Genomic DNA, 72,089 nt, shown 5'->3' with positions numbered 1-72,089 from the left:
CTTCATGGCATCGGACCAGAATATCCCTGGGACCGCCTTCTGCCGCACGAATCCAGGCGACCGGTTAGGTCCCACAGAGTTGGCCTTCTCCAGGTCCCATCGACTAAACAATGTCATTTGGCGGGACCCAGGAGAAGAGCCTTCTCTGTGGCGGCTCCGACCCTCTGGAACCAGCTCCCCCCATATATCAGAGTTGCCCCCACCCTCCTTGCCTTTCGCAAGCTCCTTAAAACCCACCTCTCTCGTCAGGCATGGGGGAATTGATATTTTCCCTTCTCCCTAGGCTTATAGAATTTATACATGGTATGCTTGTTTGTATGATTGGTCTCTTAAATTGGGGTTTTTTAGATTGCTTTTTAATATTGGATTTGTTACATTGTTTTCTTTATTGTTGTTAGCCGCCCAGAGTCTTCGGAGAGGGGCAGCATACAAATCTAATAAATAAAAAATAAAATAAAAAATAAGTAAATAAATAAATAAATAAATAAATAATTATATAGCCCTACATTATTCCACCTGACACTCTTTTCCAATGTGACATACATACAAATCTAATTAACTAACTAACTAACTAACTAACTAACTCACTCACTCACTCACTCACTCACTCACTCACTCACTCACTCACTCACTCACTCACTCACTAACTCCCAAAGGTGCTTTTTCAGGAGGCAGCTGGACTTCCTTACTTTTTTCTTTGAAGATATTTCACTTCTCCTCCAAGAATCTTCTTCAGCTCTGATAGGATAGTGAGGAATGGAAGGATTTATATTCCTTGTAGGCTGCTTGTCATTTGCACCCTTTTAGTAGGACACTCAAGCATTTGAAGGTTTATCTGTGCCCCCAGGGCTGTGATGGGCTCCTATGGGAATGGTCAGGAACAAAGTTCCGGTAACAAAATTTGGAGCTCCACCCCAGAGCACCCAATTTGCACTGAAAAATGGTGAAACAAAATGCATAAGCCACGTCTATAGTGTGGTAGTAAAAATTTTGGTAGCCCATCACTGCCTCAGGGTCACTTGAATTGTGTTCCTCGAAGGATTCTGTTCCCTACTATCCTGTTAGAGCTGACGAAGCTTCTTGGATGAGAAGCGAAAAGTCTTCAAAACAACAACAAGGAAGTCCAGTTGCCTTTTGAAAAAGCACCTTTGAGACAACCATGACCCAGGTGACTGAGAATCTCTACAGACTTTTAATTCAACTACCTGCACCCATTCAACAGTAGGCTAATTCACCCCATATTTTGTCATCTTCTCTATTATACCCTCACTGAAGAATATATTTTGTATTGCCAGAGTATATTGAGCCGGGGTGGCGCAGCAGGTAGAGTGCTGTATTGCAGGCCACTGAAGCTGACTGTAGATCTGTAGGTCAATGGTTCAAATCTCATCAGCAGTTCAAGGTTGACTCAGGCTTCCATCCTTCTAAGATGGGTAAAATGAGGACCCGGATTGTGGGGGCAATATGCTGTCTCTGTTTAAAAGGTGCTATAGCTATTTATTTTATTTTAATTTATTTATTTATTTATTTATTAGATTTGTATGCCGCCCCTCTCCGAAGACTTGGGGCGGCTAACAACAATAACATGTTGTAAGCCGCCTTGAGTCTAAGGAGAAGGGCAGCATAAAAATCTAATGAATAAAAATAAAAAAATAAAAAAAATGTTTATGTCTACATCATTTCAGCTATTAACATCATTGTATTGCAAAAGACGATCAGTTTGGCATGATTTAACTTTAATGAGTCCATGTTGGCTTCTGACAAGCAATGCATTATTTTCTATATGTCGCATTCACAAATTGTTCAATAATCTTTTTCAGCTCATCTTCCTTTTTTTTTTACTTTTTTTGGAAAATAAGAACATGCTTTGCTCTTGTCCATGGAGATTCTCATGGTTGTCCCAAAGGTGCTGTTCAAAAGGGTAACTGGACTTTTTTGGCTTTATTATTATTATTCTTTGGAAAACATTTTGCTCCTTATCCAGTAAGCCCCCCCCTCCCCAGTTATTCAGTTCAATTCTTCAGAGCTGAAAAACTTCTTGGATGAGAAGCAAAATGTTTTCAAGGGGGAAAAAAATCCTTGAAGAAAGTCCAGTTGCCTTTTGAAAAGCATCTTTGGGACATGATTTGATCTTCAATCTTCTGACATTCTGCTAGCCTTGAAAAAAAAAGCAATTCTTAAATAACACCCACATTCACAATCTACAATCTTCAATCGACACTGACATCTTCCTTCAACATTTTTGTTTGTTCCTCAGATTCATTTGTGATAGCTGGCTGCTCCCAAACATTTTTTAATTTTTTTTGATCTGTCGCTCCCCTCTTTTAACAATCATCTGAAAACAGTTCTGTGTGGAGAGAATATTGAAGCAAAGAAGTAGAGAGGTTTTGCCCTTCTCCCCTTTTACTATCCTACTGTACTTTCTTCTTGTTCCAACAGGCCTACTTTTTTCTTTCTCCTCTTTGTATTATTGGTATTGCCACAAAAAGTTCTTTCTTGTTAGTTTTAGTTCCCTAAGCTCTTTTTGCACTTTAGCCTTTCTATTACTTTTTAATGCCTCTTTGCCTTCCCATCCATATCTCTTTCAATTCTTAGAATCTCAGTTTGTCCCTGATTGTTGGTGGAACAAGTTGTTATTGAGTTCATAACATCAGTACAGGTAGTTATTAATATAAAACAGTAGTTTAGCCTGGATTATGGCTGTAAGTAATTGCAGTCATAAGTTGTGGTACTCATGTGACTGTAAATAATTTTTTGGCTTTTTTTTTTGTGGTGTTCATAAAACTGTTGTTAAGCAAACTTTGTATTCATTAAGTGAAACTTTTCATTTGAATGAGTGTTATTTCCCACATACTTCCCCCAAATCTGGAAGCCAACAAAACCTATTGAGGATTGTGGTTACATCACTGTGGAACATTGCAACTGGTTTTAAAGCTGGCCCATTTATTATGCAATCATAGGAGCATGGAGGGAAGATAACAATTTATTTATTTATTTATTTATTTTATTTATTTATTTATTTTGTCCAATACACAATGAGGGTTTTAGTGGGTATATATCTATATACACATAGTAAAATACATGATGAAGGTTATAGAGGACATACTCATAGTAAAATATATCTAAGAAATAATAGAAAAGAAGATATAGGAATAGAACATATCAATGAAAGAATAGAAGAAGAGATATAGGAATAGAAGAAAGGTATAGGGGATATAGGAAAGCAATAGGACAGGGGATGGAAGGCACTCTAGTGCACTTGTACTCACCCCTTACTGACCTCTTAGGAATCTGGATAGGTCAACTGTAGATAATCTAAGGGTAAAGTGTTGGGGGTTTGGGGATGACACTATGGAGTCCGGTAATGAGTTCCACGCTTCGACAACTCGGTTACTGAAGTCATATTTTTTACAGTCAAGTTTGGAGCGGTTAATATTAAGTTTAAATCTGTTGTGTGCTCTTGTGTTGTTGTGGTTGTAGCTGAAGTAGTCGCTGATGGATCCTTTATTAGGAAATAGAACAAGTGAGATCCTTGATGCTTTCTGATGTTGGTTGTTTTCTTGCAGATGTTTTATTATCCAAAGAGAGCTACAACTATTCTCTAAATGGAACATTAATATTAAAAAAATGCAAGTTATTATATTCCTACATGTAGGATCCATAATGAAGAAATGGACATACATACATTAACCAGAGCCTGACTTGGTTATACTGTAGTATTGAATGTGTAATTCTAAATATACTGCTCAAAAAATAAAGGGAACACGCAAATAACACATCTTAGATCTGAATGAATGAAATATTCTCATTGAATACTTTGATCTCTACAAAGTTGAATGTGCACAACAGCATGTGAAATTGATTGTCAATCGATGTTGCTTCGTAAGTGGACAGTTTGATTTTATAGAGGTTTGATTTTCTTGGAGTTATATTGTGTTGTTTAAGTGTTCCCTTTATTTATTTATTTTGAGCAGTGTATATTGCTCAGTTCTATTGAACTCAGAGATATCAAAATACCAATAGAAGCAGGCAATATTAGGTTTGCAAGTTTAGTGTATATCCTTCATATTCACCTTGTGTTGTGAATTACTGGAGAAAGTTCATACAGAGTCCATGTTTCCCAAATATAATTAAACATTTATTAGTCAGTCAAAAATGCCCCAATACTCTTTCCAGGACTCTTTGCAATTTCATATTTTATTAAATTATTTCGGCTTAATAATAATAGAAAATTAATCTATTTTTCTAGACTCTCCCTTGAAGGGGAGTCTTACATTTCATCAAGGTGAATAGAATCTATATATTAAACTTGGGGATTTATATTGTTCCCTTGCCCGACATAATTTACATAACTGAGATTGATGAGCTAGGAAGGAAAATGTTTACAATACAAGAAGATAGAATTTGGGGATTTAAGCCGTAGGTCCTCTGTAATGAGCTGCCCAAGATAATTATGGCACTCATACTTCATATATTTTCATTAGATATTCCTATTATATCCTATTATATTATACATGGCAATAGTGTTGGATCAAACTGCTTTCAGGTATGGAAATTGTGGTACACATTATAAATGATCCCGTTCATTATATTTAAGAGCTAGTAAAGTTTCCCACAGTAGTTAAATCCTCAGTAAGGTTTACTGGGGGGTGTAAATAAGATGGAAATAATATACAAATGAGTAGAATAGAGAGAGTGGCAAGGATTACACCTATAGTTAGTTTATATTACTTCCCTCTTTTGTTGTTCACAACAAGTAAAGGGCTACCAAAATGTTTATTACTGTGGCCATGGCTTATTCAGGACGCCCTGCATTTTCTTTCAACATCTTTCAGTGCAAATTGGGTGCTCTGGGGTGGAGCTCCATTTTCCCTACCCCACTATGTTCCCCCTCATCCAGGCAGTAGCCCATCCCTGTTCACAACACTGACTTCTAAGCAGAGGTGGGTTCTACAACTTTTTACTACCCGTTCTGGTGGCGGGCGGGGGCATGTGACTGAATGGGTGTGGCTAACCTGACATCACTCTCACACACATAGTCACGTGACTCCCCACCAAGCTACGCCCACTGAAATGGTTGCAAAAAGTTTTGGGACTTTTTGAGTGTAAGATTACTCAACCACATGATAGCATAAACAAAGAAGAAAGTTACTTAGTAACATATATTTTCTCTAAAATAGTAGAGGAATAGCACTTATATACCATTTTACAGAGATTTACAGCCCTCTCTAAGTGCTATTGCTATACATCACCTGATATCTACACAATGCTATCAATGAACAATCCAGTGAGAGTGTGGGCAGGGCATGTGGACCACAATGCAGGCAGCAATACTAGAGACAGTGACAGGAAAATGAGCAAAAATTGTCAAAGTCGATCCTGTGGCTCACAAATACCAAAGCTGTGCCATGCAACAGTAGGCTGAGGCCCACATGTGTCTGATGAGAAACTTTGGTGAGAATCTAATCACCCAGATGCAGAGGAAAATTGTTGCTCATATTAGAGTAGACCAAGGGTGTCAAACTCAATTTCATTGATGGCTGCATCAGGGTTGTGTTTGATCGTGTTTGTGCAGTGGTTAGAATGCAGTATTGCAGGCTAATTCTACTGACAGTGGACTACCAGCAGTTCAGCAGTTCGATTCTCACTGGCTCAAGTTTGACTCATCCTCGGATCCTTCTTAAGTCGGTGTTGTGGCCTGTTCGTGTCCTGTGCAAGCAGCAATGGGTCCAGAGGGCTCAGAGGCAGTACAAGGGGCCTCTGTTCCTGGTACCTGAGCATGAGAGTGAAAAGGACATGGTGTCAGAGGCTGAAGAGCAACCAGGGCCTTCTGCACCTCCTGAGATGAGTGACTCAGGAGAAGAGGAGCCTCTTCTTGATGCTAGGACTCACAGGGCCTATAGGAAACAAGAGTGTTTACTCAGGAGGAGGCTTACTCATGAGTAGCACTGCTGCCTACTGGGTCACACCCTCAGGCTATTTAAGGTGGAGTCATGTGACGCTTCAGTGCAGAGGACAACACCATTTCATTCCAGACTCGTGCTGCATCTTTGTCTCTGACGTGATTTTAAAAGAATCACATTCTTGTCTGCTTTAATTAGCTCTGGGCTTGCAGCCAACCTCTGTAAGTCTATGATAAATAAACAAATAATTCACTCAACACTGTCAGACTTTCTACTAAATCTGCACTTCTATTCTACTAGTTTTTCTCATCATTCCTATCACCCATTTCCTCCCATGTTTACTGTATGACTGTAACTTGTTGCTTACATCCTAAGATTTTTATTAATATTGCTTCTTCATTGCTTATTTGACCCCTATGACAATCATTAAGTGTCGTATAACATGATTCTTGACAAATGTATATTTTATTTTATGTACGCTGAGAGCATATGCACCAAGACAAATTCCATGTGTGTCCGATCACACTTGGCCAATAAAATTCTATTCTATTCTATTCTTCTATTCTATTCTATAAGGAACTCTTTTACAATCTAGTAATTATTGTTGAGTTTATCTTTTCTTGGAACTCTGGCCAGCTGCTAAGACATTATTAGCAGTGTGGTGAAGATTTTATTAAATTTTACTTTCTTTTAGAAGAGACTCAAAACTGATAAGACTGTTATTAGTAGTAAACATTTAGTAGTAAATCTGGTGGGGTGCATCTTATTTTGAGGGGGCTCGATGCTGGGACAGAACAGTCAGTAAAATAAGGACCCAGATTTTGGGGGGCAATAGGCTGAGTCTGTAAACTACTTAGCAAGGGCTGTAAAACACCGTGAAATGGTATATAAGTTTAAGTGCTATTGCTATTCTACAACAGCCCAAAACTGCATCAAAATGTTCCACCAAAGTTTACATTGTAATAGCCTGAGTTCATTATGTATAAAATTACTGCTGAATGGACAGTTCCAAGTACCTTCTTGCAGCAATTCTATAAAGGTTTTATATATTTTTCAGTACTGATTCTTTTATCCATGTTTGTTTGGTTCCCCCCTGAATATCTTAAGTCTATTTACTGAAAAAAGAGAAGAGAAAAAGAAGAAAGGCGTTTTCCCTGCCACCCAAGGAAAAAAAAAACTGCTAAAAGCAGTAAGTTTGCTGACAGATGGTAGAATCAGTTGAAAACCAAGTACCATATTTACTAAGTCGAATCCATTTAGTAAGCCAGAAAAGTGTTATCTAATTTTTTTCCCCTGTGTGTGTGTATGTTTTGGAATAAACAGATGTCTAATGAGGAATGTGTTGAGAATTATTTTAAAAGAACCTGAAACCAACAAAATTCAGTTTCTATTCTTGATGTGGGGAAAAAAAAAAGATGACTAGCAAAATGGACACACCCCCAAAATTTGACATAGTAACAAAGTTTGCATAGAATCAAAAAAATCATTTTTAAACATGAGTGAGTTCTTCCCATTCATGAGACATTCTAACCTTCTCCCTAGATTTCCTATTCTGTTTATTCAACACCCAAAGAATGTGGTGAGAGAAAGGGCAAATACTCTTGAAGTGCTCACAAACCTGACAGTCACACAATGAATACACAGGATTCATATGTGTTTTGCAGTTGGTATCACACGATAATAGAGAGCTTGCTGAGGCATATGTTTGCTTGCACTCTGGCTGAGAAAGAAGGATTGAGCGTATGGGTTTTTGTTTTGTGTTCTTTGGAGAGAAATGCGAATCGTCAATGCTTAAAAATCCAAAGATGGGAACCTACCAGAATCGTCCAAACAATCTGATTTTGCTTCCATATTAGCAGAGAAATGTCATGTTAACCAATATAATGCCAATTACGTATTGTTTTGACCCTTAGCCCTGCTGTAATTCAAATCAGGTAATGTCATTTTCATTGGTGAAGATTTTATCACATTTTATATTGCTTATTTACTGCTTTGTCAAAGAGAAATGAGGGTCATGTGGTCTTCCTTCTTCTGTATGTATGTATGTGTGTGTGTGTGTGTGTGTGTGTGTTTGTTTGTTTATTTATTTATTTATTTATTTATTTATTATTGTTTGTTTGTTTGTTTGTTCGTTCGTTCTTTCGTTCGTTCGTTCGTTCGTTCGTTCGTTCGTTCGTTCATTCATTCATTCATTCATTCATTCATTCATTCATTCATTCATTCATTCATTTATTTATTTATTTATTTATTTATTTATTTATTTATTTATTTATTTATTTATTTATTTACAAAATTGAACGGGTCCAAAGACGGGCTACAAGAATGGTGGAAGGTCTTAAGCATAAAACGTATCAGGAAAGACTTAATGAACTCAATCTGTATAGTCTGGAGGACAGAAGGAAAAGTGGGGACATGATCGAAACATTTAAATATGTTAAAGGGTTAAAAAAGGTTCAGGAGGGAAGTGTTTTTAATAGGAAAGTGAACACAAGAACTAGGGGACACAATCTGAAGTTAGTTGGGGGAAAGATCAAAAGCAACGTGAGGAAATATTATTTCACTGAAAGAGTAGTAGATCCTTGGAACAAACTTCCAGCAGACGTGGTTGGTAAATCCACAGTAACTGAATTTAAACATGCCTGGGATAAACATATATCCATCCTAAGATAAAATACAGGAAATAGTATAAGGGAAGACTAGATGGACCATGAGGTCTTTTTCTGCCGTCATTCATTCATTCATTCATTCTTTCTTTCTTTCTTTCTTTCTTTCTTTATTTATTTATTTATCAGATTTGTATGCCGCCCCTCTCTATAGACTCGGGGCCGCTAACAACAATAATAAGACAATATAAACAAATCTAATATTTAAGTTAATTTAAAAACCCTAATTTAAGAAACCAATCATACATACAGACATACCATGCATACATTTTATAAGCCTAGGGGGGAGGGAAAGTCTCAATTCCCCCATGCCTGACGACAGAGGTGGGTTTTAAGGAGCTTACCAAAAGGCAAGGAGGGTGGGGGCAACTCTGATATCTGGGGGGAGTTGGTTCCAAAGGGTCGGGGCCACCACAGAGAAGGCTCTTCCCCTGGGTCCTGCCAAATGACATTGTTTAGTTGACGGGACCCGGAGAAGGCCAACTCTGTGAGACCTAACTGGTCGCTGGGGTTCGTGTGGCAGAAGGCGGTCCCGGAGATATTCTGGTCTGATGCCATGAATATCTTACAACAAACCTATAAAGGTAGGTCAGACTGAAAAACTGGAATGAGCATCAAAGCCTGAATTTTGAAACAGACTCTCCCTATCTAACATTTGAACCACTATACTACATTGCCTACAGGTGTCCTATTCAGTTTTCTAATGTTGTGATAATGTACTGTATTGTGATACTCAAGGATCCTGTAGTTACACAAAAGCCTAGCTGTATTGGCAGTTTTATTTTCAATTCCATTCCTAATCAATCCTCCTTTTTTTTAAAAAAAAATGTGATTGACATTTACATTGAATAATCCATCACAAGTTCACGATCCTTTTCTTGCTCTGTCACAGCAAGCTCAAACAGCATCTGTGCATTATTCAACACTTGTGAATGTTTTTTGTTTTCATGCCAGTGTACATTATTGGGAGGCTTGCTTTCAACCGAGCATCATTTGCCATTTTATAGCCCGTTCATCCAGTTGAGAGAGGTGTAGTTGGAGCACTTCAACATCTTTTAAAAATTATTATCCTGGCTATTTTGATGCCATCAGCAAACTTGGCCCTTTCATTGCTCATCTCTTATTCTGGGTAATGTATAAACATTTTTAGAAGCTTCCTTTTCCGCATGCATTCTTGTGAATTCCATTTTGCACACGCCTGCCTTGAAAACATTGTCCATTCATTCTCTTCCTGGAAAAAAAAAACAAAAAAACCCACAAAACCCATCAAAGTTTGTGCACTTGAGAAAGAAGTTCATACCGTAAATAATACTGCACTCTCCAACTTAGTTTGAAAATCTTAGTGCTTTGTCTTCTCTCATAAATAAAATCCAATCCATTGTTAATCCTGGACCATGTCTCTTGGAATTCACATGGGGTTGCAATAATACGCATTGAAATTCAAATCTGGGACCCTTTCGGGAGTCATCTGGCTATTATTAGACATAAGTAAGGGCTCCTTTGGGTTGGGATTTTCTTGGATCAACTCCCAGTTTCTTTCCTATTTGATTCTGACCGGTCTCCTGTCCATAACAAACAGCAATGTGCTTTTTCTTTGTACCATCTCCCACTGGCTGGCTTTGGTTTCATGCTATGATATGGAAACTATAGCTCAGGAATAGAGTCCTTGATCAGGGGAGAAAGAAAACAGAAATAAAGAAGTGGAAAAGCATCACTAATGAAGGGGAAAAGAAGTCATCACTTTACACAAGAATGGCACATATTTTCTCAAATGCAGAAACTGGGACTGGTCTTTTCTTCAAATACATGACAATTTCAAGTACAGGACAGAACGGCGTGGTTTATTTTATTTTTTTTAGCATATGGGTTAACTAATTACGGGGTAATTAGTCCAGGAAGACACACACCACAGATAAAAGGAAAACCCAAAAGTTTTTATAAACAGAAAAACAGAAACAGTTCCCTTTTTAAATGTCAAAAAGATTTTCTGGTACACACAAGGCACAGGTTAAATGCAATCCAATTGCTCACCCAATAACTGGGAAATTGAGTCCAATTCTAAAGTCCAGAGAGTCCGCATACAATCTTGAACAGCACAAAAACCATGATCTTGATGAAACAATGTATCAGATAAACTGCCATGAGGCTAAAACACCAAGCTGCACTTTTATCTGTAGCACTAATTACAGCAGCCCTACCCAACCACAGGTGGCCTCATTTTCTCTTGTAATAATCCTTCAGTTGTTGTCTCCTATGCATCACTCTATGCATGCATGGATGTGTCATTAATTCTTGTTCAGAATCCAGGGATGATACAGATGATTTATCTCCTCCTGGCCTGTCTGCCAAACTCCCCTCTTCCCTGTCACTCACACTTCCTTGGTCAGAGGAGGCTTTGTCAGCAGATTCCATCGGGAGCAAAACAGGCCTGCGGCATGTGGATGTTTCCCCCACATCCACCTGTACATTCCTTGGGGCAGGAGCTGGGCCATAGCTAACCATAACATCTAGCTATAAGGCGAATATCTGATTTAAATCGGATTCTTATTCCTGCCACCTATATTCAGTTATTCTATACCTGTGATATCATACCTGTGGCACGTGTGCCACAGGTGGCATGAGGAGCCATACCGGAGGGCACACGAGATTTTGCTAGGCTTGAGCTCCAGCGCGCATGTATGTGCATGACCAGCTGATTTTGGGGCTTGGGAAAGGCCATGTCACCCTCTGGACGCTTCAGGAAGCTTCCCTGAAGCCCTGGAGGCAACAAAAAAACCCCCAACAGACAAACTGGAAATTCGGGAAAAAGTACTTCCAGTTTGCTGTTGTGTTGTTTTTTGTACTCTGGAGGGTTCAGGGAAGCTTCCTGGAATGCAAAAAACAGCACAACAGCAAACTGGAAGGACGTTTTCCCGAGTTTCTGGTTTGCCTGTTGGGGCATTTTTTTCACCTACCAGGCTTCAGAAAGACCTGTGTGCATGCGCTTGGGGAGGGGGGCAGTGCAGGGGGATGGAAGGGATGTAGGCACATGCACGCATGCTAGCACACACACACACACAGCCCTTTTGGCATGCGAACTAACAAAGGTTTGCCATCATTGCCCTATACTATAGCGTCCGTGAAATGATCTAACCCAGTTCTGGAGACCTCACCTACAAAAAGATATTGACAAAATTGAACGGGTCCAAAGACGGGCTACAAGAATGGTGGAAGGTCTTAAGCATAAAACGTATCAGGAAAGACTTAATGAACTCAATCTGTATAGTCTGGACTGGAGGACAGAAGGAAAAGGGGGGACATGATCGAAACATTTAAATCTGTTAAAGGGTTAAATAAGGTCCAGGAGGGAAGTGTTTTAAATAGGAAAATGAATACAAGAACAAGGGGACACAATCTGAGGTTGGGTGGGGGAAAGATCAAAAGCAATATGAGAAAATATTATTTTACTGAAAGAGTAGTAGATCCTTGGAACAAACTTCCAGCAGACGTGGTAGATAAATCCACAGTAACTGAATTTAAACATGCCTGGGATAAACATAAATCCACCCTAAGATAAAATACAGAAAATAGTATAAGGGCAGACTAGATGGACCATGAGGTCTTTTTCTGCCATCAGACTTCTATGTTTCTATGTTTCTAACCCCCTTTTTAAGAAAGTATAATTGCACATTGTGTGCAAAAAATAAATAAATAATTTTGCTTTCCCATGTTTCCCTATATCTCAGTTTCATTGGGTGACCTTTGATTCCACTAGTTTGGGGAAAGTAGCTTCTTGTTCATTTCATCTGTACCATCAGTGGTGAAATCTACTTACCTTCCCTACCGGTTCCAGAAGTGCATGCTTCCTAATGCGCAGAGGGTTAAAAAATAGAAAATGGTGACCTCCGGGCAGGTGGTTGGAGCTTCACAGTGCCATTGCTACTGGTTCTCTGAACCGTCGGCAGCTGCCACTACCGGTATGCCCGAACTGGGTCAAATCGGTAGCATTTTACCCCTGCACACCATGCATAACTTTGTATACCTCAAATCCTTATTTGCCTTTTTTCTAGAGTAAGAAGCCCCAAATGTTGCAAATGTCCTGAGAAGGAAGTTCCTCCAAGACTTTGATGGTTCCAATAGCCTTCTGAACCTTCTCCATTCCTGCAATATCTTTTTTGAGATCTGGCAATCAGAACTACACACAATATTCCACAAGATTGATTTATATAAGGACATTATGATACTGACATCTTTATTTTCAGTACCATTTATTATTATCCCTAATATGTTGTTGGCATTTTTAAAGTGAAGGCACAGTGTCAACACCTTCGTTGAACTGTTCACTATTATCCCAAAATTTCTTCTCTTGTTCTTAGTTCCAGTTCTTACAATAATTTTCCAGTTAGTTGTTATGGTTGAGGATGGATTTGAACTTGTGTCTCCTTAGCCCAGGGGTGGGCAAAGTTGGCTCTACTATGACTTATGGACTTCAACTCCCAGAATTCCTGAGCCAATCATGCTAGCTCAGAAATTCTGGGAGTTGAAGTCTACATGTCATAGAAGAGCCAACTTTGCCTACCCATTGTTCTGTCTGGGTGCCCCCAGACTTCAACACCAACTGAAAAAAGCATCCAGACACACTGGTAAAAAGCAAAGTCACTTTATATCTTTGAAAACAAACACAGATAACAAAAACTGTTCTTACAAACTGGAATGCTATGAGGCTTCACAGAAGAGTCACGACGGCCAGACAATACAACAGGCTTCTTGCTGGCACACACACCACTGTAGATAATAAAACCCACGCCTCCCCCAAGTTTTCAGCCTTCGAGGCCACAAACCAGAATCAGAGATGCCAAGGATCGAAGCAAGGTCACAGAACTCCCAAAAGATAACTCTCCACAATACAGGAAGGGCGGGCCTGCCTTTTCAACCTTTCTGAGGAGAACCACACCGAAACCCAGCTGTTGCCTATTAGGGATGGAAATACCTGGCTAATTGTCCCCTTCATTGGGAGGCCCTTCTCTGCCTCATATTGATGATGGCTTGTGCATTCTCATCTAAGGATTCCAGACTACTCGCTGGGGAGAGCTCCCCCCCCGGGGGTCTCAGGCTGTTCTCCCTCCTCTTCGTCCTGGCATTCCTCTTCCCCGTCTGCCTGGTCCTCCTCCTCCTCCTGTTCCTCGTCCTCCCCCTCTGAGCATGGAGCCGGCAGATTTCCAGCCGTTCCCTGAGGAGCCTCAGACTGAAGCACAACACCCATGACCTAGCCCTAGTCAAAACGCATAACTGCTATATCTTGTTGGTTCAGATATTAAGTTAAACTAAGTTAAAAATTAAATTGCCTTGATGGCATTCCAGATATGACTCTCAAAGCTAAGATGTGGCCCTTGTCACTAGAATAACTTAAACGCCAACCCCAATCTTCTGTAAATTACACATTTCATTTTGCAGATGGATGTGAATTTCTGAGTTTAGGGGAAATGAAAGTTGCTGGAGAGGTGAAAACTGTCCTCAAACCTACATGTTTTCTGAGACATTATATTATATCATACTGTCACATGCATACATGATGCAAAAGTTCTGCTTTTGCAGCTTACTATAGCCAAAATTCTGAATGTCAATCTTATTGAAACAAAACATATTAAACTTTCCCTATGAAGCTTAAAGACTTCCATCCTAGAGGGAGGTAATGTAATGCAGAATAATTGAGATTATCACTGACCTGCAATAATGTATTAGTTACATAAAACACACCTGCTCCGTGCCAGACATACTGACCGCAATCAAAAAAGACTGGCATTTTTTTTTATCACTGCACAGATGTTTCAAGTTAGCTTTGCAATGAGGCAGCTAATAGGTCAAAGTTATTGCAAGTGATGTAAGGATAGATTGTGAGGGTCACTTGCAGCGGGACGCCAAGGCTATCAGAGGTATGTACCATCCAGGAGCGATAAATCCTGCTGGCCTTTTAAATTTATGATTAAAGGACAAGCCCTTTACTCCAATGCTTTCCACCCCTCCCTTCTCAGGGCTGGGACTATCAAATATAACAGATGGGAGAGGAATGAAGACAGAAGCAAAATGAAAAATAGGCCTTCTATCCAATTTCAGAGATTACTCTTACTCTTTACTTAAATGAAAAAAAAAATAAAGAAATAAAATAAAGAATAGCACCAATGCCTCCATTTCAGCTTCTGTACCTGCTTAGATTTGGGGCTTGTTGAGGGAAAATACTTCCAAGTGGATCTTTCTTGTGCTACTGATCAAAAAGGCATTCTGGGTGCATCTACTTTCCCCCAAGTGATTGTGGGAAGAAAAACCAGATGTTTCCGTTTGCAAAAAAAGAAAATTACAAGTGGTAGACAACACTTTATGAATGAGCAGGGAGATTGGTGATCTGAGGTGACCAAGATGTTGGATAGGGCTAAAGAGATCCAGGTTCAAGTCTTGAGAGTTGAATGGCTGATGTGGATCTTTTCCGTGTCCCTCCCTCCCTCTCCCCCCTCACAGGATTATAATTACAAAGGGTAGGGACTCAGAGAGAAGCATTACCTACAGCAATGTTTCCCAACCTTGGCAACTTGAAGATATCTGGACTTCAACTCCCAGAATTCCCCAGCCAGCATTCGCTGGCTGGGGAATTCTGGGAATTGAAGTCCAAATATCTTATTATCAAAGAAAATGAGGCCACCTGTGGTTGGGTGGGGCTGTGGTAATTAGTGAGGCTGCTATAAATAGCAGCCTGTGGGTTTGGCCTTTGTGGAGGATTATCTGATCGTTGTGTTTCGTGACTGCTTTACTGACTTTGACCTTTTGTGTGCTGATTTTTCCCCGCTTTGAAACTAAACCAGAGCAAAGTGTGTTTCACTTTGTGAAAGAAGGACTGTGAATTGCCTCACAGCTGCAAACTAAGTATCACAGAACTGATAAGGGACTTGTACAAATTACCAGTTTGTTTGGAGACGAGTGCTCTTTGCTATACCAAAAGAGGGCTTAGGTTAAGGGAATTTTCATTATAAAGAACTTTGTTTTGAATTTTCAAATGTGTGTGTCTGAAATTTGTACCTGTGAATTTTTGGGAGGAGTCTACCAGAGAGCCCGACAGAACAGCCAGGGTGACTTCTATAGTTCTGCTATGAGTATTGATATACTATTAAGTTTGTTATTATGCCTATGCCTGTCACGGTGGCATATTGTGAAGTTTAGGTATGACTGCTCTGAACCAGTATGGTGAGCAAATGTACATTTACATGGTCATTAAACACAGATTGAGAAATAAAGCTGCAGTTTGTTATTTTTATTGTTTCCTTAGTGACTAATGACTCTTCTTTCCTTGAAAAATGTATGTATTCTACTCTCTAGAATTATTGGAAAAAATATACACATGCTACAAGCATAAGTAAAGCTTCATCTAGGAATATTTTATTTATTTCACTAAGCAACGATGGCTTTGAAGAGTTTATATACTCTATGTACAGGAGACTAAATATTTCAAGCGTGTACCTTTTTTTCAAATATGCTGTAATACTGTACTTTCTGTCCAAAATTAGTGCTACTTGCTTCTAATTCAGTTTTTCAACTTAGTCATTACTTATTTTGTTCGGTTCCTCCAATTCACAATTAATTTGGTGATATAGCCCAGAATACTGTAAGTTGATGCTTATACATATGGAGGACATTTAGTGTATGTTGCTGTAGCCCACAAACTATAAAAATATTCATAATTGTTTTCTAAATTGAACAACATTTAATGATGTAAGTCAACAATAAGAGTATTTTGTGATCACTTTGTAAAGAAGATTTCAACTAATTGTTGGGTAACACAGACACAATAAATGACATACTAGGAAATCTGTGGGCTCGTTTTCACTTCTATTTACGCACTCTGAAACTGACAGTAACCCAGGAACAGATGGAAAACTTGAAGAATTAATGGTCACAACATCTGAAATTATATTGTTTATGACCTCAGATCCAAGGTAATGGAGATACCTAAATCTGAGAACTTTAAGTCCAGATTGAAATCCAAGTGTAGCTGCATTGATGAGCCAGTAATATCACAACCCATGAACTGTAGCATCAATAGAGCAAGGCCTGAAGACTTCATCTTTGTAAAATGACATACTAGAACTAGAGGTATCCCACTGATGCCACCAATCAGAAAGTAGTCAATTAGCATTACGATCATTTATGGACATCAACTGATTTGGGGAAAAAAGACCAGTTGGCTGTAACCATTGTGATGTTTCTGTTGTAGAAGACCTCACATTCAGAAGTTAGTTCAAGAGAAAGGCAACGTAAAGAGAATAGGGATGGAAATGGTGAGGAAAAAGAGATACTTATAATTTATTTTTCAACTTCTTAATCTCTGTCTGTCTGTCCGTCCGTCCGTCCGTCCGTCCGTCCATCCATCCATCCATCCATCCATCCATCCATCCATCCTATCTATCTATCTATCTATCTATCTATCTATCTATCTATCTATCATCTATCTATCTATCTATCTATCTATCTATCTATCTATCTATCTATCTATCATCTATCTATCATCTGTCTATCTATCATCTGTCTGTCTGTCTGTCTGTCTATCATCTATCTATCTATCTATCTATCTATCTATCTATCTATCTATCTATCTATCTATCTATCTATCTATCTATCTATCTATCTATTCCTATCTATCTATTCCTATCTATCTATCTATCTATCTATCTATCTATCTATCTATCTATCTATCTATCTATCTATCTATCTATCTATCTATCTATCTATCTATCTGCCCAATACCACTTACTCATCCTGAAATCTCCAGAACTATAAAGCCTACAAACTTGAAACTTGCCATGTATGTTCCTATTGACTTCTAGGTGCTTGATAGGAAAGGATTTTTCAAAATGTCTCTCAGATTATTAGAATTTCTTATACTGTATTATATTAACATGCTGTGATGCTAAGGAGTTACACATTCTATATAATTTTTCAAGCTTTAAGTGTCAATGTATCAAGCCTGGTGGTAACTATGCATTAATTTTCAAGCTTTAACTGTCATTTTATCAAGTCCGATCACATAGTTTCTAGCAAAGCAGGGTATCCAGCTACTAGTATCAGATATTTTTGGGAAAAGGTGTCTCAAAAATATTGACTTATTATTAGACAAAACCCTATTTCTTCCTAGCCTTTTAAAAATGGCTTTTTAAAATACATGTTTTACTGATTACAGCTTTGTAGTTGCCATCACTCATAATTGCTACTGATTTCTTCATCAAAAGGTGCAAGAGAATCAAAGCAGCGGCAGTCACAGCTGTTTTGTTTCTATCTATGTCAAATATTTTATGTGACTCATCTTTTTCCACACAATTAGATTCAAAGGACATTGGGGCCTGGGCTTATGATTTTGTTTTTTAATTCCAAGTTCTCCATACGAACAGCCTAATGTATTCCATCCAAACTGTGAGAACAGAGCAATACAGTATAATTCACTTCCCTAATGCCAAATTAAAATTCATAACACAATTCGTTAATTACCATCTGAATCTAATTCTCACAAAAGTGTGTCCTAATTGCATTGTTGTTATGCATGGATGCAAATAAGATGTTTGACTGTTTCCCCTTGTAGCAAATGATGCTGATTCTAATCCCCATGCATTTGCAATATTATTGAGTCCATCCATTATTCCCCCTACAGCCGCAAAGCCAATGGAGACCACTCCACTTGCTCCTGCATAGAAAGGAACCAGACTGTGATAACAGACATGCAGACAGAAATCCCTCTAACAAGCCTGTTAAACACTCAGATGAATTCCCCATAGGATGCTGTGACAAATGGTGCGCACGCGGGTGTTAGTGCACCGCAGAGGTGTGGGGAAGAAGTGTGTGGGAGGAAGGGAGACAAGAGTGAACAAAACCCAGGTTTGTATATTCCATTGTTTGAATGCTGAAACTGAATTAGAATCTAAGAAAGCATCTCAAGTGAGTCAGAAAGCAGAAACAATCACAAAACAATGGCCAGAGTGAACCATTAAACAGTTATGTCATTCTTGCTAACTAGGGAAAATCTTCCATATCATGCTCTCCTATATCTCCTCTATCTTTCCTCTATTCCTATATCTCTTCTTCTATTCTTTCATTGATATGTTCTATTCCTATATCTTCTTTTCTATTCTTTCATAGATATATTTTACTATGAGTATCTCCTCTATAACCTTCATCATGTATTTTACTATGTGTATATATATATATATATATATATATATATTTTTTTTTTCTTATGTCGGATTACCCTGGTATATTTTTAAGGAACGTCACAGCTCCTTTTTTTGCCTATAGGCCCAGCCTAGGGCCACTGCAAGGCAGTAATATATTTATAGCCGACAAACTATATTTTGTATGTGTTAAATGTTTATAGCTGGAATTTTAAAATTAAGGGAGACCAGGATAGATCTATTTCGGCCTTATTAGGCCTCATCAGCTGGCCACACCCATTCTTTTACTGGGATTCGATCTGGGAAGCTTCTGCATTGTAAAGCAGAGAGCTAGCAATTAGACCCATCCGATCTGAATCCATCCAGCTTTGTATGGATGGATTCAGATCGGATGGGTCTAATTGCTAGCTCTCTGCTTTACAATGCAGAAGCTTCCCAGATCGAATCCCAGTAAAAGAATGGGTGTGGCCAGCTGATGAGGCCTAATAAGGCCGAAATAGATCTATCCTGGTCTCCCTTAATTTTAAAATTCCAGCTATAAACATTTAACATATATATATATATATATATATATATATATATATATATATATATATATATATATGTCACATGTTTTTGTTAAATTTGAAAATTAAGGGAGACTAGGATAGATCTATTTTGGCCTTATTTTGAGACTTGAACCTGCAACCTTTGCCTTGTAAGGCAGAGAATTAACCTCTAGGCTACAATATCCAATCCTTTCAGTGCTGTACCAGGGAAGGGTTACATTTTGTGTCGAATCACCCTGGTATATTGAAGGAACATCACAGCTCCTTTTTTTGCCTCTCAGCTCAACCCAGGGCCATTTCCAAGACAGTTAATTTTATTGATAGCCAACAATTCTACCTGTATGTGTCACATGTTTTTGCTGAATTTGAAAATTAAGGGAGACTAGGATAGATATATTTCGGCCTTATTTTGGCTTCATCAGCTAGCCATACCCTCACTGGGACTTGAACCTGCAACCTTTGCCTTGTAAGGCAGAGAATTAACCCACTAAAACTCTCATTGTGTATTGGACAAAATAAATAAATAAGTAAGTAAGTAAGTAAGTAAGTAAGTAAGTAAGTAAGTAAGTAAGTAAACAAACAAACAAACAAACAAACATCACCTGATATCTACACAATGCTATCAATGAACAATCCAGTGAGGGTGTGGGCAGGGCATGTGGACCACAATGCAGGCAGCAATACTAGAGACAGTGACAGGAAAATGAGCAAGAATTGTCAAAGTCGATCCTGTGGCTGACAAATACCAAAGCAGTGCCATGCAACAGTAGGCTGAGGCCCACATGTGTCTGATGAGAAACTTTGGTGGTTTACAGAGTCAGCCTGCCCTCCAATGGGACTCTGCGTGCCACCTGTGGCATGTGTGCCATACGTTCGCCATCACGGGAATAGAGGATGCAAAGAAGATGAGAAGAGAAAGATGATGATGATGACATCTTCATCAACTTCAATAAACCTGGTGGGGGAATGGCAACTAGGTAAGACAGTGTTTGTCTGTGGGAATGAATGCTGGCTGCAGAGCGAGGAACCCTGAAGATGCTGGAGGCAACCTTAATTGACATGGACTTCCATCGTGATGCGAACTGGTAGAGAAAGTAAGTGGAACCCACCCCTGGTCAATTCAGTAGGAGAGGAAAGTCTCTTAAACTCTTTCTCTACAGATTGTCTTTCTGTATTAAATAGGTTTCTCTGGCAAATGTATTGATCGACTTAAAAATACTGTTTTTCGTCATAGTAGAGTAGGTTCACAGAAGAGAAGAGTTTTTGATCAGTCAGACTCAGAAGGAAAACCTGGTGGAGATTTAGTATTCATATTTGATGGTTGCAAGCAATGAAGGGCTACCAAAAGTTTTACTACTGGGTGTGGCTTATGCAGGACACCCTGCATTTTCTTTCAACACCTTTCAGTGCAAATTGGGTGCCCTGGGGTGGAGCTCTATTTTCACTACCCCACTGAGTCCCCGCCCCTCCCCGGGCAGCAGCCAATCCCTGGTTGCAAGATACACTCACAAGTTCGAATCCCAGCGACCGATTAGGTCCCACAGAGTGGGCCTTGTCCGGGTTCCGTCAACTAAACAATGTCGGTTGGCGGGCCCCAGGGGAAGAGCCTTCTCTGTGGCAGCACCGGCCCTCTGGAACCAGCTCCCCACGGAGATTAGAACTGCCCCTACTCTCCCTGCCTTCCGTAAACTCCTTAAAACCCACCTTTGCCGTCAGGCATGGGGGAACTGAAACATCTCCCCCTGGGCATGTTTAATTTATACATGGTATGCTTGTGTGCGTGTCTGTTAGTATATGGGTTTTTTTAAATCTTCAAATATTTTAAATTTAGTTGGATTATTTATGATTTGTTCCACTTGTTGTGAGCCGCCCCGAATCTTCGGAGAGGGGCGGCATACAAATCCAAATAATAAATAAATAAATAAATAAATAAATAAATAAATAAATAAATAAATAAATAATAAGTTCAATGTATACTGCTTGGTCTTTGATATATTCTTTAAAGAGTCAGTCAATTAGTTTGTGAACCTGTACATCTACATCTTTCACATCCTTCATAGATGAATAAGCATGAACATAGAGAAGCACAAAGGCAATAGAATACAGTTCTTGTTTACTGGGGGGAGGGGGCTGAAATAAGCATAGAAAGTTGGCTTTTAGTATCACTCCAGTGAAGGGCTACCAAACCTTTTACTACCACACTCTGGGCATGGCTTCTGCAGGACGCGCTGCATTTTCTTTCAACATCTTTCAGTGCAAATTGGGTGCTCTGGGGTGGTGCTCCATTTTGGCTAACCCACTGCGTTCCCTCCTATCTGGGCAGTAGCCCACCCCTGCTCCTAACACTCAAACTTGTGTTTTTGTAATTTATAAATCATAATGACCACCTGTTGGCTGCTAAAAATTAATTTATCTCCATCAGTTTTCCCCATTTAATATGCCGATTTCATATCTAGTGACCTTGATTATGTGCTTTGAAACAGAACCTGGACCTATGTTGATGATTTATCTTTTACACTAGAGTTGTATCTCTCTGATGACTCTTTAAAGGCATTGTCAAATTATCCACCCAAGTGTAGTAAAGAAAGATGGCCCAATTGGATTTAGAAGACATTTTCAGATGGGGAGAAAAGTAACAGAACCTCTTAACTTGATAAAACATTCTAGCATCTTGCAGTTGTTGAAAGTTTAAATAGTTTTAATCCTTCCAGCATTAATCATTATAAAATAATGCACTTGGGGAAAAGGAATCCTCTATCTGAGTATTGCATTGGCAGTTCTGTGTTAGCAAAAACTTCAGAAGAGAAGGATTTAGGGGTAGTGATTTCTGACAGTCTCAAAATGGGTGAGCAGTGTGGTCGGGCGGTAGGAAAAGCAAGTAGGATGCTTGGCTGCATAGCTAGAGGTATAACAAGCAGGAAGAGGGAGATTGTGATCCCCTTATATAGAGCGCTGGTGAGACCACATTTGGAGTACTGTGTTCAGTTCTGGAGACCTCACCTACAAAAAGATATTGACAAAATTGAACGGGTCCAAAGACGGGCTACAAGAATGGTGGAAGGTCTTAAGCATAAAATGTATCAGGAAAGACTTAATGAACTCAATCTGTATAGTCTGGAGGACAGAAGGAAAAGGGGGGACATGATCAAAACATTTAAATATGTTAAAGGGTTAAATAAGGTTCAGGAGGGAAGTGTTTTTAATAGGAAAGTGAACACAAGAACAAGGGGACACAATCTGAAGTTAATTGGGGGAAAGATCAAAGGCAACATGAGAAAATATTACCGTATTTTTCGCTCTATAAGACGCACCTGCTGATAAGACGCACCTAGTTTTTAGAGGAGGAAAATAGAAAAAAAATATTTTGAGCCAAAAAGTAGGCTAAAATATTTATTACAATAACACTGCCCTAGGGGAATTGGGAAAATATACAAACAAGCCCCCCTCTCTCTTTCTTTCTATCTCTCCCTCTTTCTCTCTACCTTTCTTTCTCTTTCTCTCTCTCCCTTTCTCTGTCCCTCTCTTTCTTTCTCTCTGTCCCTCTCTTTCTTTCTCTCTGTCCCTCTCTTTCTTTCTTTCTCTCTGTCCCTCTTTCTTTCTCTCTGTCCCTCTCTTTCTTTCTCTCTGTCCCTCTCTTTCTCTCTGTCCCTTTCTTTCTCTCTGTCCCTCTTTCTTTCTCTCTCTTATCTCTCCTTCTCTCACTCACTCTCTTTGTATCTCTCTCTTTCTCTCTCTCCTTCTCTATCTCTCCCTCTTTCTCTCTCCCCCTTTCTATCTCTCCTCTCCCTTTCTCTGTCCCTCTATTTCTTTCTCTCTGTTCTTCTCTTTCTTTCTCTGTCCCTCTTTCTTTCTCTCTGTCCCTCTCTTTCTTTCTCTCTGTCCCTCTTTCTTTCTCTCTGTCCCTCTCTTTCTTTTCTGTCCCTCTCTTTTTTTCTCTCTGTCCCTCTTTCTTTCTCTCTGTCCCTCTCTTTCTTTCTCTCTGTCCCTCTCTTTCTCTCTGTCCCTCTCTTTCTTTCTCTCTGTCCCTCTTTCTTTTTCTCTCTTATCTCTCCTTCTCTCACTCACTCTCTTTGTATCTCTCTCTTTCTCTCTCTCCTTCTCTATCTCTCCCCCTTTCTATCTCTCCTCTTCCTTTCTCTCTCTTTCTTTCTCTTTCCCTTATTTTTTCTGTTTTTCTGCTGTGGGCGGTTTAGGGCCCCTCAAACCCCGACGACCTCGCCCCCGGATCCTGGCCGGGACAGGGCAGCTTCCTCTGACAGGCGCCGCGCGGGGCCGAGGGGGCTCAGCAGGAGGCGCAGCGGCGGGCGGAGAGAGGGAAGGGGGGGCAGCGGCGTCCCTCCTGGCCTTGGCAGGCCGCCTGACCCTCCCCACCTCCTGCAAACGCGGCGGGCGGCGGGGGAGAGCGAGGAGCCAGCTCCGGCGGGCGCGGGGCTTGGCTGGCTGGCTGGCGGGGGGAGCGCCGCTGGTGGTGTGAAGGGAGACCCTCCTCCGGGAGGGAGGGGGCCAGGCAGCAGCTAGCCAGCCGAGTTCGCAGCCAAACTTTGCACAGGCGGCGGCCGGCTGCGAGCGACTGGCTGGGTTTTAAGGGAGAGACCTCCCTGCCTCCTGAAGCGATTCCCGTAGCCTTCCCAAAGGCTCGGAACCGCCAACGCTCCTCCGGTGCCGCTCCGCCTCCTAAACCTGCGGGGTGGAGGCGTCCCCCGGCCCAGCACTTCCGGAGGCCGAAAGGCGCGGCTCTCTTCGGGGTTAGGAAGAGGAGAGGCGGCGACAGAGGCGGCGATCTCCAGATGAGTATATCGCCGCCCCCCCCTCTGCTCCAGCGCCTCCCCCACCCCTCCCTGCCAGCATCTTCGCTCCATAAGACGTGGCTGATTTTTCACCCTACTTTGGGAGGAAAAAAACTGCGTCTTATGGAGCGAAAAATACGGTATTTTACTGAAAGAGTAGTAGATCCTTGGAACAAACTTCCAGCAGACGTGGTTGGTAAATCCACAGTAACTGAATTTAAACATGCCTGGGATAAACATATATCCATTGTAAGATAAAATACAGGAAATAGTATAAGGGCAGACTAGATGGACCATGAGGTCTTTTTCTGCCGTCAGTCTTCTATGTTTCTATTATGAGAATCTCACTCAGAGGCTGTATACATTGACTGAAAGGAAGGAGGAACTCACAGATTCATAGCTTTGAGAGCAAATTTGTTCAGAAGTACCTTTCTTCAAACAACAAAAACAAACCCCAAAAACAAAATCCAGCTTAAAAAAAACCATCCCAACTGAAGCTTGTAGGAAATATAAAGTCAATCTCTCCTCTGGAACTGGTAGCAACCCACTGGTGATGTCATGATGACATCACAGAATTGGTTTGGTCAGTACTGATTTGTGCGTGCCGCCATCTTTTTTTTTTTTAAATGTACATTTTTTTGGGGGGATTTTTTTTTGTAATTTTTCCCTGTTTTTTTCTTCTTCTATGCATGTGTACAAGCTGAGTTTCTGACACTGTGCATGCGTTGCCATCTTGGGATTTTTTTATTTTTGGGGGGATTAAATTTTTTTGGCAGTGCTCATGCACACACCCACGAGGCACGGCTAAGCAGCATGGGAGGAAGCAAACTGACAGCGAGATAAGTTAGAACCCACCCCTTTAGGGACCATTTAAAAACAGTTCAAATTGGAGAGCCATGGTGGAGTAGTGGTTAGAATACAGTATTGCAGACTAAGTCTACCCACTGCCAGGAGTTCAATCCTGATTGGCTCAAGGTGTAGTCAGTCTTCCATGCTTCTGAGGTCAGTAAAATGAGGACCCAGATTGTTGGGTCAATATGCTGACTCTGTAAACCACCTGGAGACAACTGTAAAACACTCTGAACTGGTATATAAGTCTAAATGCTGTTAGTACCCTAGTTCTTCCATAAATTGAGAAATGGGCTAATGAAAGGGAGCAAAGCCCAGGTAATATGTTTATCTTGGCTGAATTGTTTCAATCCAAAACTGATTGGTTGCTGGTATATCTGTTTGCCTTTATGAACAAAAGCCCATCTGCCAAATAACTAGGCATAGTATTTATCATGTAAATTTATAAACAGGGTAGGAAATGTTTTAAGAAAATGACGGTTTTGTCCCAGCAACGAGCCCCCCAAGTAATAGGCCCCCACACATTGATTTTACAAGATTTAAGCATTTAAGTCTAGCATTTTAGGAACATTGAGGCTTGGATTTAAAAGTTCAGCAAAAATCAGGAGAGAAGTATTGTCAGTGCCAGTTCCTAATTAGAGTTCCCACAATGGGTTAGAGTCCAACAGAAACCAAAACAAACAGATATTTTCATTGATCACACAGATCTCATTCATGGACTCACTTTGAGTTGGCAGGAAGCCCGGAGATAATTAGTCCCACCACCAGTTTGTAATTCATCCTTGAAACAATAATATCCAAAGAGAGAAGTCCGAATGGACAGCTGGAACATAATGAAAGTTGACTTCCACTCTGAAGCGTCCTGAGGCTAAACCTTAAATAGCCTAAGGGTGTGGCCAATTGTTCCTCAGATCTATTCACGCAGAGACCTCCTCTTGCTTAGCCGCTCCTGCCTTCTGACAGCTCTACATGCCCCTGCATCAAGAAGAGGCACCTCTTCTTCTCCTGAGTCACTCATGTGCACTTTGGTAGGTGCAGAAGGCCCTGGTTGGCTTTCAGCCTCTGACACTACATTCTCTCTGACCTCCTCACAATCAGACCTGGGTGCCAGGTATAGGGACTTAAGGTACCATTCCACAACCATCTCTCGATTCTCAGGATCCGTGACCAGCTGCACAGGACACAGACAGGCCACAACAATGATACCCGCCGCTCTCTCTAGATCCTTTACCAACAGCCATGAGAGGCATCTATCTTTTCTTATATGTAATAAAGGAATGTGTTTATGTATATATGTATGTTTTCCTTGTCTCCTAATGTCACGGTACCATGTCTGTTGACATTTGGGTCTATGTGAAAATGCTTGAGAAGCATAAGAGAGGGATGAAGAGATCAGATTTTCAAAGCTTTGCTCTACCCTAATTGATGGCTATTAGTCTGTTTAATGTTATTATCAGTTCTCACTCCGCTCAGTGTAGAATTGCAAAGATAAATAGGAGATAAAAATAAAGCACAATGCTGAACGAGTAACCACTAATTCCAATACACTGATTACACTGGGTGAGGGGAGCAGTGAGAATGTTATTTCAAGCTTTCCATGGGGGAATTCTTTGTGACCTTGCTAATGGACAAACACAAAGTGTGAGAAAGGGCTTTAAAGTGTGGGCTTCAAAAAAACCCTACCAAAAATGAAGAGTAAAATAGCATGACAGGTTATGGAGAGGAATTTAAACTTTTAAAGCAGCTGTTTAAATCTACAGAGAAGTAGATACTCCATTGAGAGTTGTGGAGGATTTATGATTCAAAGCAACTTTACCATGGTATGTAAAAGATTAATGGCAGGAGCTGAATTAAAGAGTGCATTCTTCAGTTTGGAACATATTCCCTCTCTTCTCCCGCCTTCCTTACCATTTCTTCCTTGAGGCATTTAAATGTACAGCTCAGTGATAAATGATATAAAGTATTTGAGAAAGCAAATTGCTGATAGATTACTTGAAATCTCTGAACAACATTTGGATTTATAATCCAATTTATGTTCTACACATAGGCATCTGTGCCTAAATGTGATGATGCCCAGTTGCATTGTGCATTGTGACATCACAATGCAAGCTGTGAATTTTGGCCTTATGTTCCAATGTCACATACAAATATATAAAAGACAGAGCTTGGATTATGAATTGGAGCACCTGTTTTCTCAATTTCCATCCAACTCTTTTGGCATTTTTGTCACCAATATACAAAAGGGGTGAGGATCAGTGATGGGAGAACCCAACGGTGTTCAGGTTCGGCAAGTTCGGACGAAGTTTACGCAAAATTTGGCCGAACCCGAACCGAACCCGAACTCGAACCCGAACGGGGTTATTTTTACGTGAAAGGACCGCCCTTTGCTTGCAGCACCTCTGCGGTGTCCTTTTTCGTAAAAATAACAATGTTTATTTTTACGTAAAGACCTCCCTTTGAAGGAGCTGGGGAATCCCTCCCACGAAGAGATTCCGGGGGCGGAGCTTTGACGTCACCGGCAGGTTGCTAAGGACGCCAAGGTGATCACTTCCTGGATTCCATGAAATCCAGGAATTGATCACCTTGGCGTCCTTAGCAACCTGCTGGTGACGTCAAAGCTCCGAACACCAAACACGACCCCGAACTTTGCCTGAAGTTTGAAAAAATTTCGGGTTCGGGTTCGGCATACCGAACACCGCAAAATTTGGTACGGACCCAAATTGTGTGGGTTAGGTTCGCCCATCACTAGTGAGGATCTGAATTTGGGGGCCCAACTACCATCTTGATATTTTTTTTTTGGGATTGACACTTTATTGGCATTTTTGGTCCAGGGCAAGCTAGGGATGCTTCTCTTGTACTAAGTTCACAGCAGTATCTCTACACGAGCTGCTCAGTTCCATCTCACAATTGGTGTTTGGTACCCTTAGATTGGTAGTTCAGTGGATTTTAATAGGCTGTCCTTGGAAATAGTTCATGATTTCATGGCCCCATCAGCCTGGAGGTGGAGCTCTTGCATCACAATCAGGAGGTTGTAAGTTCGATCCTAGGTAGAGGCAGGTGTAAGGGTCTCTGGTTGGGAAGGTGATTGGACTAGATGACCTGCAAGGTCTCTTGCAACTCTGTTAATCTGTTACAATCTGCTTATTCCAGGTCATTATGGAACTGGTATAAAAAGGAATTTTCATGTTAAATCTGGTCTATATCTCAGAACAATAGAAGCCTGGTCTGGTCAGGAGTTGGTTTGTTCTGCATGTAATTCATTGGCACCATTAATCTCTGAAGAGAACTCAGATCACTTGGAAGGCCCACATCTCTCCATACATCTAATAGATTCAATTAGTTTTTGGAAAGTTTGCATAGAGTAATTTTGTTCCAATACCTTGGAAAATTATGCCAGTCTGAAAACTTTCTTGTTTAGGATGGATGTTGGTGATGGTTTCTGGGAGTTGAAGGGTACAAGTCCACAAGGGCACTTAAGTTGAACATTGAACTATAGACAAGTGCACTTCAACTCCCAGAATTCTCCAGCCAGCATAGTCGAAGAGCACAAGTCTTAAAGTTTCCAAGTTTGGGGACCCCTGACCTAGACCCTCTGTCCCAATTTATTTAACTTCCACATGAAATGATTGGGGCAAATCATCTGATAGTTTGGGGTAAAGTATCAATGGTACACCAATTTTACTAAATTATACAATTCACCCCAGACTGAACAGAAGGCACAAAGTAGAAGTCTTAACTTGGTGTTTGGAAGATATAAGATTTTGAACAGGAAGAATCAGAATGGCAGTCAACAAAAGCAAATGGACTGCCTTGATTCAGAAACCAACTGATTCCTGAACATCCTGGTATATTTTATTTTTATTTTTTTTATTTATTTATTTTGTCCAATACACAATGAGGGTTTTAGTGGGTATATATCTATATACACATAGTAAAATGCATGATGAAGGTTATAGAGGAGATACTCATAGTAAAATATATCTAAGAAAGAATAGAAAAGAAGATATAGTAATAGAACATATCAATGAAAGAATAGAAGAAGAGATATAGGAATAGAAGAAAGGTATAGGAGATATAGGAGAGCAATAGGACAGGGGACGGAAGGCACTCTAGTGCACTTGTACTCGCCACCTTACTGACCTCTTAGGAATCTGGATAGGTCAACCGTAGATAATCTAAGGGTAAAGTGTTGGGGGTTTGGGGATGACACTATGGAGTTCGGTAATGAGTTCCAGGCTTCAACAACTCGGTTACTGAAGTCATATTTTTTACAGTCAAGTTTGGAGCGGTTAATATTAAGTTTAAATCTGTTGTGTGCTCTTGTGTTGTTGTGGTTGAAGCTGAAGTAGTCGCTGACAGGCAGGACGTTGCAGCATATGACCTTGTGGGCAATACTTAGATCTTGTTTAAGGCGTCTTAGTTCTAAACTTTCTAGGCCCAGGATTGAAAGTCTAGTCTCGTAGGGTATTCCATTTCGAGTGGAGGAGTGAAGGGCTCTTCTGGTGAAGTATCTTTGGACATTTTCAAGGGTGTTAATGTCTGAGATGCGATATGGGTTCCAAACAGATGAGCTGTACTCGAGGATGGGTCTGGCAAAGGTTTTGTAAGCTCTGGTAAGTAGTGTGAGATTGCCAGAGCAGAAGCCACGTAGGATTAGGTTTACAACTCTTGAAGCCTTCTTGGCTATGTTGTTGCAGTGGGCTTTGGCACTTAAATCTTTTGTTATTAGTATACCAAGGTCTTTAACCGAGTGGGGATTATCTGTGATGATTTGATTATTCAGTTCGTATTTGTTGAGTTCAGATTCTTCTTCCCAATGTATAGGACAATCTTGATAAGATTGTGCTCCTTCAGAAAGAGCTGGAATGAAATATGTGGATACTTATGGACTCCCAGTTCTTGTTGCAATGGCAGATGGAAACTGTGACCAGGAGGAGCTTCCCCCACCTCCAGCAGTTGTGCCTTTTGTGGCTGTTCTAAAGCAAGTGTTTGTAATGATCTCTTGTGTTTTAATCACCTTACCCATTTTATAGCAGATGAAATCAAGAAAATAAGAGTCTCACATGCAGAACAAGCTGGTTTATTGTAAGGAGCTATAGAATTTAGGAAGCAAGATATATGTGACTTGGCCTTCATTATCTGGAGAAGTCTCCTGGGAGTCCCTTATTTATTTATTTATTTATTTATTTATTTATTTATTTATTTATTCATTCATTCATTCATTCATTCATTCATTCTTTATTTATTTATTTATTTATTTATTATTTATTTATTTATTTATTTATTTATTTATTTATTTATTTATCCAATACACAAGTATATAGGAAGAAAATAGACATGTGATAATATAAAAGGGTGAAAGTGAACTTAGAGGAGAGGATATATGACAGGAAGAGAATATATAAGATAGGTGAAAGAAAGGAAAGACAAATGGACAGGGGACGAAAGGCACACTAGTGCACTTATGTATGCCCCTTACTGGCCTCTTAGGAATCTGGAGAGGTCAATCGTGGAGAGTCTAAGGGAGAAGTTTTGGGGGTTAGGGGTTGACACAATTGAGTCCAGTAATGAATTCCACGCTTCGATAACTCGATTGTTGAAATCATATTTTTAACACTCAAGTTTGGCGTGGTTCGTATTGAGTTTGAATTTTCTTGCGTGCTCTTGTGTTGTTGCGGTTGAAGCTGAAGTAGTCATTGACTGGTAGGACATTGCAGCATATGATCTTGTGGGCAATACTCAAATACCTTGGACTGCAAGGCAATCAAACCAGTCAGTCCTAGGGGAAATCAACCCTGACTGCTTAAAAGGCCAGATCCTGAAGATGAAACTCAAATACTCTGATCACCAAATGAAAAGGAAGGACCCATGGAAGAAGAGACGAATGCTGGGAAAGATTGAGGATAAAAGAAGAAAGGGACCACAAGGAATGTGGTGGCTGGATGGAGTCACTGAAGCAGTAGGCATGAGCATTAGGGCTGGAAAGAAACTTGTTCGGAGCAAGTAGAGCAATGAAAAAAAGCCTGCAATGACTTAGAGATGGAAAGACATTCTTTGGAGAGAGTAACAATGAAAGAGCCAGGAAGCCAGTAAAAGCTGGGAAAGCTGTTAGCATCTCGTTTGGTCTGAAAAGAAACTTATTTGGAACAAGTACAGCAATGAAAAAAGTCTGCAAAGACTTAGGACTGGAAAAACATTCTTTGGAAAGTGTAACAATGAAAAAGCCTACAAGGTAAATGCTGGGAGGGTTGTTAGGACCTCATTAAGGCTGGGGGAAAAAAGATACATTCAGAGTATAAGACACACCAACATTTTCAGCTCTTTTAAAGAGGGAAAGGATGCGTCTTATACTCCAAATATATGGTTGTATACAGAACAAAGAATGTTCAATTTAAGTTGTTGCAAAGATGTCTTGTTGTTGCAGAGTGGGAAATGAAGCCTATACTTTTCCCTCTTTGAAGCTCCCGGAAACATTTATCATCTTTAATAGCCTCCGTTCCTGTTTTTAGCAGAGGCTTAATCAAGTGCGAGGTAGGAGAGTTTAAGTTATACTACATTATCCAAAGGCATCAAAATGAAATACATCATAACTATGGCATCATCAGGGTTAGTAATTTAGTTATGAAAAGCATCAAATAGTTTCCATCCAGTGCAAAAGACAGAAAACGAAGAATGCTCACTAAAAGACCAACCTAAACCTCAACTTTCTGCAACCACACTTTAAATGGATGTGCATTATTGACGTTAGGTTAGAACCTGTCAGTGAAATCTGTCATTGTCTCCTTCCTGGCTCCCTCTCTCTCTCTCCCTGTCACTCCCCTAGCTCAGTTTTATCACATTGCAAGTAACCTGCTCCCTTGGACCTATTTTACTGATGTAGCTGGAGGATCTCTGCAGAGCCTCCACATTCATTTACCCACAGAAAGCATTGATACATCTTGTCCATGTGACAAGTTTATGAGGGATGAGTCCGGTGATACTTCTCTTGTCTCCATCCTGGTAAATTATTCATCATTGGTGCAGCATTGGGAAAACTCCGAGAGAAAATGCAGAAAAAGGATTGTGCTTCAAGGAAATGGAGAGATGGGAGTGGGGAAACACACACACACACACACACACACACCTCTGACAGATCTGTAAGGAAGAGGGCAATGTCCCTTCATGTGCTGGAGCCGAGTCTAGGCATTATGCATGCCATTTTCAGAACTTGCCATCAAAAGCTCTTTTCAAGCTTCAGCAGCTATTCATTTATGCCTCCTCCTATTTCTGGTTGGGAATGATTCAGAAGACAACACTGTCAAAGTAGGCGTGCCAGCCAGTCTGTCCCAGCTGAATAGGGACATTCTATTGATGTGTCTTGTTGATGCTCACCAGTGTGCTGTGGTTGCTTTTACAATCTTGTTGGCACATCCCTGTGTCGATTTTTTTTAAAAAAAAGTTGCCTGTGTCTTGCTTGGCTTTTAATTAGAGATGTTCAAGAATATCTGCCATAAAGGCCTAGTCAAAAAAGTGCAGCAATTCAACTGATTCTTTAGGGGACTGAGTGAAGACTATGAAAAGTATTCCCGGTCCTGTAAGAGCACAGCATCCAGGGTGAGCTTCAAAAATTTCAGCAATGGGTTCTCTACATGGTTGTTCGGTGGGTGTGGCCATCGTAGGCGTGGCCTAGTCAACCTCCTGCACCATGGTGGGAAAGCTCTTTTTCTTCTTCTCCAGGCTCCGGACTCTTCTCTCGAGCCTCTGGGAGGGCGAAAATTGCCTGCCCCATTTATTTATTTATTCAATTTTTATGCCGCCCTTCTCCTTAGACTCAGGGTGGCTTATCACATGTTAGCAATAGCACTTTTTAACAGAGCCAGCATATTGCCCCCACAATCCGGGTCCTCATTTTACCCACCTCAGAAGGATGGAAGGCTGAGTCAACCTTGAGCCGGTGATGAGATTTGAATCGCTGACCTTCAGATCTACAAGTCAGCTTCAGTGGCCTGCAGTACCGCACTCTACCTGCTGTGCCACCCCGGCCCATGCTCTGAAGGCCCTCCGGAGGCCAGAAATGGGCTCATTTCTAGTCTTCAGGAACTTCTGGGAAGTCCATTTTTTGCCCTCCCTGAACTTCCACATGGGCCATGCACTTACCTTGCATCCAAAATTGGTCATATGGAGACTCCTGGGATGGGCATGGTGGGGTGGGTGGGACCAGCCAGGGGTGGGATTTGGAGGTTCTCCAAACCAGCCATAATGTTAGTTATGGGTTCTCCCAAACCTGGGTGAAGCCATAGCAGCCCATCCCTGATACCATCTCTTCATGATGCAAGAGCACTAGGATATAAGAAGAATTCCATACTAAATGCTGCTGCAGGAAACTTTATCTATTTTGTCAACAAGTGATGGAATGTTTCTTGAATATGCAAGGTGCTTCCTTGAAACAATGGGGTACAATGCGATTTTTTCCTAAATAGTATGAGTAGCTTCTGACATTTTTTTAAAAAACCCACATTTTTCCAAGAGCATCCTAGAATAGCCATGAGCCAACAGGTCTCACATCTAATTGAATTTATATATTGTGAGTTGTAGAAGTTGATATAACCACTTAACAAAAAATTGGAAGTCTGTTTCCCCAAATCAGGATGCTCTACTCTTTCTTAATGAGTTCTGCACCAGGAAATTTAGATGTTTCTCACTGTACTAGTAGGAATTCAAGCCAAAGGCTCGTGCCGGTTTGAGTATCTGCCTACTCACAAAACACTTGGAGTGCCACTTCTTCATTATATAGTTTGCTTTGTGTGTGTTGATTGCATATCCTGCTCTTTAACATTCAATTAGGCAGGCTTATAGAAAGTGCATTTGCCATAAAAGAAATTAATCACCCTGAAGCCAAGCAGTACAAGGAATTTAAACCTAGTAATGGGTATTGCCTGGACGTAGGAGCAATAGCTTTTGCACCAAGCATGGCAGTGAGACTTAAGGATCCTCAAATCCTAGCAGGCAACTAAAAGCATAATTTCTACCAAGAAACACATCTCCCAACATGAAATACAATAGAGCTGCTGATCAGTCGTTGCTCGTTTAATTAAACTTGTGGAACAACTTTGCTCTCTAGGTAAAGTTTCTGTTCTTTTTATAGATAGAAAAATACTCGAATCTCTAGAATAGCATTAGCATTTAGACTTATATACTGCTTCACAGCCTTCTCTAAGCGGTTTACAGAGAGTAAGCATATTGCCCCCAACAGTCTTGGTCCTCATTTTACCAACCTTGGAAGGATGGAAAGTTGACTCAACTGGGCAGCAGACAGGACGGGGTGGAACACAGTTCCACCAGCAGAAATGAAGATGCGTGTGCAGCTCCAGCTGATCGGCGGCTGTCACTTCCTGGATTACTGGTCTCGGCTCAGCTCTCCTTTTCCCCCTGCTGCTGCTGCTGCTGTGGCTGTGCTCTTCACTTTTTTCCTCTTTCCTCCTTCCTGGCCTCGGACGAGCTTCCCTCTCTCCTGCTCGGCTCCCCTCCAGCCTCACGTGGTCACCTGCCACCTGAGATTCAAGCAGAAGGTGTGGGTGGTAGCAGCGCCGGCAGCATTTGTTTGTTTGTTTGTTTGTTTGTTTGTTTGTTTGTTTGTTTGTTTGTTTGTTTATTTATTTATTTATTTATTTATTTATTTATTTATTTATTTATTTATTTATTTATTTATTTATTTATTTATTTATTTATTTATTTATTTATTTATTTATTTTATTTATTTATTTTTTATTTATTTATTTATTTATTTATTTTTTATTTATTTATTTTCATTTATTTATTTATTTATTTATTTATTTATTTATTTATGTATTTATTTATTTATTTATTTATTTATTTATTTATTTATTTATTTATTTATTTATTTATTTATTTATTTATTTATTTATTTATTTATTTATTTATTTATTTATTTATTTGTCTGCCACCCCTTTCCGTAGACTCGGGGTGGCTCACAACACAATAAAACAGTTCATAACAAATCTAATAATTTACAATTTAAAATATTTTTAAAACCCCATTATTAAGCAGACATACATACAAGCATACCATTTATGCTTCTGGCAGCACCTGTTTGCCTAGCTACCCATCCTGATATTGGTGGGGTGACCCAGGAAGGAGAGCGCAGGAAACAAGAAACAAATTGTCGCCCCAGCGAGCGACACTGGCAAGGTTGTAAGTCAAAGACTTAACAGTTCACTTGAACAATGATGATCTTTCAAGCCATTCCCATGTGGTCACATGGTCGGCAAGCCACTCCTACCCGGTCACATGACCATTAAGCCACACCCACAAAATAAGCCACACCCGCAGTATGGCAGTAAAAAATTTGGCTGCCCATTACTGACCTTGAGCCTACTGAGATTTGATCTGAGCGGTTGATCAGCAGAAGTAGCTTGCAGTACTGCACTCTAACCTCTGCACCACTGAGATTGTCACTGACAGAATGCTGGCTGGGAAGTCTGGAAGTCAATACATCTTAAAAGTTGCCAGGGGTGAGAAACCCTGGTTTAATGTTAGTTTTGCCTCATATGCTTAAACTTTAGTATTTATTTTATTTATTTATTTTTAGAGTTGAAAGGGGCCATGAAGGCCATCAAGTTCAACCCCCTGCCCAAGCAGGAACCCTATAGCACACCAGTCAAGTGGCAGTTCGATCTTCTCTTAAAAATGTCCAATTATCTTTTTTGTGCTTACAAGGCACTTACCTCCATCATGGAAACTTTTATTCATCCATTCACAAAAATAAATCTCCTTCAAGTTCAACTGTCAAGTGGTCCTTTCTGAGTTTCCACTGAGTTTCATTTGGTTTCCCCCTCTTTTCCCTTCACCACACTTGAGAAATCCCCAGCCTGGGCAGGACATGGTCCTCCAACCTTCTTCTTGCCCTTCCTTTTCTCTGCTGCCCCAGAGATGGCAATTGGGTAAAATGAACAGATGGCTCCCTTGCAACATTTCCACAGGGCTGGGCATTGGCTTGGAAACACTGAGCTCTCTGCTCTTGTGTCCTCTTCCATTTATATACTTTGAGAACAAATGAGACCCTGTTACAAGAACTAAACAAGTGCATGATAGAAAAAACTTGGTGGCAGATAATCAGGTTTTGTAGCCCAACACTTGGTTAACCATCGTGGGATTTAGCTTCCAATTGTCAACCGCTGCTTCAGTTTGGAAACATCTGCTCTCTATTCTGCAGGGAAGTGCTGATCTTGCAGTTGGTGTGTCAGAATCTGTTCTGAAGCAAGCATTCCCCCCCCACCCAATTTCTGGAAGAACTTTTCTTACTTATTATTACATTGCACGTCATTTGTTCCCTTAGCAGAACATATGTACCCAATCCCCTCTGTTACAGGTTGGGAGGCTTGTAATAACAACAGATTTTTAAATTTTTGATGTGGAAATTAAACTCAGTGTGGGGTGGGTTTGGATTTCCAACGTTGAGGCATATCCTCCAGGTTCTGTTTTGGTTGGGCTGAAACCACAATGGAAATTGGTGTAGAAGTTTTTCCTTTTCATCTTGAAGCTCAAAACTGGTGTCCAGAAAAGTAGTCATCTGTTTCAGCTTCCATAGATTGACATGTTTGGAAATATGGAACATAAAAAGGCTTGAACTACTAAAGTCCTGGGTTCTTTTATTTCTCATCCTGGTCAGTATTGTGAAATTATTTGTTTCTTTGTTTGTTTGTTCATTGGATTTATAGGCCACCCTTCTCTGAGGACTCGGGACGGCTTACAACATATAAAAGAAAACAACGATAAAATATCCTAAATCCAATGTAAATTAAAAACCCCAATTATGAAAAAGTCAAACATTCCCACTCAGACCTAACTTTCATCAGTTAGGGGGCTAGAGTCTAATCACTCCAAGCCTGGTGACATAGAAGAGTCTTCAGACTCTTATAGAAGGTGAGGAGGGCGGGGACGATATGGATCTCTGGGGGGATTCCAGAGGGCTGGGGCCTCCACAGAGAAGGCTCTTCCCCATGTCTTGCCAAATGACATTGCCTAGTTGATGGGACCTGGAGAAGGCCAATTTTGTGGGACTTAACTGGTCGCTGGAACTCATGTGGCAGAAGGCGGTCCTGTAAGTAATCTGGTCCGATGCCATGTAGGGCTTTATAGGTCATAACCAACACTTTGAATTGCGTCTGGAAACAAATCGGCAACCAATGCAGTCCATGGAGTGCTGGAGAAACATGGGCATGCCTAGGAAAGGCCCATGACCGCTTGCGTGGCCTTTACTAGATTTATAGGCCGCCCAATGCCTTCCGGACTCTGGGTGGCATACAGCAAGTAAAAACGACAGAAAACAATTAAAACCCCTAAAAATAAAAACATTTCATTTCTTCTTGGCCAGAGCTACTGTAGATAGTATTGTACATTTTATAATTGGACAGGGAGTCCCTGCTCACAGTCACTCATGCCTTTATCACCTTGAGGTTTGACTACTGCAACGCTCTATACATGGGGTTGCCTCTGAAGAGTGTTTGGAAAGTCCAGATCATGCAGAAAGCGGCCGCACGAGCAGTCATGGCTCTTCACAGATACACCCATGTTTTGTCAACACTCCGCGGCCTACATTGGTTGCCTATTAGTTTCTGGACACAATTCAAAGTGTCGGTGATGACGTATAAAGCCCTACATGACATTATTATTATTATTATTATTATTATTATTATTATTATTATTATTATTATTATTATTAATTAGATTTGTATGCCACCCCTCTCCGTAGACTCGGGGCGGCTCACAACAGTAATAGTACAATATATAACAAATCTAATAATTAAAAGTCACTAAAAACCCCTTATTACAAAGAAACATACACACAAACATACCATGCATAAACTGTATAGGCCCGGGGGAGATGTCTCAGTTCCCCCATGCCTGGTGGCAGAGGTGGGTTTTAAGAAGTTTACAAAAGGCAAGGAGGGTGGGGGCAGTTCTAATCTCTAGGGGGAGCTGGTTCCACAGGATCGGGGCCACCACAGAGAACGCTCTTCCCCTGGGTCCCACCAGATGACATTGTTTAGTCGATGGGACCCGAGAAGGCCAACTCTGTGGGACCTAACCAGACCAGAATACTTACGGGACCGCCTTTTGCCGCATACATCCCAGCGGCCGATTAGGTCCCACAGAGTTGGCCTTCTCCAGGTTCCGTCGACCAAACAATGTTGTCTGGCGGGGCCTAGGGGAAGAGCCTTCTGTGTGGCGGCCCCATCCCTCTGGAATCAACTCTGCCCTGGAGATTCGAACTGCTCCAATCCTCCTCGCCTTTCGCAAGAGCTTGAAGACCTATCTATGTCGCCAGGCATGGAGTAACTAATGTATCCCCTTTTCTGATCATTAAAGTTATGAGTGGGTATGATTGTGTAGTATCGATTGTTTTTAAGATAATGGGTTTTAGTTACAGTTGTAATTATTAGATTTGTTCTATATTGTTTTATTGTGAGCCACCCCGAGTTTTCGGAGAGGGGCGGCATAAAAGTCTAATAATTATTATTATTTTATTGATGCCCAGATCAACTTAGCGTGGACTTACATGATATGTCCATAAATACACTCACCAGCTAAGAAGTTCATGTGCATTAGTTAGTATACCAAGAACTAAATGGAGCCCCAAAACAAAAAGACAATGTGCGACTTGGCTCCAGTTTCCCACAAGACAACTGGCTATTTGTTGTGTGCATACTTCAATACAGTGTGTCAACTGGTGAAATCATGAGAAAACTTGAGATGTATTCTCATTGGGCCCTAATTGATTTTTAAATACTCTATTATGCCAAAGTTGGCATCTAATTATTTTCTTTCACTATCATGACAACTTAGTGGTTTGAAGATGTAATGATTGTTCAAAATGTAACACAGTGGGCAATAGACATTTGGCTTGAAAAGGGAGGAGGCAGTGAAGTCCCCCACCCCTTTTGTGCCTATGTCTGTGTGTCTGTGTGTGTGATCTGATGGACAGGTTTGATGGATTGTGCAGCACAGCAGAGAGGGATGTGTGAAGTAGCAATGGGAGGCTTGTAGATGTTGTCAGTCTCCAGCTGGGGTAGGACTTCAGTGCAGAGATCAAATACATTCCCTTTGTCAAACAAATCAGCTCAATGTTGGGTCAGTCATATTTATAGTAAAAAAAAAAATCTAATTAGACAAGCAATTGGGGGGAAAAGTCAAACAGCTTTCCATAGACTCAAGTCATGATTGCAATGTGAAAGGGAATCTGAAAGAAGAGTCACTTTTTTAGTCTTACCAGGGTGTATTCTGCCAATATCAGTTGCTATGGTCAACTAGTCATGTTTCTCCAATGATTAGTATCATGTATGGTAGCAACCTCATTCAGGCTTAAAAGGGGCAATTGAGAACATTCTAAATATAGTTGTCAGTAAATGTCCATGGATATCCTCAGTCATCCAGGTCATGGTTGTCCCAAAGGTGCTTTTGGTCAGTAAATGGATTCTATATTCTGAAGAGCAGCATTTCTAATTAAATGCCCCAAACTAGATGAATTAAACTATAATTTTACAAATATGGCAAATCTATCTCCTAAAATGTCTAGACTAGTCTCAAAATACTTGGAATGGAGGATTTGAAATGGGACTCAACAGGTAACACAACTAAACAATCACTCAGCTTCAAGACCGCAAACATTTCATCTACCGGTAGTAGATTTAAACATTATTTTTAAACCCTTCTTTTTAAGTGGGCAACAAGTTATTTAGGATGTTTCATTTTTGTTTGAAAATAAAAATTCTAATCCAGCCAAGTCATTATTTGAGATAAGCCTAGTTGAGAAATCCAGATATACTGTGACAGGTCAGGATGTCTATGATTTAATTCCAAGCCTTGGTTAGAAAGCCTGGCATGCAACTGACCCATGGATAGCACCCAGATACTGCTATATAAGAGAAGCTATTATGGAAATTCACTTTCTAATAGGTTGAAGTGTAAGCGAGATCTGACAAAAGAATGGGAATGGAGAAACAGAAAAAACCCAAAAATTTAATTTAGATTTGGGCCAGTCAGGGGAGGCAGGCTAACTTAACACAAATTGGGCTGTCCATTGGTTTGTGATGTCATTTTACAATCTGTAGGCTTGAGAATCATCTTCCGGCCAGTAACAAAGCTGTATCAACAGATACAGTTTCTCCCCCCCCCCTTAAAATGAATGAGCCCTTAAAATGATTGTCATAGAGCAGTGTTTCCCAAAGAACTTTTTCTGAACGCATAACCCCAGGGGTACGGGAAGAGTTTGATTGGGGCACGCATTCAGAAAAAGTTCTGAAATACACCTTGCCTTTTCCAACTTCATATTTATGTGAAGTTGCTTTTTCAGCATTTGTAGACATTAAGTTGAAAAAAAGGAACAGACCATTGGATGTGGAACCCCATCTCAGATTAAAATTAACAACCAGGGAACCCAATTATGATGATCTGTCATCTCAACACAAACAATTTCATCCTTCTCATTGATCCAAATAAATGTTATTTAGAATATAACTTTTATTTATATTTTATTATCAATAATTTTATTTATCATTTATTATCATTTTGTGTATGTACCAAAAGAAAAAAAGATAAATATATTTTGATTGTTATTAAAATACATCCATTTTTTTTTGACGAGGGGTACTAAGCGTTACAAAAAATATAGAAGGGATGCACATATGTCAAAAGTTTGGGAAACACTGCCAAGGAGAGTGGTCAAGGAAGAAGTCAACAAAGTTTTTTGTGTTCTAAGAACAAGGTTGTCAAGCACCAGGAAAACTAGAAGATCCATGCAGTTCATATGGGTATAAAGGTTTATTGTAAGCTTATCCTCTATAAGAATCTGAACTACTAATGGTCAAAATAATTTGGTGGTAGATAAGAAATTCACAGTGGGCTCGGCTTAGATCTCTTGTGGATGCTCATGACAAATAACATGTTTAACTCCTGCCTTGGGATCAGTGTGGTCAACTCCTACATGAATCGTAAGAATGCCTTTGGGGTCTACAATATATGGGGCCAAAAGATATTGTTGGAAATATGAGTTATATTTGAGACTGGTTCTCCCTCGTCTAGATTTCCTACTACTATGATACTGTGAAAAAATTAATAGATCACTGAGAATAACAATGATATATGACAGGTGCAAATGACTTTGGGTGGATTTGAACTGGGTTTTAATAGTCCTAGTTCAACACCATAATAATAACACCACACCGGCAAAAAAATAAATTTGAAAATCTGGGTGAAATTCAAATATATTTGTTCTTTCCTGTAAATATATTTACTCACCAGAACAATATTGAAAATATTTTTGGATAATCATATTTCCTTACCTAAATGTGTGCAAACATATAATTATGCTGTTACTATTGCTATGTGCAAAATTTTATTCTGATGATTCATGCCTCATTGGCACTTTTCTTATTTAGCTTTTTCTCACATCTGTTTTTCATTAAAAAAAAGTCCTAATCATGTACTAACTCGGCTACATACAATTATGAAGACTCTTTTTTCAAGACCTTACCTTGGTTACAGCAGCAGCCTTGGATAGTTAGCAGACCTTCTTTTAACACTTTCAGGCTTCCTTTATTTCTGTTTTTAAAACTGGTGATTTGACATTCTTACTATTTCAGGAAATGAATTTGGATTTACATTTTGACAGATGGTTAGGGTATACAAATAGCTACAAGCAGAGGTGGGCTTCTAAGGTGGAACAGGTGCAGTAGCAAAATTGCACTGGACTCTTCTACCACTCAGAGCCAAGGGGGTGAGTACACATCACTGTTCCACCTTAGCAGACCACCTCTGGGTGGATGGATGGATGGATAGATGGAGATAGATATATAGATAGATAGATAGATAGATAGATAGATAGATAGATAGATAGGATAGACAGACAGACAGACAGACAGCATATTTTTTGCTGATAATGAAAATTATATTGAAATTATATTATTAATATTAGACTATGTTAATACGAGATGTTACAGTATATACTCCTAACATAGTATGGTGTAGAATGCCATATAACATATAGACAGTGGTGAGCTGCTAAAGTGGAACGGTGACATGTGCTCGCCCCTGTGGTTCTCAGTGGTAGCAGAGTCCAGAGTGAATTTTCTACTGCACCTTTGTTGGTAGCAAAATCACGTGCAGAGATGCAGGTGCATCTGTGTTTCAGCGTGGTATTTTGCTTCCACGTGCAGTAGAAAAATCACCACAGGGGCGAGCATACATCACCGTTCCACCTTAGCAGCTCACCTCTGTCTATATATTACAGTGTTCCCTCAATTTTCGCGAGGGATGCGTTCCGAGGCCGCTCGCGAAAGTCGAATTTCCGCGAAGTAGAGATGCGGAAGTAAATACACCATTTTTGGCTATGGACAGTATCACAAGCCTTCCCTTAACACTTTAAACCACTAAATTACCATTTACCATTCCCTTAACAACCATTTACTCACCATTATTACTGGTACTCACCATTGAATAAGACACTTAGTGATCCTGATATTTATAAACAAATTTATTTATTAACAATAATTAATTTTTTTTGTTATTTATTTGCAAAAATTATTAGTTTGGCGATGACGTATGATGTCATTGGGTGGGAAAAACCATGGTATAGAAAAAAACCCACAAAGTATTTTTTTTTAATTAATATTTTTTGAAAAACCGTGGTATAGGCTATTCGCGAAGTTCGAACCCGCGAAAATCGAGGGAACTGTATATGGTATTCTACACTATACTATGTTAGGAGTATATACTGTAACATCTGGTATTAATATAGTCTAATATTAATAATATAATTTCCATATAATTTTCATTATCAGCAAAAAATATGCTATCTATCTATCTATCTATCTATCTATCTATCTATCTATCTATCTATCTATCTCTCCATCCTTCCATCCATCCATCCACTCAGAGGTGGGCTGCTAAGGTGGAACAGTGACGTATGCTCATCCCCGTGGCTCTGAGTGGTAGCGGAGTCCAGCACAATTTTGCTACTGCACTTGTGCAGGTAGAAAAATCGTGCGCGGAGATGCAAGTGCGTCTGTGTTTTGGTGTGTTTTTTTGCTTCCACATGCAGTAGCAAAATTGCGCTGGGCTCCTCTACCACTCAGAGCCACAAGGGCAAGTACATGTCACCGTTCCACCTTAGCAGCTCACCTCTGGCTACAAGTCTTCGGAGAGGGGCGGCATACAAATCTAATAAATAAATAAATAAATATTTTTTAAAATTCTTTGATAGTTTACGCTCTATTTTACTTGGTTAGAAGCAAAAAAAGAAGGTGTATTTCACTCTTATGTGCAGGGCTGGATTACTAAGTGTTGTGATCCAGCCTGAGACTGCTCAGGGACCAGCTGTGTCTCTGCTGGCTCCATGCCCGGAGGAGGATGACAGCGCAGAGGAGGGGGCTGAACAGTCAGATGGGGGAGAGGAAAATCAGGAATGGGATGAAGGAGAACAGCATGAGAGCCCCGGGGGGGGGGGGCCTCTCCCCAGCCAGTAGCTTGGAGTCATTAGGTGATGACACACAAGCTGTCATTGACATGAGACAGCGACGTTCAGAGCAAAGAAAGGAACAGTTAAAGAGATATTATCACCATTGAATTAGAAACAGCTGGGTTTGGGTGTGGTCCTCATCAGCAGGGTTTAAAAGGCAGGCAAGCCTTTGAAGCCATGTGGAGTGTTATCAGCTTGGCGTGGCGTTATCCTGTCTTGTTTCTCGGCGTCTCTGTTCTTGGCTTGTGGCCCAGCAGCTTTGGAAGACCCGTGGGAGGTGTAGGTCTGCTATCTACAGCCTTGGCTTGGCAGCAAGAATTCTGTATTGCTGCATGGACTTTTGGCCTTCGTGAATATATCTGAAGATACAGCATTTTCCTGTTTGTAAGGACATTTTCTGTTACCTGTGTTTTTCTTGAATTTTATAAAACTGCCTTTGCCTTTTACCAGTGTGTCTGGCTTCTCTTTTTGGGTTGGTATTGGCTTCTGGAGTGACCCAGACAGAACACTAAGTATTTACTGTATTATTGTAACTATGTAGTTGAATCCATGATATGAACAGATGTGAAAATAATTGTTGATGGCAGATCATCTTACACTTTACATGTTGTAGATAGTTTCAGATCTTCATTTTAAAGTCAAACTATGAACCAATACAATTTTCCAAATTCACTTTTGCATATTTGATCCAAGTTGTTGATTCAGCTGTCCAAAGCTTCAAAGAAGTACTTCACTTTGATGATGGCTCATGCAGAACCATCGGTCAAAGCTGCTTCACAAAGCAACAAGTTTCCAAGCATCGAAATGTGAGCAAAATTTCCCCTGAGATATCAAAGCTTCCCTTGCAAGAGTATAAGCAGAGATATCTGACTGTGTTCCAAGTAAACCTCTCAGATAATGAGAGAGATGTCACTTAACCTTCCTCTTAGGCTGCAGCATTGAAGTAGGCTAAAGAAGGAAGGGAAAGTCACCTGATGACCAGTTGTTTTCCTCTGAAGCAACAGGCCTGAGACTGTCAACAATTCAGACATTCACTTTCTCATCATTTCCTTCTTCCACGAGAGAGCACCATTGAGCAAACAGGAAGTACTCAGTCTCCTTCCCCTCAAAAGACTCTAGATCAGTGTTTCTCAACCTTGGCCGTTTGAAGATGTGTGGACTTCAACTCCCAGAATTCCCCAGCCAGCAACTGTTCTGTCGGGCTCTCTGGTAGAATCCTCCCAAAAATTCACAGGTACAAATTTCAAACACACACACGTTTGAAAATTCAAAACAATGTTCTTTATAATGAAAATTCACTTAAACTAAGCCCTCTTTTGGTATAGCAAAGAGCACTCGTCTCCAAACAAACTGGTAATTTATACAAGTCCCTTATCAGTTCTGTGATACTTAGCTTGCAGCTGTGAGGTAATTCACAGTCCTTCTTTCACAAAGTGAAACACACTTTGCTCTGGTTTAGTTTCAAAGTGGGGAAAAATCAGCACACAAAAAGTCAAAGTCAGTAAAGCTGTCATGAAACACAATGATCAGATAATCCTCCACAATGGCCAAACCCACAGGCTGCTATTTATAGCAGCCTCACTAATTACCACATCCCCACCCAACCACAGGTGGCCTCATTTTCTTTGATAATAATCTCTCAGTTGTTGTTGCCTATGCATCGCTCTCTGCATGCGTGGCTGTATCATTAACTCTTGTTCTGAATCCAAGGAGGAGCTAGATAATTGATCTCCTTCTGAACTGTCTGCCACACTCCTCCTCCCTGTCACTCATGTCTTCTTGGTCAGAGGAGCCTTCATCAGCAGATTCCACCGAGGGCAAAACAGGCCTGCAGCATGTGGATGTCTCCCCCACATCCACAGTCCTTGGGGCAGGAGCTGGGCCAGAGTTAACCACAACAGCAACACTGGCTGGGGAATTCTGGGAATTGAAGTCCACACATCTTCAAACAGCCAAGGTTGAGAAACACAGCTCTAGATACAGGCAAATTGAAGAGCCAGGGTGGCTCAGTGGTTAGAGTGCAGCCAGGGGTAGGCTAATGCCCAGACAGGGGATGGGGGCACGGTGGGATAGCAAAAATGGAGCTCCACCCCAAAGCATTCAATTTGCACTGAAAGATATTGAAAGAAAATGCAGGGTGTCCTGCATAAGCCATGCCCACAGTGTGGTAGTAAAGATTTTGGTAGCCCTTCACTGAATGCAGCACTGCAGGCTACTTTAGCTAACTGCTAACTGTAGTTCAGCAGTTCAAATCTCACTACTGGCTCAAGGTTGACTTAACCTTCCATCCTTCCGAGGTGGGAAAACGAGAACCCAGATTATTGGGGACAATATACTGATTCGGTAAATCACTTAGAGAGGGCTGTAAGAGCACTATGAAGGGGTATATGTTTAAAATATTTAAAATTAATTATATTAATTGGATTTAGATATGTTTTATATACTGTGTTGTTGTTTATTTATTTATTTATTTATTTTGTCCAATACACAATGAGGGTTTTAGTGGGTATATATATATATATATACACATAGAAAAATACATGATGAAGGTTATAGAGGAGATACTCATAGTAAAATATATCTAAGAAAGAATAGAAAAGAAGATATAGTAATAGAACATATCAATGAAAGAATAGAAGAAGAGATATAGGAATAGAAGAAAGGCATAGGAGATATAGGAGAGTAATAGGACAGGGGACGGAAGGCACTCTAGTGCACCTGTACACGCTCTTGAATTTTGTGAGCCGCCCCGAGTCCATGGAGAGGGGCAGCATATAAGTCCAATAAATAGATAGATGGATGGATGGATGGATGGATGGATGGATGGATGGATGGATAGATAGATAGATAGATGATAGATTTTTAAAAGTCTAAATGCTATTGCTATTTTGCAGTGCAGGTATGACTTGCCTTTTCCCCATTTTGTCAATTCCTTCATAAACGGAATGGAAAAGAAGAGTGAAAAGAGGGAGATGGTGGCCACCCTCGCCAGCAATGATCATTAGGGAAACCACTGGAGCCTTCTAAAGGTTGTTTCCAGGAGCTGCTGCTGTTGATGTGAAAACTAATTTAGGAGCAGTATAAGTTGAAGAGGAGAAGACAAGAGCTTTTCCTTTCCTTTCTTTAACTATGTGGTCCCATGTGCTTGAAGTACCATATTCAGGTCAAGAAAACTCTTCGCTGCCACTTATTGGTCATCTGGATTTTTACAGACCAGATAAGGTAGGGGTTTTTCCACTCCAAATAAACAAATGTCTTGAAGGCATAGGCACGGTTAGCAGATCCCTGGAATCTGTGTTCTCTGCATGTTTGTTTTTTTGTCTGGATTTCTATGCCACCCTTCTCCGCAGCTTACAAAAACAAAACTAAAATACAAAATATTTATATTATATTTGTGCATATATTTATAGCACACTATCCAGTAGTGGATTGCTACCAGTATGGTAGAGGATGGCCAGTAATGGGCAGCCAAATTTTTTACTGCCACATTGTGGGTGTGGCTTATTTTGTGGATGTGGCTTGATGGTCATGTGACTGGGTAGGAGTGGCTTGCTATCAATGTGACCATGTGGGAGTGGCTTGAATGATCATCATAGTTGAAGTGAACTGTTAAGTCCTCAACTTACAATCTCACCAGTGTTGCTCTCTGGGGTGACAATTTGCTTCGTGTCTCCTGCACTCCTGCGAGAGCAATTATGGGCTTCTCCGAGTATGCCCATATCACTCCAACACTCCGCAGTCTGCATTGGCTGCCGATCAGTTTCCGGTCACAATTCAAAGTGTTGGTTATGACCTATAAAGCCCTTCATGGCACCGGACCAGAATACCTTCGGGACCGCCTTCTGCCGCACCAATCCCAGCGACCGGTTCGGTCCCACAGAATTGGCCTTCTCCGGGTCCCATCGACTAAACAATGTCGTCTGGCGGGACCCAGGGAAAGAGCCTTCTCTGTGGCGGCTCCGACCCTCTGGAACCAGCTCCCCCCTGAGATTAGGATTGCCCCCAGCCCCCCACCCTCCTTGCCTTTCGCAAACTCCTTAAAACCCACCGCTGCCGTCAGGCATGAGGGAACTAAAACAACTTCCCCTTGCCCATGTTGTTTTGGTGATTGGGTGATTGGTTTTTTTAATATTCTGGGGTTGTTTTTTATGAATTTTTTAGCTTAAAATTGTAATTGGATTGGTGGGTATTGGATTTGTTATTATGTATTGTTTTTTACCATTGTTGTGAGCCGCCCCGAGTTTGCGGAGAGGGGCGGCATATAAATCCAATAAATCTAATCTAATCTAAATCTAATCTGGGTCGCCCCCTGCCTCAGGCTGGGTAGCTAGGCGAATGGGTGCCGATCAGCTGTTGAGAAAAGAGGGGGAAGGAACTGGGCCCCCTGCAACTCCCACCGGTGCTGGTCTCCCTTCTGCTTTCCGAGGAGGAGGAAGAGGATGGGAGGGTGGGATGGTCAGCTGGAGCTGGGCACACAGATTCATTTCCACTGGTGGAACTGCTTTCTACCCCATCCTGCCACCCCACCCCGAGGATGACACATGGTAGTGAATGATGGGCTCCATGCGCAGCTTCAGTCCTCTTGTGTGTGTGTGCATCCTAGTGTGTTTTTGCTTCATGTGCATGCAGAGAAGCAAAATCTCACAAGGGGACATGTGCATGTGCAAGATTTCAGTGATTTTTTTTGCTTTTGCGTATGCACAGAAGCAAAAAAAAAATCACCGCAATCTCACACACATGTGTGTCCACTTGCTAGATTTTAGCGCATTTTTGTTTCCTGCGCATGCACAGAAGCAAAAACATGATGGGGCGGGCACGCATTCAAGAGGACCAAAGCTGCATGTGCAGTGCACCAGTAACGGTGATAATGGAAATCTGACCCTGAGTATCCATTTTATTCACATTTCTGCAATGAAGGCTTCAGCAATTGAAATGTCCTAATGTAAACTTTCTTTTAAAGATTAATTTAATTTATTAAATTAATTTTAATTAATTAATTTAATTAATTTAATTTTAATTAATTAATTTTCTATGAGTATAACCTCTATAACCTTCATTATATATTTACTATATGTATACCCAATATAACCTTCATTGTGTAATGGACAAAATAATAAACAAACAAACAAACAAACAAACAAACAAATAAATAAATAAATAAATAGTAGTGCAACTATCTAAGTGATATGCTTTTTGCTTTTGTTCTTTCTGAAATATCTGTTCTGGGGATATATTTTTAGAAACCCTCACTTATTCACTTATTCACTCACTCACTCACAATGTTTTTGTGGATACTTTGGGTCAGGAAAGGCAACAGGTGATTCAATTCAATGCTGCCTCAATCAAGGCTATTCTGGTGAATTTTGTTTCCCTACGTTTGACAGCAGCCCTTCTGGATTTAGGCCAAAATATACATCAGAGTGGCAACTTCCAGCTTAGGAACACATTCAACCTCAAGCTATATACATGTAGCTTTAGATTGTTTCAGAACCTTGGCAATAATTACCTGTTTTTTCCCCTTCATCTGCTGACAGAAAGCAGAGGGAGACCGAACGAGAGAAAAGAAGGTCTATGAGACAGAATATCAGCATCTCCACCCACTTTTTCACTGTCTCTAATAGCCTGACATGTTGCTTCCAAGGAGCTCAATGAAAAAATATTTGCCCATCCATAGTAGAAACAATTTGCTATCACACTCCTCTCTCACACACCGTTTCCCTGTTTTCCTTAACATTATACACTTAAACTATACTCTAATGCAGGGGTCCCCAAACCTTTTACACAGGGGGCCAGTTCACTGTCCCTCGGACTGTTGGAGGGCTGGACTATAAAAAAAACCTATGAACAGATTCCTATCCACACTGCATATACCTTATTTCTTTCTCTCTCTCTCACTCACTCACTCAATCTCTTTCTCTCTCTCTCTTGCTTTCTCTCTCTCTTGCTTTCTCTCTCTCTTGCTTTCTTTCTCTCTCTCTTGCTCTCTCTCTCTTGCTTGCTTTCTGTCTCTTGCTCTGTCTCTTTCTCACTCTCTCTCTTGCTATCTCTCTTCCTCCCTCCCTCCCTTTCTCTCTCCCCCTCTCTCTCCCCTTCCTTCCCTCCCTTCCCTCCCTCCCTCCTTCTTTCCTCTCTTCTCTTTCCCTCGCCCTGTTTCCCTTCTCTTTCCCTTTTCTTTCTTTCTCTCCACTTCTCTCTCTCTCTTTTCCCTCTTTCACCCTCCCTCTTCTCTCCCTGTGGAGGACTCACCCGAAAAGCCTCCACCCTCCGACCCCAGACTCCCATTCAATCCCCATTAGAAAACGGGAGCTAGCAACTCAAAGAGGAGGAGGAGGCGGTTGTGTGCGTGTATGTGTGTGTGTTGTGCCCAGCTCGGCTTTCGGCAAGCCTTACTTTACCTCGGGTAAGATGAGATTGAGGGGGACGTTCTCACTGCTTTTCCATTGCGGCCTTGGAAAAGACCTGCGGGCCAGAGAAATGGTCTCAGCAGGCCACATGTGGCCTGCAGGCCGTAGTTTGGGAACCGCTGCTCTAATGAATGCCCATCAAATTTTCTTATGTGTATTCCATTTCATAAATGGAAAACTTTTTTTTTTCAAAGAGAAAAAAAATCCGGGGCAGGTGGTAGACATGCTTAGAATGATGTCTCTGAGCAACTGAAACAATACTATTAACGATAACCAAAGTAATTGGTTACGATAAAGTAACGATAATGGTGAAGTGGTTTGGTTAAGGCAGGGGTAGGCGAAGTTGGCTCTTCTATGACTTGTGGACTTCAACTCCCAGAATCCCTGAGCCAATCATGCTCAGGAATGATTTTGCCTGCCCCTTGGGTTAAAGTAATATTTCTCAGTGTTAGAAACTTCAGATTGTGTAGAATTAGACTTCTAGAACATGGGTGTAAAACAGCGGTGGGCTATGAGCCAGAATGCTAAATTGCGCTCGCCGCCGTGGCTCGTAAGTGCTTGCAGGGCTGGTGTGATTTTGCTTCTGCAACTGCGGAGGTAGCAAAATCATGCACGGAGCTGCAGGTGCAAGGGTTTTTTGTTTCCGTGCATGTCAAAACATGGGCGCACCTGCAGCTCCATGCATGATTTTGCTACTTCCACAGGTGCAGAAGCAAAATCGTGCTGGCCCCACAAGCACTTATGAGCCGTGGTGGCGAGCGCAATTTAGCATTCCGGCTCATAGCCCACCGCTGGCGTTAAACTAGTGGCCTGTAGGCTAAATGTGTCACATGTAGGCCAAGCCCAACCCTTAGATTATCTACGGTTGACCTATCCAGATTCCTAAGAGGTCAGTAAGGGGCAAGTACAAGTATCTCCTCTATAACCTTCATCATGTATTTTACTATGTGTATATAGATATATACCAACTAAAACCCTCATTGTGTATTGGACAAAATAAATTAATAAAAAAAAAAAATAACTACGTGAATGGGAAAAAAGTCACAAAACATCATATGACGGCAATGTGACACGGTGAGTTTAACACCGAGAATTTGCTGGCCGGAGGAATTATGGGAATTAAAGCCCAAACTTCTTAAACTTGTTGAGATTGTGAAACATTGGATTAAGATGACATGTTATTAATGGGTGTTGCAGGTTCAACTCCACTCTCAGCCATGAAAGTCAATGGATGACTTTATATCAGAATATCACTCAATTAACCTCACAAGTTTGTTGCTGTGGGGATAATAATGAAGGAGGGAATCTAATATACAGCATATTATTTTTAACTTTTGGAAGAATACTTACAAAATAAATTAAAAAGTAAATTCCTGTTCTCATCTTGGCAATGAAAAAAACAAGTAGCAAATAACAATCACCAGAAGAGCCCTTCACTCTTCCACTCGAAACAGAATACCTTACGAAAATAGACTAACTATCCTGGATCTTGAAAACTTAGAACTGCGACGCCTAAAACACGATTTAAGTATTGCCCACAAGATCATATGCTGCAACGTCCTTCCGGTCAACGACTACTTCAGCTTCAACAGCAACAACACAAGAGCACGCAACAGATTCAAACTTAACATCAACCGCTCCAAACTTGACTGTAAAAAATATGACTTTAACAATAGAGTTGTCGAAGCGTGGAACTCATTGCCAGACTCTCCACGATTGACCTCTCCAGGTTCCTAAGAGGCCAGTAAGGGGCGTACATAAGTGCACTGATGTGCCTATCGTCCCCTGTCCAATCTTCTTTCCTTATCTCATATATCATACATTTTCTCTCCTTTCCTCCTACTTCTCTTCTTTCTTACTTTCTATCATTATATATATTACTTAATGTCTATTCCCCTTCATATGTATTGTATATTGGACAAAGAATAAATAAATAAAATAAAATAAATTTAAAGATTTTAAAAACAGAAACAGATAGAAGAGGCTTGATTTGGGCATTCAACATTTTAACTCGCAAACTATGACGATCTGAGCCACTATTTTCTCAAGGTAATAGCAACTGAATATTATGTTCATTTAAATTAAACTAGTTCCTTGGATAATAACAAAATAATTAAACGAGTCACCAAGGATAGGGAACCAATTTATTTGAATCATGTTCATAAAATCTAAAGCAAGAATCTGCAACAAGAGCCTGAAGGTAAAACAATAATATTGTTAGGAAAGAAGAGACATTTTGTTTTAAAAAACACTTTGATATTAAAATGTCTCATAGTTTGAGAATAATAAAAATACAGTAGCTCCTGATTTTTATATTTGTATTTGTTTTCATATTTTTATGTTTTCAAAGCTTCTTAACTTCAAAAGTAAATATTTCCTTTTGGCTGTCTTTAAAATAAAGCAAAAAGCAAGTGTTTATTTTTTTAAAGGAAGGATAGTGATCATGCAATCACCCCCCCTTTTTTACTTATGTTACACATAAAAAATGGATACTAGAGATTATGTTGCATAAAATGGTAAAAATACCCCTTGAAATAAGAGTACCAAAGATTTAGTTTTATACATTTGGTTGCAAAAATTGTTTTGATTTACAAATTAAATTTCTAGGCATCTTTCAATGCAGTCAAATATTTATGCAAAAAGACCATCTTCTGGTGGTACGAGGAACACAATGGTTGGCTTGCCACAATAGTGTCATTCATCTACACGCCTATTGCCAAAGGCACAAACCCTCCTTGCTATATTTGATGAACTCGTAGCATATTTCATTACAAGTCCTTTCTTCTCCTTTTCCAAGACCATCGGAAGTCACGATCTGCTTATGTTTTCTGTAATGAAGAAAAAAAGAAATAATTGCAGAGAACTTGAAATAAAAAAGGATTGCAAAGAATATGGCAGCTGTTATGCAAATAGTTTTTCATTTCTAAACAGAAAATTTGAAACAAAATGGAGATAAAAAGTAAAGATATGAATATGCAATGTATCCTTTCCTTAGCAATCCTAATACAAAGTAATGCTATCTTCTTTTTCGTTATTGAATTCAGATTTAAATCAGATGAAAACTTTTGTGTCAGAGTCTTCCTTGATTTGGCACTTCCTAAATGGATCACAACTCTTATAATTTTCAATCAATATATATACAGTGGAGTCATAGAAGTTTAAGTGATCATTCCCTTCATTGAATGCATAATTTTATTATTTTCTAGCTGGAGTGTTCTTCACTATGTTTCAAAAATCCTATTTGCCAGACAATAGCCTCTAACCTAGGCAGAAACCCATTTGTTTTGCAAATAGAGGAATCCTGGTTCAATTCCAGAATAGGTTTCATCAAAACATGGTAGAAGATATTTGGGTATGAGAACTATTTTCAGAATGGGAAATAAAAATCTAGGGAGACATATAGATTTAGGCAGTGAAAGGCTGCAAAAAGTTTACTACCGCACTGTGGGTCTGGCTTATTTTGTGGGTGTGGCTTGCTGTCCATGTGACCAAGTAGGAGTGGCTTGACGATCGTGTGACTGGGGGTGGCTTAAAGATCATGTGACTGGTTTAAAGGTGGCCAACTTGATGTCACTCACGTCAAGGGTTTGGGTTAGGGTTCGGGTGCCTGGCCTTTCCTCGCTTCAAAGAGATACAATTTCACTATCTATTTACTATTACTGAACATACAAAATATACTATTTAATTATATGTATATATGCCATATGTGTACATACATATTACACACAGGCACACAAAAATATACATTATCTACTATATAAACTGTATGTGCATGTACACACAGAGAGAGACAGACACATGCACCCTGGCATAGTTCTAAAATTATACACATTCAACCTCATTTACTGCAAAAGGAAAAACATACCCAGAGCCCAGAAGGGGAAAAAAAGAAAAAATATATTTTTTCTACTGGTTCTGCATTCCTGTAGGAGCCCATCACTGGATTTAGGTAGAATCAAATCATTTCCTGTTTAACTCTTGTAACCAAATCAGTTTTTGATATTTCCTTTAAAAGGGACACTAAACAGATTTTGAAACAGTAGAGTCCTCATAGAATGTAGTTCCTTTGTAGTTGAGTTATATAGAATTTGGCTTTCTGGACCAATCAGTTTACCCATATTGCTTACATCCTTTATATGCTAAAGAAAACATTTCTTGAAATGCAAAGAGGATTTATTACTCTTATAACTACCCGCATCGCTGTCTTCCATTTGTTCTTTTCTGCAGATCCCAACCTCAGCATAAATTTGGCAACGCTGATTGTATACTTGTCCAACTGCCTGGCTTTTGCATATGTGCCAACTAAGAAGGATCTTATGGTCTCACATCAGTGGCTATGTCAGCTGCCACCTTATGCTTACTTGTGCCTTGCTACCTTGCGGTGGCAGTCTGCCACAAATGCTGGGGAGGGTGATTGGCAGGGGGAATGCTTGGGAGAAAATGGATGTAGCTTGTGTGTCTCCCTCAACAGGCTGCCTCAAGGTCACCCAGCTGGGAAAAGAAAGCAGCTGCATCCCAGCTATGCTTGAACCGACTGCTCTGAAAACATCTTACTTGAACCTGATTGGTCATTGGGGGTGGGGTCAGCAGTGGAAAGCAGTTAAGGGAGAGAAAAGTTGAACTTGTAGTTTTTGGTCCGCGATTCTCCATTCTGGCTATGCATTATTGCAGTACACTTGACTTCTAATAAAACAATACCTTTTTCAGCAAATGGAGCCAGGGATCATTTCTATATAGAGATTTAAGTGGTGGCAGGTCTGACAGACTGACCTGAGAACAATGAAGCATCTGCTCCAGTTATTAAGAAGGAATCATTCCTGGTTCAGTTCACCATCTGGACTCTTTCACCATTTGAATTTGTTCCTTCGTGATGTTGCCTAATGATAGAGGTGGCATATCTTTGAGGTTTTCTGCTTCTAGAATTTGATATGTGAATTAAGATGCTGCACACCTTTGAAGATCTGATCTGATTTGATTTGATGTAAGCTCATGTAAATTTGGCCGTAGCTTACTTAAGAGATTCATCATTCCTATGACTTCTAAACAGTGGGATGAAATGACTACATTGCTTTCAGAAACACAGAAGATTGACGGCAGAAAAAGACCTCATGGTCCATCTAGTCTGCCCTTATACTATTTTCTGTATTTTACCTTAGGATGGATATATGTTTATCCCAGGCATGTTTAAATTCACATTTATCAACCACATCTGCTGGAAGTTTGTTCCACGCATCTACTACTCTTTCAGTAAAATAATCAAATAGTACAGCAATCAAATAGGACAGATGCAGACTCCGATAGACAGTCAAGGTTGCAGAAAGAATAATAATAATAATTAATAAATAATAATAATAATAATTTATTAGATTTGTATGCTGCCCCTCTCTGTAGACTCGGGGCGGCTCACAACAATGACAAAAACAATATACAGCAACTAGCTTGCTTTCTGCAGAAATCCTATATACAGTATATATGAGAGCTAAGAATATATCTGCGGATCCCTCACATCATTCATAAACTGTTTCAACTCCTTCCCTCAGGATGGCGCTATAGGGCATTGCATGCCAAAACAACTAGACAGGTGGTAGTTTTTCTTGCAATAAATGCACTTCTGGACATGTAGGGAATTTACATGTTCGCCTCAATTGGAACAGAGTTTGTTTCTATCAATGAAATATCCAAAGAAGGATGCACAAGTACAGCTTCAGTAAAGAAAGTGGCATGAAACATATCGTCACGTGGATTCCATGAGTCTTGAACAGCTTTAAATTGAATGGCATATGGCTTAAATCATTTGAGACGATCAATTATTTCATAGACCAGTGATGGCGAACCTTTTTTCCCCTCGGGTGCCGAAAGAGTGTATATTCGCGCTATCGTGCATGTGCGAGTGCCCACACCCATAATTCAATGCCTGGGGAGGGCAAAAACAGCTTCCCCAGCCCCCTGGAGGCCCTCTGAAGGCTGAAAGTGGCCTATTTCCCAACTTCTGGTGGGCCCAGTAGGCTTGTTTTTCACCCTCCCCAGGCTCCAAAGGCTTCCCTGGAGCTGGGGAAGGGTAAAAACATCCTCCTCACCCCCCTGGAGGCTCTCTGGAAGCAAAAAACGCCCTCCCAGAGCCTCTGTGCAAGCCAAAAATCAGCTGGTCGGCACACACATGCACGTTGGAGCTGAGCTAGGGCAAGGGCTCGGGTGCCAGCAGATATTGCTCCACGTGCCACCTGTGGCACCCATGCCATAGGTTCACCCTCACTGTCATAGACCATGTTTAAAAATCAAGCTTAGAAAAATGAGCATAGAGTTTTCCAGGTTGAGGAACAATGCTTTAGAGAGCAGGAATAACTTGCATCAGAGAACACTGTTCAAATAGTATTCTTTCATTACTTAAAACAGTCCAACCAAGTGAAGTTATAGGATCCAAACTGGGTTGGTCACTACAACCAGCATGTGAGAGAGAAGTTTCCTAAGGATAGGCTCCAGCACCAGTCCAAAACTAAGAAAACTAAGCCTCTGTTCCTGGTGACTGACCCTGATTGGATCCTGCAACATTATCTTGGGACATGTATATTTGCAAGGGAAGTTTTCCCTCTACTTACACCCTGTGGCTAGATCAAATACAAGCAATGAATAAAAGACAGGTAGCGGGGAGTGGTCTATGATCTGTAATTGTATTCTTTGTATTGAAAGTCTCGGAAAAGGAATTAAATGATGGTCCCCATTATCCCAAACACATATTTGCCCCAAAGATTATTCTTGTCTGCACACATGTCACCTTTTGACTTTAGCTTTGAGGCTGCCATTCTCAGATGTCTGACAAGCTTATCCCCCACCCGCATCCTCCCCAGACAAACACATCACCCTATGGTGTGCTTTCCAGCATGCTAAATAGTCTTGCTGACCAAACATTCTTAAATTGTTTGAGAAGCTCAGAGTCAGACAGTTTCAGCATCCTGCTGTACCAGAGAACCCTGCTTTCCAAATTTTTACATTCTTGTGAATGTCCATATTCAGTACAGTCTGTATGAGACTCTGCTTCTTTACCCTTAAAGAGCTTTAAGAGGTTGTTTTGGCTAAATGAATATTATCTTCCTTGTTGTTATTTTCATGGTGAGACCACATTTGGAATACTGTGTTCAGTTCTGGAGACCTCACCTACAAAAAGATATTGACAAAATTGAACGGGTCCAAAGACAGGCTACAAGAATGGTGGAAGGTCTTAAGCATAAAACGTATCAGGAAAGACTTAATGAACTCAATCTGTATAGTCTGGAGGACAGAAGGAAAAGGGGGGACATGATGGAAACATTTAAGTATGTTAAAGGGCTAAATAAGGTCCAGGAGGGAAGTGTTTTTAATAGGAAAGTGAACACAAGAACAAGGGGACACAATCTGAAGTTAGTTGGGGGAAAGATCAAAAGCAACATGAGAAAATATTATTTCACTGAAAGAGTAGTAGATCCTTGGAACAAACTTCCAGCAGACGTGGTTGGTAAATCCACAGTAACTGAATTTAAACATGCCTGGGATAAACATATATCCATTGTAAGATAAAATACAGGAAATAGTATAAGGGCAGACTAGATGGACCATGAGTTCTTTTTCTGCTGTCAGTCTTCTATGTTTCTATGTTTCTATGGTGAGCAAAGAAACAAATTTAAAGCAGCTAAGTGCAGGATTGAAACCCTTCTAGTTTCATTTTGAAAACTTGATAGTGGTTTTCCTTTTCTTTCAAATGCACTTGATCTATTGAAGATAACCTACCAATCTTAAAGGTTTTCCCCTCTATGTCTTTTATGCAACTAGCTTTAATTTAGAACCAGCCGAATCCTTTCACCACTGATGGGTGGGTTTTTTTTTAATATTAAAATATTTCTTTAAAGGCCATTAATGTAAACCGTTGCTGGGCAGGCTTCGTGTTTTATAGACTGAATCGCATAAAAGGTCATTAAAGTTACAGGCTGTGCTTTACTTCCACATGTCACACAAAAGGTGTCTTAGGGCTAATTTAATGACACGTGAAATTGGTAAACACAGTGCAAGATGGTGGCTGCCTGCGAGAACCAGAAAGCTTTAAATTCTTCTGTAGTGATGGAAACTGCCTCCTCTGCTTTAGCAATATTCTCACGAAATGGCGCAAGGAACCAAACAGGAAGTCAAATCACTTCACTAATAAATCAGATAATGGTCCAATATCATCAACACATGGTCTCTTATTGAAGTTCACATATAATTTTCTTCCTTACTTTTCAGCATCATTGGAAAGAGCTTAGCAACCTCAAAATTACCCCTTGTCTGCTGCAGTTGTTATTTACAAAATCAGTCTACCCTAAATTTCTTCTAATTGGGTATCCATAAATCCCAATGAAAGGAGTTCTGGTTTCATCTGAATTAATTCATTTGCAAAATTATTTGGATTATCATATGATGGGTTTTTTTTACTCCTTTGTTTTACTTTGCTGTTTGGCAAACCCACCATGCATGGTAAAATGCCCCTTCAAGTTTGTCACATTTCTAACATTGATTAGAAGTAGCTTTCTACATCTTAAGATAATTTAATAATGTAACTTGTTTTATAAAAGTTTTCTCTTAACACAATGAGAATTTCAGTCCTTTTAGACACATTGGCTCCACACTTTGAGAATCAACACGCTAAGGACTGGTAGTTAGAAAAGGCTTACAAAGAATTCTATTCTATCATAAAACAACTTCGGTGCTATTTTATGATGTAGTATTTGGAGATTTGGTAAACTATCATGCCATCCAAAAAAGATACATTCAAGAAATCAAAATAAACTCAATCAGATTCAGCTAATGATTTTCCATATCTGAATCCAGATACTGTTTTCTAGCCAATGCAAGCAACTCTTTTCTGCTATAGGAATAGGCTACTAAGGTGCACCAGTTGCGGCCCTATCTAGACCGGGACTCACTTCTCACAGTCATTCATGCCCTCTTCACCTCGAGGTTCAACTACTGTAATACTCTCTACATGGGGCTACCTTTGAAAAGTCTTCGGAAACTTCAGATCGTGCAGAATGCAGCTGCGAGAGCAATCATGAGCTTCCCTAGGTTACACAAACACTCCGCAGTCTGCATTGGTTGCCGATCAATTTCCGGTCACAATTCAAAGTGTTGGTTATGACCTATAAAGCCCTTCATGGCATCGGGCGAGAATATCTCTGGGACCGCCTTCTGCCGCACAAATCCCAGCTACCGATTAGGTCCCACAGAGTGGGCCTTCTCCGGGTCCCATCAACTAAACAATGTCATTTGGTGGGACCCAGGGGAAGAGCCTTCTCTGTGGTGGCCCCGACCCTCTGGAACCAGCTCCCCCCAGAGATTAGAACTGCCCCTTTTATAAACTCCTTAAAACCCATCTTTGCCGTCAGGCATGGGGGAATTGAGATATCTCCCCCGGGCCTATACAGTTTATGTATGGTATGCTTGTGGGTATGTTTGCTTTTAATAATGGGGCTTTTAGTGTTTCTTTTAAATTATTAGATTTATTATACAGTATATTGTTTATTATTGCTGTGAGCTGCCCCGAGTCTACGGAGAGGGGCGGCATACAAATCTAATAAATTTAAATAAATAAATAAATAAATAAATAAATAAATAAATAAATAAATAAATAAATGAATGAATGAATGAATGAATGAATAAATAAATAAATAAATAAATAAATAAATAAATAATATCCTTGAAAGGTTGCCTAGAAGAATCTACATCTCGAACAAATGGCCTAGATGGTCATCCACTTAAACAGTTCTGAACTGACTGAATGATTCTTCTATATGAGTTCTGTCTGTTACTTGAGGAGAAGTGGCATGCCTCTTAGTAGTGGTCTCCAGGCTACCTGTTAAGTCTTCGACTTACAATCCCACTATAAAGGCAAAGTTCTCAACTTATGACCAGCCAGGAAGGCTGATGCTAAAGCCTGATTGAGTAAGCACAAGAGGCCTTTTGAGTGGGAAGTTAAAGCATTGTGATTGGTTGGCTGCCTGACAGCCACACTATAAAAAGAGCTTTTAGAAGTCTGTTTGCTGTTCAAGAATGTATATTTTATTTTATGTACGTTGAGAGCATATGCACCAAGACAAATTCCTTGTGTGTCCAATCACACTTGGCCAATAAAAAAATTCTATTCTATTCTATTCTATTCTATTTAAGTTGAGCTGGAGTGGTGCTAAAAAAGCCAGAATAAAAGTTCCCTGTTTAAAAAGTTCTACCAGTGCAAAGACTCACCTATCTAACATTACCCAATGCTAATTGTTCCTCATAAAATATAGATCCTTGTCATCTTTGTTCTCTCTTTTGTATTTTCTGCCCAATTTCAATATCTTTTATAAACTGTTATACTCAAAACTAGAAGCAACACTCTAGGCATAGTCTGAACGGAGAGGATTTCTCCTGATTTTTGACTCAATTAATCCAGGAATTCCCAATTCCAGGTTGTGGTCCACTCCGGGGCCATTCCATGTCTCCCCTGCCGGTCCACCAAGCTAGAAAAATTGAGGACCACTGAATTAACCTATTCAATTTTAATGCTAATTATAATTAAAATTACTTCTAACCAATTAATATTATCATTTCCTCCCCTAGTGTAAATTTTATTTCACACAATATTTTACAATTTGTCATAGGTGGTCAGCAGTGGGTCGCACATAAGAAATAATCACACTATTGTGGCTACTGCCTTGTCTTATTTTATTTATTTTATTTATTTGTTTTGTCAAGTAAGTATTGGTGGTAAACAAAGATATAATATTTATATACATGATACTAGTAAAAGAGAAACATTAGGACAGGGGATGGAAGTCATTCTGGTGCACCTATGCACACCCTTTACTGACCTTTTAGGAATTGGGAGAGGTCAACAGTGGATAGTCTAAGGGTAAAGTTTTGGGGAATTAGACGATGATACTACAGAGTCTGGTAGGGAGTTCCATGCATCAACTACTTGGTTACCAAAGTTATATTTCCTGCAGTTGAGTTTAGAGTGGTTTATTTTAAGTTTGTATCTGTTGTGTGCCCCTGTGTTGTTGTGATTGAAGCTGAAGTAGTCATTGACAGGAAGGACGTTCTAGCAGATGATTTTATGAGCTATGCTTGGGTCATGTTTAAGACGACGTGGTTCTAAGCTTTCTAAACCTAGGATTGTAAGTCTAGTTGCGTAGGGTATTCTGTTGCGAGTGGAGGAGTGGAGTGCTCTTTCGTAAAGTATCTCTGGACATTTTCTAGAGTGTTTATGTCCGAAATGTGGTGTGGGTTACAGCTGTATTCAAGGATTGGTCTGGCAAAAGTTTTGTATGCTTTGGTTAGTAGTGTGAGATTACTGGAGCAGAAGCTACGTAGGATCAGGTTAACAACACTTGAAGCCTTTTTGGCGATATTGTTGCAGTGGGCTTTGGCACTTAGGTCATTTGATATGAGTATTCCAAGGTCTTTTTAAAAATCATATCCTGCAGAACTCCATGATTTGGGGGCAACCTCTTGAAATGCTGGACAATTCTTTGTGCAGCCACTTTTGCTCCTCGCCTGCATCAGGATCAAGCAAATTGACTTGATGGCCTGAGAAATTTAAAGTTCCGCAAAGAAATTCCTCTGGATAGCAGTTAAACAGCAGCAGCAACAACAACATTGCAGGCAGATATTTTAAAACGAAACAGTACCTTCTATACCTTGCAGCCTAAAGAAGAGCTAAGGATTTAATTGTAATACAGTTCCTTTTGCAAGGGGAAAAAAAGAGAGTGTCACTCAACCTTCTTTTGCTTGCCTTTGGTGAGCTGTAATTATAGGTTGACCTGCTGACTTACATGATATACCTGAGAAAAATAAGAGGAGTTACATATATCAAAATATGCCTTTATCCTTTATGTGCTGCTCAGTATGAGATGGCAGGAGAATCATTATTCCATGTCAGCCTTTGTTGACAATCCTGTTTGGAGTTCAGGTAATGGAAAACTATCACACTGATTTGCTTCAGTTTAACCTAATCTTCCTGTCACAGTACAGAGCGTTTCCATTATGCAGAGCTTATCTATAGTGATAGGTAAACGATTTGATGAATTCTGACGCAATCTTTAAAATAGCATTCTTTTGGAATTGACAATAGCAGGGGCGGGAACGGGGACTGGAAATGGCATCTGTCAAATGCCTATGTTAATTTCATCTTGCAAAAGTAACATGTGGGTGTGGATGGGTATGTACGTGTGCGAGCGTGCGCGCACGCGTACATTTTACCAGTTGCAGGAGAAGCTGTTTTTCAGCTTCAGGATTAAAATTTGGTAGGATTAACATTTCACTTGTGCCACAGAATGCTGGGTTAAACCCAGTCCAGCAGGATTCTTCTTAACTTGCCTCCTTTGCATTTTTATTTATTTATTTATTCATTTGTCCAATACACAAATACATAGGAATAAAAATAGACATGTACTAATATATATAAGGGTAAAGTGAACTTAGAGGAGAGGATATATGAAAGGAAGAGAATATATATGATAAGTGAGAGAAAGGAAAGACAATTGGACAGGGGACGAAAGGCACACCAGAGCACTTATGTACGCCCCTTACTGGCCTCTTAGGAACCTGGAGAGGTCAATCGTGGAGAGTCTAAGGGAGAAATGTTGGGGGTTAGGGGTTGACACAATTGAGTCCGGCAATGAGTTCCACGCTTCGAAAACTTGATTGAGAAATCATATTTTTTACAGTCAAGTTTGGAGCGGTTCGTATTAAGTTTGAATCTGTTGTGTGCTCTTGTGTTGTTGCGGTTGAAGCTGAAGTAGTCATTGACCGGTAGGATGTTGCAGCATATGATCTTGTGGGCAATACTCAAATCGTGTTTTAGGCGCCGTAGTTCTAGGCTTTCTAGGCCCAGGATTGTTAGTCTATTTTCGTAGGATATTCTGTTTCGAGTGGAGGAGTGAAGGGCTCTTCTGGTGAAATATCTTTGGACATTTTCAAGGGTGTTGATGTCTGAGATGTGGTATGGGTTCCAGACAGATGAGCAGTAGTCTAGAATGGGTATGGCAAAAGTTTTGTAGGCTCTTGTGAGTAGTGTGAGATTGCCTGAGCAGAAGCTGCGTAGGATGAGGTTAACAACTCTAGAAGCTTTTTTGGCGATATTGTTGCAGTGGGCTTTAGCACTTAGGTCATTTGATATTAGTATTCCAAGGTCTTTTACTGAGTGTGGGTTGGCAGTGAGAGATTGTTTATTCAGTTCGTATGTGTGGTTTGGATTCTTTTTGCTGATGTGGAAGGTAGAGCATTTGTTGATTGATATTTGAAGTTGCCAGGTGTTAGACCAGTCTGAGACAAAGTCCAGGTCTTTTTGGAGAGTGAGTGTGTTGTCAGTGGTGTTGAAAAGTTTCACATCGTCGGCAAAAAGAACACAGTTGCTTTCGATATGGTCACAGAGGTCATTGATGTAGAGAATGAAGAGAGTAGGACCTAGTACGCTTCCCTGGGGAATGCCACATATGACAGGGATGGGGGTGGAGATGGAGTTGTTTCAATTGGATGTCAGCAGTGATGGCCTCTTACGGATATGGTCAGGTAGCAGTACTGGTAGCAAAATTTTGAATTTTTTTCCTTTTTTTCTCTTCTGGGCTCTGGCTTTGTTTTCCTACCACAGTAAATGAGGTTGAATGTGTATAATTTTAGAAGAGCTGTGTGTGTGTGCATGTGTGTGTACATACACATAGAGTTTATATAGTAGATAATGTATATTTGTGTGTGCCTGTGTGTAATATGTATGTACACATATGGCATATATACACAGAATTAAATAGTATATTTTGGATGCTCAGTAATAATAAATTGATAGGGAAATTGTATCTCTTTGAGGAGAGGAGTGGCCAGGCACCCTAACACTAACCCAAACTCTTGATGTGAGTGATGTCAAGTTGGCCACCTTTAAGTTAGTCACAAGACCTTTAAGCTACCCCCGATCACATGATTGTCAAGCCACTCCCACCTGGTCACATTGCTGTCAAGCCACACCCACAAAGTAAGCCATACCCACAGTCTGGTAGTAAAAAAAAAATGCAGCCCTTCACTGGTCAGAACCCACCCCTGTACTGTTGGTGTATTGCATAGAAGAGGCTCATCATTAATAATGATTTATAGATTCAAATGCCATAAAAATTGCAACTGTGCCAAGTGTGCCATAAACCTAACGTCAGTGATGTCATGTTGGCCACCTTTAAGCCAGTCACATGACCTTTAAGCCACCCCCCAGTCACATGATCGTCAAGCCACACCCACGTGGTCACATGGCCAGCAAGCCACACCCACAAAATAAGCTACATCCACAATGTGGTAGTAAAAAAAAATGTGTAACTCTATTAAAAATTCATAAAATTCTTCTGCAGTACTACTGTACTCTGTTAGGTAGGATATCACAAGTAGTTCCAGCTGAGAAATGCAAAGGGTGGGTTTTAAAAGTCCAAATACTCATTAAATGCATAAAAAATAACTTTCCTCTACTTCACGGAAATTCATTTTTCACGGGTGGTCTTGGAACATATCCCCTGCCAGTAGAAATGAGCAATATTTGTTCAGTTTTACAATCTATTTTATGCTGAACTATCATCATATTTTTAATTTGCTACATTTCAAAATATTTATGTGAGTCTTTTTGTTTGTCGGTCTGCTGATCTTCACTTATTGCGGAACTGATTGTGCAATGGGGTGGTTTTGCCATGTAGGTAAATTACAGGGATTAAAAAATCCCATCAGTGAAAAGAATTAGGAAACCCCTAATAGCAATGGCAAGAAACAAAGTAATTGGTTCTTTGCTGACATTCTCACTGGATGGATAAAAATCCATGATATTTTGACTTCACAAAAGTGAAACTCAGAAATTCTCAGCAGCCCTGCATTGAAGATAAAAGAATGATTCTGAAGATGGAATTAAAGAATAAAAAGGAAAAAAATAAAGGCAATGGAAGACTTTTAAAGTAAAGCAGATGGTATTTAACCAAGTCATTCTCTTCTCTGACTGACAGGTATGTGTCAATGGATCAGACAGTACTTTAGAAATGATTTAGAGTTTTAAGCAGAAGTTATAGCTGGATCAGAGGTGAAGAGTTTTAAAGTAACCCGCATGTGGTCATTTCTTGTATGTCAGACCCACAGGGCAGGAAATGATTAATTTCTCTAGAGTAATTTTCTACAAAATGAAATGGCGATATCTTTTAAAAACTGAAAATGTCAAGCTTGTACAAAGAATGTTCTTGGGAGCTGCATTTGATCATTTGTTAACTATTATGCTATAAAATGTAGAAAATTCATGTGTAATGCTGCAAGTCTCTAATCTGGTTTAAAAGGTCATCAGCAGCCTAAAAGGACTTGACATTTTCCCTTTAAAATCTGACTTCTGGACTCTGAGCTAACAGCATTTTGAGCATGAATGACCTAAAGGATAAATGCAAAAAGCTGATTTCAATTGAACTACTTAGAAAGCAGGGGATCTTCTAATTTATAAGATAGTATTCACAGGGCTTTTTGCCATTATGAACTCAATCGACTGAAAAAAATGATTTCCTTGGTTATTCCACCAACTTTCTGAGCTTTTGTAAATTTTACACAGGAGGGGGTTGGTGATTGAAGCTCAGGATGTGTAACACCATGCTAAGAAACTGGAAACATCAAGCAGAAAGCTAAACAAACAAGCTTGAATAGTATCCTTCCAACAATATGTCCTTATTTTAGTTACTGAAGACTGCAGCCCAGTGCACTCATTCCAAGGAAATGGATCCTACAAGGTGTTGTGGTTAGCTCTGGCCCAGCTCCTGCCCCAAGGAATGTGGAGGGGGATGTGGGGGAGACATCCACATGCTGCAGGCCTGTTTTGCTCCCAGTAGAATCTGCCGACGAAGTCTCCTTTGACCAAGGAAGCATGAGTGACGGGGAAGAGGGGAGTTTGTCAGACAGCCCAGGAAGAGATCAGTCATCTGTATCATCCCTGGATTCTAAACAAGAATTAATGACGCATCCACGCATGTGTAGAGTGATGCATAGGAGACAACAACTGAAGGATTATTACAAGAGAAAATGAGGCCACCTGTGGTTGGGTGGTGCTGCTGTAATTAGGGCTACAGATAAAAGTGCAGCCTGGTGTTTTAGCCTCATGGCAGTTTATCTGATTCATTGTTTCGTCAAGATTGCGGTTTTTGCTCTTCAGGATTGTGTGTGTGGACTCTCTGGATTTTAGAATTGGACTCAATTTCCTAGTTATTGGGTGAGCAATTGGACTGCATTTAACCTGTGCCTTGTGTGTACCAGAAAATCCCTTTGACATTTAAAAAGAGAGCTGTTTCTGTTTATAAAAACTTTTGGGTTTTTCTTTTATCATATGGTGTGTGTCTTCCTGGACTAATTACCCTGTAATTATGGGCGGTTGAGACACGCCGGCAGAACACAAAGTAAACTGAAATGTGTAGTAATATTGTGTCACTTTCTAGTAGTTTGTTAGAAGAGTGCCATTTTTGTTGCATTGTCTCAGTTATGGAACACCTTGCTTGGACACTTGTTAGGTGTTCATATTTGCTTGGTATATTACCAATTCATTTATTTATTTAATAGATGAATGTGCTATCCTACTCATCAACAGCTAGCTTTTAATTGCAAGTCCTTGTTGATCCCTAATATCTATTTGTTTAAAGTTCTAACACTCTGACTACATATGAACTCAATTATATCAAAAATGTAGACTGGGTGATTTTTATTCTTAACTCTCTGAATTCAATTGTTTAATAAATATATACAGTCTTCTGGAGCCCTGGTGTTGCAGTGTAGAAACATAGAAGCATAGAAGATTGATGGCAGAAAAAGACCTCATGGTCCATCTAGTCTGCCCTTATGCTATTTCCTGTATTTTATCTTAGGATGGATATATGTTTATCCCAGGCATGTTTAAATTCAGTTACTGTGGATTTACCAACCACGTCTGCTGGACGTTTGTTCCAAGCATCTACTACTCTTTCAGTAAAATAATATTTTCTCCTGTTACTTCTAATCTTTCCCCCACCTAACCTCAGATTGTGCCCCCTTGTTCTTGTGTTCACTTTCCTATTAAAAACACTTCTCTCCTGGTAAGTGAGACATTTGTTATTGTTGCCCCATTTTATGACTTGTCTTGCTACATTTGTTAAGTGAATAGAAACATAGAACATAGTACTGCAAGAAAAACTCTGCCCAGTCTGGAATTCAATCCTGGTGGGGCTCAAGGTTGATTCAGTATTCCAGACTTCTGAGATGGCAAAATGAAGACCCAGAATGTTGGGGACACTACGCTGACATTTGTAAACCACCAAGATAATACTATAAAGCACTATACAGAGGTATATAAGTCTAAGTGCTATTGCTATTGCTATTGCTTGTCCAATTAGATATGTTCCAGCATCACTTGTGTGACCTCTGAAAATAATGGTCCATCATCTTTGGCAGACACCCAACTGGAGAAGACTCGTCTAAACTGTTCTTAATGTGATATGGCCCAAAGGAATAAAGTGGGTTAAAGATTACAGGTTTATATAGATCAGGGATGTCAAAATGGTGACCCACAAAAGCAAAAACATTGTGATACATTACAAAAATGTCATGTAATGTGATCTGAGTTTGATACTTCCTAATCAACAAATTAGAAAAAAGGGGAGTAGACTACAACACATGCAGATAGATCAATAGTTGGCTGACCAACCGCACCCAACGAGTTGTCCTCAGCGGTTCCAAATCCACATGGAAGAACGTAGGCGGTGGGGTACCACAGGGTTCCGTCCTGGGCCCTGTGCTCTTCAACATTTTCATCAACGACTTGGACGAGGGAATAGAAGGGCAGCTGATCAAATTCGCAGACGACACCAAGGTGGTGGGGGTAGCCAATACCCTAGAAGACAGGCTCAAATTACAGAAAGACCTAGACAGACTAACACAGTGGGACCACACCAACAATGATGTTTAACATCGACAAGAGCAAAGTCCTTCACCTAGGCCAGTGATGGCGAACCTATGACACGCGTGTCAGCACTGACACGCGGAGCCATTTTAGGTGACACGCCGGAGAAACAGGGAGCTTAGAGTGGTGAAGATGCAAATCTCCCCGCTTTCCAATTTCCCACCGACTGCAAGTACAGCAACTGCAATTATTATTATTATTTTTCCTCTCCCCTTAATTTTGTTTTGCACCAATTTTTAAAAAATTGCGCCGGTTGCAATTTTAATTTTACTCCCAGGGCTATTTACCCGGGGTCCTACTTTGCTTACACATTAAACTGCTCATCCCATATCGCTCCGCCAGGATAGAAAGGATAGAGAGAAAGGGAATGAGAGAAAGGAAAGAGAGAGAAAGGGAGGGAGAGAAGGAAAGAGATAGAAAGGATAGAGAGAATGAGGGAATGAGAGAAAGGAAAGAGAGAAAGGGAGGGAGAGAAGGAAAGAGTGAGAGATAGAAAGGATAGAGAGAAAGGGAATGAGAGAAAGGAAAGAGAGAGAAAGGGAGGGAGAGAAGGAAAGAGAGATAGAAAGGATAGAGAGAAAGAGGGAATGAGGGAAAGGAAAGAGAGAGAAAGGGAGGGAGAGAAGGAAAGAGTGAGAGATAGAAAGGAGAGAGAGAAAGAGGGAATGAGAGAAAAGAAAGAGAGAAAGGGAGGGAGAGAAGGAAAGAGTGAGAGATAGAAAGGATAGAGAGAAAGGGAATGAGAGAAAGGGAAGAGAGATGAGAGAGGAAGGAGGAGAGAGAAAGAGAGAGAGGAGGGGTAGCGAATTATGGATGTCAGAACTTACGCATGCGTAGTAGCGTGCGCCCACACTTTTTAAAAAATTTTAAAAGAACAAGAGAAAGCATGAGAGAGAAAGAACAAGAGAGAGAGAGAAAGAAAATAAGAGAACAAGAGAGAGAGAGAAGGAAAGCAAGAGAGAAAAAAGATAGCAAGAGAAAGCAAGACAGATAGGGAGAGGAAAGGAGAGCGACAGAAATGAGAACAAAAAGGGGAGAAAAAAGGAGAAATGAGAAAATGATTGAGGCAGAGAATGAGAGGAGAGAGAAACAAAAGAGAGAGAGGGGTGATTTTTGAAGCATATGGTAAAAAGCATCCAAATAATAAGAACCCACCCCCAGCCCACACCTGTTTTTGAAAAGAATTTAATGATAAAAAAAACCCAGCCCTCAACTGGTTTTGGAAATGGTTCGAGTGTATACACACACACACATAAGGGGGGGAAAGAGACAGGGATGGAAAAAGAGGAGAAGTGAGAGGGAGAAGGAATGAGGGGAAAAGGGAGGAAGAGAGAGAAATGAGAAACATGAGAGAAAAGGGGGAAAGACAGGAGAAATACCCAGAAATGAGACAGTGGTATAAATTTGAGGAGGGATGATTGATGATTGACTGTACAGTATTTATAAGGGGATGTTACATGGGATTGTATATATGAGGGGGTTATTTATGTATGTATGTATGTATGTATGTATTTATTTATTTATTTATTTATTTATTAGATTTGTGTCATTTTGGTTGGTGGTGTGCCCCAGGATTTTGTAAATGTAAAAAATGTGCCGCGGCTCAAAAAAGGTTGAAAATCACTGATTTAAAGCATATGGTAAAAGCACTTAAATAATAACAGAGAAAGAAAACCCCCAACCCTCACCTGTTTTTATTAATAGTTATGTTTTTGAATTTGCTGGTTGTTTTAGTTTTAATAGTAATAGAGTTTGGTTTGGTTTTATTATTAATTTCTTTTAATAAAAAAGAAGGGATTTATTATTTATTTATATTTATATTTATTTTTTGTTTGTTTATCTGTCTATCTACCTACCTACCTACCTATCTACCTATATATCTACCTACCTACCTATATATATATATATATATATATATATATATATATATATATATACTTCTATGCCGCCCAGTTTTTTTCTCAAGGTGACACATCACCCGAGTTATGCTCAGTTTTTTGGCGAATTTTGACACACCAAGCTCAAAAGGTTGCCCATCACTGACCTAGGCAGAAAAAAACCCTGGACACACACATACAACCTGGGAGAAACCCCTCTTAGCAGTGGCGACTGGGAAAGAGACCTTGGAGTCTTGGTGGACAATCAACTAAACATGAGCCAACAATGTGCAGCATTACCGGTAGATAGGATTGGGAATTTGACAAAGGTGTATATAGCATCTAGACATCTGGCTATTTATGCTGATGTTCTCTCTACTGCATCCTTTATATTATAGTTGCTTTTTTCAGATTGCTATTCTTCCATCCCAACCACCTGTGAAGGTAAGCAGGAATAATAAAGGACTAAAAATATGAAATTATGCAGGCTGTTTTTTGTTCCCAAATAAAAATGAATAGCGGATAGCATGGGTTTTTTTTGTTTTTAAAGCATGTTAAACTTTTAAAAGCTAATGGCTGGAATATGGCACAGTGAGAGGGCATTTAGATGAGCGTTCCTCAGACATAATGACTGCATCTACGTCAGTCACTTGGCATTGGAGAAATAGTCATTTTAACAGAGCATTATCACAGGATCAATGTCTGTCAGCTCTCCTTCAGTGTTTATTTTTGATAAATGTCTCTGCTCTAGCACAGCATTTATCCAGCAGTTAGGGGCTATTATAGTGTGACAAGCTCCTATTCCATTGTCATAGTGTCAGATTCTTGTAAAAGATAATAGGCATATTTTCTTTCTTTCTTTTAGAATGTTAAAGGGGGGAAAATGACATGGTTGTCCCTTAATTTTAATAAATGATGATAGAGGTAATTATAAGATTTCTCCTCTTTCTCTCAACCTCAAATGTAATGTTCGTCAACATTACTGGTTGATTGACTAATTTTTATTAGCTATATTTAGCCTGAAATCCTAAACCCATTCTCAGGATGTAAATTTAATTGTACTCACTGGGACTTGTTTCTGATATGCATAGGATTGTACTATTATATATTGTTTATCTGCCAAGGCATGGAAGGGCCTTTATTCAGTAATTGTAAATAACAGATTGCAATCCAATACATAGTTCCCTCTAAACTGAGCAGTGAGCAATCGCTCACTTAAAAATCATCATCAACTCAGAGTTTTCCAAACCTGCCCAGAAGCCGAGAGGGAAAGAGTGAGAGGGAAGGAGAGAGAGAGGAAGAGAGGAAGAGAGAGAAACAGATAGAAAAAAGAGAGGAAGGAAAAGAGAAAGAAAAAGAATGGGAGTAAGGAAGAGAGAATCAAAATCTAGTTTGAAACTAGCTCAACTATTTAAGTGGCATTTTTATATTGATAGAGTTGCCCTATTATGTGCTCACTGTTATAGACACACAGTACAGTATTTTATTTTGAAATTCTCTGAGGCAAAACAGGGTGGGTTTTTTGTTTGTTTGTTTGTTTGTTTGTTTGTTTGTTCGTTCGTTCGTTCATTCATTCATTCATTCATTCATTTATTTATTATTTATTATTTTTGTGCCGCCCAGTCCCAAAGGGACTGCCGCTCAGACACTATACTTTTCCGCCCACCCCCCAAAAAATTAGAGGGAACACTGATCCAATATAGAATTTTAAAAAGCAGGGGGGGATGTTTCAGATACCAATTCTTCTGACCCTATTTCAAAAGTGAAATAGACACGTCCATACTCTGAGAAAAAACAATGCTTGTTTTAAGTTTTTAATTTGAGTAGAAACAGTGGTATCGCAAGTTGACTTGCCAGTAGAATTGATTTTACCGTGTTTTAAAAGGTGGATAAGGTGATAACGAGGCTTTTAAGTTTTATTATTGTTTGTGATATATTATCATGAAGAAAACTTGAGAATAAGGATTGAGCTTAGAATTGTTCCTTCCCACTATAGACGTAGTATGACAACTTTATTAGTATAGGCTGGCAAAAAATCAGAAGATCCCTCCTTGCATCTTTTGTGGTATGCCTTTTGATAAAATCTGATAGTTGGAAATGGTCCTGCCAACCAGTAGTGGTGGTGGCAGGCTCCATTCACCTGCCCAGATGTCATCAAAAATGCTCTGCACACGCACAGAAGCTTCTGCAGGTGGACAAAGTGCACTCACATTCCCGAACCGGTAGCAAAGGTAAGTGGAACCCAATTACTGGTACACAAACATGCACTACTTATTTTAGGAGGAAGTGCAGCGGTGGGTTGCTCCTGGTTCGGCCCAGTTCGGCAGACCAGTAGGGCGAGGGTGGGAGACTCCATCCACCCACACAGGATTCTTCTGCACATGTCCAGAAGCATCACATG

Source organism: Erythrolamprus reginae, chromosome 3 (assembly GCF_031021105.1).
Source record: "Erythrolamprus reginae isolate rEryReg1 chromosome 3, rEryReg1.hap1, whole genome shotgun sequence".
NCBI lineage: Eukaryota > Metazoa > Chordata > Lepidosauria > Squamata > Dipsadidae > Erythrolamprus > Erythrolamprus reginae.
Note: the sequence above shows the minus strand (reverse complement) of the source record.